General features: G+C 46.3%; 1 protein-coding gene and 1 pseudogene across 3 annotated transcripts; one reads left to right on the forward strand and one right to left on the reverse strand.

Moving 5' to 3' along the window:
- Positions 1 to 4,437: 4,437 nt before the first annotated feature.
- Positions 4,438 to 57,323, reverse strand: SMARCAL1 (SNF2 related chromatin remodeling annealing helicase 1). Of its 3 annotated transcripts, none has more exons than XM_030852632.3 (18): positions 57,129 to 57,323; positions 55,984 to 56,020; positions 54,721 to 55,589; positions 54,087 to 54,137; positions 50,715 to 50,960; positions 48,331 to 48,381; positions 43,604 to 43,790; positions 39,898 to 40,048; positions 37,898 to 38,056; positions 36,133 to 36,198; positions 29,661 to 29,801; positions 23,729 to 23,947; positions 17,617 to 17,687; positions 14,289 to 14,391; positions 10,961 to 11,143; positions 9,738 to 9,838; positions 8,706 to 8,802; positions 4,438 to 5,277 (listed from the first exon to the last, which is right to left on the reverse strand). In XM_030852632.3, exons 3-18 carry the CDS (start codon positions 55,529 to 55,531, stop codon positions 5,065 to 5,067), a joined length of 2,850 nt encoding a protein of 949 aa, XP_030708492.2. In that variant the 5' UTR covers positions 55,532 to 55,589; positions 55,984 to 56,020; positions 57,129 to 57,323; the 3' UTR covers positions 4,438 to 5,064. The 3 variants fall into 3 exon arrangements, with proteins under 3 accessions (XP_030708492.2, XP_060157858.1, XP_060157859.1); XM_060301875.2 differs by having other exon boundaries at positions 57,121 to 57,323; XM_060301876.2 differs by having other exon boundaries at positions 57,045 to 57,323.
- On the forward strand, positions 24,426 to 27,795 carry LOC115851731 (tetratricopeptide repeat protein 23-like; annotated as a pseudogene).
- Positions 57,324 to 71,841: the final 14,518 nt, after the last annotated feature.

Below are 71,841 nucleotides of genomic sequence, written 5' to 3' on the forward strand. Positions count from 1 at the left end.
ATCCATTCGTCTGTCGATGGGCATTTAGGTTGCTTCCATGACCTGGCTATTGTAAATAGTGCTGCAGTGAACACTGGGGTGCATGTGTCTTTTTGAATTATGGTTTTCTCTGGGTATATGCCCAGTAGTGGGATTGCCAGGTCATATGATAGTTCTATTTTTAGTTTTTTAAGGAACCTCCATACTGTTCTCCATAGTGGCTGTATCAATTTACATTCCCACCAACAGTGCAAGAGGGTTCCCTTTTCTCCACAGCCTCTCCAGCATTTGTTGTTTGTAGATTTTCTGATGATGCCCATTCTAACTGGTGTGAGGTGATACCTCATTGTAGTTTTGAATTGCATTTCTCTAATAATTAGTGATGTTGAGCAGCTTTTCACGTGCTTCTTGGCTATCTGTATGTCTTCTTTGGAGAAATGTCTATTTAGGTCTTCTGCCCATTTTTGGATTGGGTTGTTTGTTTTTTTTAATATTGAGCTGCATGAGCTCTTTATATATTTTGGAGATTAGTCCTTTGTCTGTTGATTCATTTGCAAATATTTCCTCCCATTCTGAGGGTTGTTTTTTCATGTTGTTTGTAGTTTGCTTTGCAAAAGCTTCTAAGTTTCATTAGGTCCCATTTGTTTATTTTTATTTCCATTACTCTAGAAGGTGGATCAAAAAAGATATTGCTGGGATTTATGTCAAAGAGTGTTCTTCCTATGTTTTCCTCTAAGAGTTTTATAGTGTCTGGTCTTACATTTAGGTCTCTAATCCATATTGAGTTTATTTTTGTGTATGGTGTTAGGGAGTGTTCTAATTTCATTCTTTTACATGTAGCTGTCCAGTTTTCCCAGCACCACTTACTGAAGAGACTGTCTTTTCTCCATTGTATATCCCTGCCTCCTTTGTCATAGATTAGTTGACCATATGTGTGTGGGTTTATCTCTGGCCTTTCTATCCTGTTCCATTGATCTATATTTCTGTTTTTGTGCCAGTACCATATTGTCTTGATTACTGTAACTTTGTAGTATAGTCTGAAGTCAGGGAGTCTGATTCCTCCAGCTCCGTTTTTTTCCCCTCAAGACTTCTTTGGCTATTCGGGGTCTTTTGTGTTTCCATACAAATTTTAAGCTTTTTTGTTCTAGTTCTGTAAAAAATGCCACTGGTGATTTGATAGTGATTGCACTGAATCTGTTGATTGCTTTGGGTAGTATAGTCATTTTCACAATGTTGATTCTTCCAATCCAAGAACATGTTATATCTCTCCATCTGTTTGTGTCATCTTTGATTTCTTTCATCGCTGTCTTATAGTTTTCTGAGTACAGGTCTTTGTCTCCTTAGGTAGGTTTATTCCTAGGTATTTTATTCCTTTTGTTGCAATGGTGAATGGGATTGTTTCCTTAATTTCTCTTTCTGATCTTTCGTTGTTAGTGTATAGGAATGCAAGAGATTTCTGTGCATTAAAAATTTTGTATCCTGCAACTTTACCAAATTCATTGATTAGCTCTAGTAGTTTTCTGGTGACATCTTTAGGATTCTCTATGTGTAGTATTATGTCATCTGCAGACAGTGACAGTTTTATTCCTTCTTTTCCAATTTGGATTCCTTTTATTTCTTTTTCTTATCTGATTGCCATGGCTAGGACTTCCAAAACTATGTTGAATAATAGTGGTGGCACAGTGGTTAAGAATCCACCTGCCAATGCAGGGACACGGGTTCAAGCCCTGGTCTGGGAACATCCCACATGCCATGGAGCAACTAAGCCCATGCGCCACAACTACTGAGCCTGCACTCTAGAGCCTGTGAGCCACAACTGCTGAGCCCATGTGCCACAGCTACTGAAGCCCGCGTGCCTAGAGCCCATGCTCCATAACAAGAGAAGCCACCACAATGAGAAGCCCGCGCACTGCAACGAAGACCCAACTCAGCCAAAAAAAAAAAAAAAAAAAATAGTGGCAAGAGTGGACATCCTTATCTTGTTCCTCATCTTAGAGGAAATGCTTTCAGTTTTTCACCATTGAGAATGATGTTTGCTGTGGGTTTGTCATATATGGCCTTTATTATGTTGAGGTAGGTTCCCTCTATGCCCACTTTCTGGAGAGTTTTTATCATAAATGGGTGTTGAATTTTATCAAAAGCTTTTTCTGCATCTATTGAGATGATCATATGGTTTTTATTCTTCAATTTGTTAATATGGTGTATCACATTGATTGATTTGTGTATATTGAAGAATCCTTGCATCCCTGAGATAAATCCCACTTGATCATGGTGTATGATTTTTTTAATGTTGTTGGATTCTGTTTGCTAGTATTTTGTTGAGGATTTTTTGCATCTATATTTATCAGTAATATTGGTCTGTAATTTTCTTTTTTTGTAGTATCTTTGTCTGGTTTTGCTATCAGGGTGATGGTGGCCTCATGGAATGAGTTTGGGAGTGTTCCTTCCTCTGCAATTTTTTGGAAGAGTTTGAGGATGGGTGTTGGCCCTTCGCTAAATGTTTGATAGAATTCACCTGTGAAACCATCTGATCCTGGACTTTTGTTTGTTGGAAGATTTTTCATCACAGTTTCAATTTCATTACTTGCGACTGGTCTGATTATATTTTCTATTTCTTCTTGGTTCAGTCTTGGAAGATTATACCTTTCTAAGAATTTGTCCATTTATTCCAGGTTGTCCCTTTTATTGGCATAGAGTTGCTTGTAGTAGACTCTTAGGATGCTTTGTATTTCTGTGGTGTCCTTTGCAACTTCTCCTTTTTCATTTCTAATTTTATTGATTTGAGTCCTCTCCTTTTTCTTGATGAGTCTGGCTAAAGGTTATCAATTTTGTTTATCTTCTCAAAGAATAAGCTTTTAGTTTTATTGATCTTTGCTATTGTTTTCTTTGTTTCTATTTCATTTATTTCTGCTCTGACCTTTATGATTTCTTTCCTTCTACTAACTTTGGGTTTTGTTTGTTCTTCTTTCTCTAGTTCCTTTAGGTGTAAGGTTAGATTGTTTATTTGAGATTTTTCTTGTTTCTTGAGGTAGGCGTGTATAGCTATAAACTTCCCTCATAGAACTGCCTTTGCTGCGTCCCATAGGTTTTGGATCAGTGTGTTTACATTGTAACTTGTCTCTAGGTATTTTTTGATTTCCTCTTTGATTTCTTCAGTGATGTCTTGGTTATTTAGTAATGTATTGTTTAGCCTCCATGTGTTTGTGTTTTTTATGTTTTTTTCCCTATAATTGATTGCTAATCTCATAGTGTTGCAGTTGGAAAAGATGCTTGAAATGATTTCAGTTTTCTTAAATTTACCGAGACTTGATTTGTGACCCACTACGTGATCTATCCTGGAGAATGTTCCATGTGCACTTGAGAAGAAAGTGTAATCTGCTGTTTTTGGATGGAATGTCCTACAAATATCAATTAAATCTGTCTGGTCTATTGTGTCATTTAACACTTGTGTTTTATTAATTTTCTGTCTGGATGATCTGTCCATTGGTGTACGTGAGGTGTTAAAAGTCCCCCACTATTATTGTGTTACTGTCGATTTCCTCTTTTATAGCTGTTAGCAGTTGCCTTATGTATTGAGGTGCTCCTATGTTGAGTGCATATATATTTATAATTGTTATATCTTCTTCTTGGATTGATCCCTTGATCATTATGTAGTGTCTTTCCTTGGCTCTTGTAACATTCTTTATTTTAAAGTCTATTTTATCTGATATGAGTGTTGCTACTCCAGCTTTCTTTTGATTTCCATTTGCATGGAATATCTTTTTCCATCCCCTCACTTTCAGTCTGTATGTGTCCCTAGTTCTGAAGTGGGTCTCCTGTAGACAGCGTATATATGGGTCTTGTTTTTGTATCCATTCAGTGAGCCTGTGTCTTTTGGTTGGAGCATTTAATCCATTCACATTTAAGGTAATTATCAATATGTATCTTCCTATTACCATTTATTAATTGTTATGGGTTTGGTTTTTTTTTGTTTTTTTTGCAGTACGCGGGCCTCTCACTGTCGTGGCCTCTCCTGTTGTGGAGCACAGGCTCCGGACGCGCAGGCTCAGTGGCCATGGCTCACAGGCCTAGCCGCTCCGTGGCATGTGGGATCTTCCCGGACCGGGGCTCGAACCCGTGTCCCCTGCATCGGCAGGCGGACTCTCAACCACTGCGCCACCAGGGAAGCCCTGATCCTTCATTTTTAAAAATACTCTTTGGAAATAAAGAAGGATCAAATTAGTAATACTAATACAACACATATGTGCCCTGTGTTACATTTCTATTAGATGGTGCTGCTCTAATCCAGGGGTTAGCAAACTATGATCTGTGGGCCAAACCCTGCTCTCTGCCTGTTTTTGTATGGCCTGTGAGCCAAGTACAGTTTTTATGTTTTTAAATGGTTGAAAATAATAGTCATTTGCGACACATGAAAATTATGAGAAGCTCAAAATTGTGTCCGTAACAGAATTTTATTGGAAAAGAGCCACAGTCACTTGTTCCGGATTATCTAATGGTTGATTTTGCACCACAGAAGCAGAGCTGAGTAGTTCCAACACAGACATCCTGGCTCATAGAGCCCAAAGTAATTACTATCTGGCTATTTATAGAAAAAGCTTGTCAACCCCTGCTCTAAACCCTCAGCTTACTGTATTTTTTTCATAGAACATAGAACTATTGCCTCTCCTGTTACATGATAACTTTGGCAAAGGCGTGTACTTTCTTCTTTTCTTTGGTGATTTGCTGCCAGCACCTAGAAAACAGTGCCTGGCACACATGAGGTGCTCTATAAATATTTGTTGAATCAATACATTTTACAAATCTAGATTTCGGTTCCTGTGTAGGAAGCACCTCGTTAATTAAAGAACATGAATCACCACTACTACAGCCTACTGTCTGTTTCTCAGTAGGTTAAGCTACGGTTAATTAAGACCCAAGCAAACCCACACATAATGAAAGGAAATGCTGACACATGCCTGGTAACCCGCTGGGCTTGGAGACAGAGACCAACACTGTGGTAATGACCAGAGGAACACAGCCTTTCCAAAAAAGTGCCTCATTTTATTTTAATAAATTCCATGATTTTGAATGCATTTTTGGCCCCTCTTACAGAGGAGAGGTGAAGCTGTCCCAGTTATCAAAAAATTCAAATCTGCTCTTCTTCAGCGGACTGCCTGTCAATGTGCTCTCGTCCAGTGTGTCTCCCGTGTCCTGGGAACCACTTCCTGGGTCAAATGACTCCGCTGCCTCCAGGAGCTCCGTATCGCTTCCGTCAAAGGATTTCTGGAAAAAGTCATAGATCTTCTGCTGCTTTGGGTCCTTCACCAGAGGAAGAAAAGACAAAGACATCAGCACCCAGGCACCAACACTGACATTCTCTCCACCACTGTGGGACCAGCTCAGTAAACTATCACTCAAGCAGCCTCACTGCCTTTGTGTCTGGCTTCTTAGCTTCTCTGCTGCTTGCTGGGTAAAGAAGGAAAAACAGAAAACGAACGGTTGTGAAAGCGACACAGGACCTGCTCTCACACTAATTTATGTTGGGAATGTTTTCTCCCTTCTAACTTTACAAATCAGTATTTCAATATTGAAACAGCTCCCAAGCCTTTCTCCACTAAGAGGTTAGTTAGCCTGTAATTCAACTCCCGAATTGGTGTGTTCAGCCATGGCTTATACCTAATTCTCTGAGTGGTTATAAAACACACACTTAACATATTGATAAGTAGATACGTGTACCTGATTCTGACTACCCTAAAGTTACAAATGATCAAAATGCCTTCCAACTGCATCTATGCATTGACAACGATGGTGTAGTGCTAAAATCACACCCAGCTGTTATGACCACGGCAGATGACGGGCTTGCTCTCACCCCTTTGCTGATCTCTCCTCTGTCTAAATTCCTAACCCTGGCCATCATTCAACCCACAGGCACATATTCAGTATCTCCACTGACCTCCCACAGGTCCATAAAACTAAACCTGTCTAAAAACCACAACCATCTGTCATCTCACTCCTACATCCCCAAAGCAGGTCCTGTTCCCTAGTTTTGATGGTCTCGCACTGTTCTCATAGTACCCCTAGCTTGCAATCACCAGGGCATCCTGACTCCGGATCTCACCCATCAAACTGCATCAGGTTGGTTTCTCCGTCTGTTCCCTCCCAGATACTTCGCAGGCAGGCTCTTTACTTGGGCCACATTGCTTTGTACCTGCCTGAATCTGAAATGGCTTCACTGCACTTCCCACCTCAGGCCTCTTCCCACGTCAACTGCTCACCGGTCTTTTCCAGGCTAATTTTTCCCTACAGACTATCCTCTAACAAGATTTTCCTGTCACATCATTGGGCACCCCTGTGCCTACCTCATCAAGTCTAATGCTGCTTCCCTGGCTTTCCAGGCCCTTTGGAGTCAGGTCTCAACCTAACTGGCCACTATTTCTTTGCTTTCACAGAAGCCCTCCACACTAGCGAAGTTCTTGAAAACTGATCCTGCAAGGACTCTAGATTATTCAATAATCTGTACCCTACATTCTCTCGCCTTTCAGGATTCTAGCTATTCAGATGGGAAGTGACATTAAAGGTCATTAAGGTCAGCCCCACACCAGCCGCATGTCCTCCTCTGTGATATCAGCTTTTGTCTGAGCAACTGCAAGGTCGAGGAAATGCCGCCCACGAGGCAGCCTACTCCAGGTAGAAACAGCTGTCCATGTGCATTTGAGGACGTGATGGCAACGCTATGTGCTAACTTGGAGCACGCATAATTAAAGGGAAGCAAGTTCCAAGATCAGACAGTATTTCACTTCCCTTCCCAGCAGGCAGGCAGACATGACCTCTTCTGCTTTTGGCTCCTATACAGGAGGCAACACTTTCTTTTCCTAATAGTTGATACAGTTTTCAGCCCTATTTTAATTTTTTTTAAGTGATATAATTATTAATCAAAATAAATATTGATAAACTCCATTTGTACTTTAGGCAGAAATTCTGTTTTTTTTATTAATTTATTTTTGGCTGCATCGGGTCTTTGTTGCTGTGCGTGGGCTTTCTCTAGTCGCGGAGAGCGGGGGCTACTCTTTGTTGTGGTGCGCGGGCTTCTCGTTGCGGTGGCTTCCCTTGTGGTGGAGCACGGGCTCTAGGCGCACAGGCTTCAGGAGTTGCGGCTCGCGGGCTCTAGAGCACAGGCTCAGTTAGTTGTGGCTCGTGGGCTCCAGAGCACAGGCTCAGTTAGTTGTGGTGCACAGGCTCAGTAGTTGGGGCTCGCGGGCTGTAGAGCACAAGCTCAGTAGTTGTGGCGCATGGGCTTAGTTGCTCTGCGGCATGTGGGATCCTCCCGGACTAGGGCTCGAACCCGTGTCCCCTGCACTGGCAGGCGGATTCTGCGCCACCAGGGAAGTCCCTAGGCAGAAATTCCTAACTAATTCAAAGCAACTGAGGGTCAGGCCAGTATAAATAAATGAGTTATAAATAAACCTATTCTCATTAGTTGAGAAGCCTTTAAAAATAAGGCTCTTTCTTTTCAAAGGGCACATAACAACCAAGGCTCTGTCAAAACAGTCACCATTCAACTGAATTAGACAGTTCTTCAAAAAGTTTAAAAGGAAGGTTGTCTTAAAATTGGCTTATTAATTATAAGGATAGTTTATACCCTGTGTTTAAAAATATGATCTCCCCTGAGTCTTATTTATCCCAATAATTACATTACGAAGAAAGAATTTAGTTGCAAGCAAATGTAAATGAAAGATTATATCCTCAGACAAGTCTTAGCATCACCTACAAGATCGTGTGGACTTGACAGCTTCTGATGCTTGGCAATTCCACAGGAAGGAGGCGGCATGTCAGCTTCCTGAAGCGCAGAGCCGCCTTTCTACACGAGGCTCAGACCTCTGTCCATGCTCTCATTAGAAATAACTCCCCAGGGGTCCCCCTCCATCAGGCAGGACCTCCCGAGTTCTCACGTTCCTTGTCAACCACCCGAGCAGGTGAAAGAAGACCAGGCTTTGGGAGTCTTTGCACCTCTGGCTCCTCTACCTTGCTTCACTGAAATGGAGGGGGAAGGGCTGTGGCAGCCATGGGGCTGGAGAGCTAGGCCAGGGCAGGCCTGCTGGGCCCTGGGCTGCCCTCTCCAGAGGCAAACAGGCCTCCTCTCAGCACCTCTGACAAGGCCCCACCTGGTCACGGAAGGATGCTCACAGGATCTTACTCTCCTTGACAGTAAGAGGGGCCGTCGCATAGGGAATGCTGGCTGAGTCTGGAAGCCTTCCGCCTGGGCTGGCTTCAAGTGACCCATGACTGCGGGAGAGTCTTGCTGCTCCGCAAGTCTCTGCTCACCCCTTTATAAAATGGGGAGTCACTGAGGATAAGGTGCAGCAACAGAGGGGAAAATATGCTACACAGAAGCAACACCCTATGTGAAACACTCCCCATTCTGCGCTGGGGATGTGTTTGGGTGCTGTTGCTATGTACTTTTTGCAACAATTCAGCTGTTGCCATGGGGCGTTTTCTGTCCGTTTCTAATGGCCTGATGGAAGAGGCAGCATTTGGAGGCCGTGGTTTTTGAGGAGGGCATGTCAGAAGCAGCAGGAGTTAATGCCAGCACTTCTCCATAAACAGACGCACACACACAGATTGACCCGAGAACGAATGCAACCATCATTTTAGCTCCCCAGCTGGGGGAGGTCCCCAGGAGTGATTCACACCTTCCCGCTCAGGACCTCTGGACACCCCAGTGGCAGGGAGCCACATGCTGGTGTTACCTTGTAGAAATAATCTGCAGCTTCTGTCATTTCTGAAAAATTGGTCTCAGAAAGCCCGGCTTCACCCAGAACTTTAATCTTCTCTTGAATCAGCGGCCTGTTGGGGAGAAATGAGCTGCAGTGGAAACAACCTGCACAGAACCAGCAGACTGATTATAGCGAGACCAGCCCCTGTCCTTATGAGACACGCTCACTGTTTCACATCTCTCCATCTCTTCAGGCACAAACGCCCATCCTGAAATACTGACCTCCTCTCTATTGTAAACCGACCAAGTCAGGGCTCACATCGTCAGGCTCAAAATTCTTTCTACTGGAAGATGTGTAGGAAATAAATGCTACTGCAACAAAAATTTGAACCTGGCACTGTTATAAGCTGCTCAGTTAACAAATCCATTAACAGAAAGGGAGGTAGGGACAACCCACACGCAAAATAAAGGTAAGATGCCTTAGTCATAATGCTGGAAACAGAGATAGGTAGTGGAAACTAATAAGATAATCAAGAAACAATATGAGGAAGGAGGAAATGGAACTGGGGAGGGAGCATTTGGGGAGTTTTGGCCTAAGTGATGGACATGAAACCCCAGAGTTAAAAATCTGACCCCATCTCTGCTAAGGAAGCACTACACGGCCCAGCAGCAGCACTGTAAGACGTGGCCTTACGGAACCAGCACACCTCCCAAGGGGCCAGGGGGCCAGTCTCCCTGACTCAGCAAACGCCTTCACGTCTGGGAACAGAGTGTTTTACAAACAAAATTCCACCTAATTGCATCCCAATAAGTTCTCCTCCCTTGTCTCAGGTCAGTGGGAAGGAGCCACATCCCCTTATTCCTACAGGATTTCCTCATGCCTCCTGCAGCCACCAGTTAACACTATGCAGGAGGTCAAACAGGGTCATGAGGAAAGGGGGAGCGCACTACTAGCAGGTCTTCTGTGTGGATCCCTGGAAACCTGCCCCAAAGCAGAGGCTCTTAGGGAGCAAAGGAAATACGTCATCAGTGTCGACCCAACTGCCAGGCCAGCCAGGGGCCTCACCAAAGGTAGTCATCAGCCGTGCCTCTTGCCACCAGGTAGTGGATGCCCACAGAGCTCGACTGCCCGATGCGGTGCACCCGGTCCTCGGCCTGCATCAGCACCTGCGGGGCGGGGATCGGGACGCATGTCGGTCAAGGCTGGAAGCTGCTCAGCCCACCACAGCAGGTGGCCTCTTGCCCCGGAGCCTCACCACAACCCTTCCTCCTCACTGCGTGTCACGTGGCAGGGGGCCTGCAAGCCTCTGTCCACAGACGGTCTGTCATCTGACAAAAGGGAGAAGCAAGCACAATACTGGTCGGCAGGGGGGGCCTCGATCTGCAGCTGGGTAGCTGGGGATGACCCTTCAGGGCCGGGCCAGCTGCTGGGCGCTGCACAGGGAGAGCCAGCTTCAGCTCTGCCACCAGCTGTGACAAAGGAGACCCGGCACACTGCCACTCTTCCTCCACGGAATGAAAAGTTATCTTCTAAACAGATAGAGATACCGCGCCCAGGGAGAGGCCATATGTGATCAGGGGGTAGGGTGGCTTTTTTATACGGTGGAAAAACCCTACAACGAATAATGAAAACCAAGAACATGGTTTCCATTATAAAATGCCTTCACGCTCTAAGCCCAGCCATCGTTACAGCCGTCACCGACGTGTGGTCGATGAGAGCCACACCGGTCAGAACATCAGAAGGGAAAGAACTTCTTTCTGGGGTTGAGGAGAAAACTTTGAGTCCAAACAAATGTCTTCCACCTGCTGCCACAGCTGATCAGATAAGGCCAGTGGGCACCCTGGGCGTGTTCAGGGAATACCCACTGCAGTCGCCCTATTGTGGCCCCACTGGTAAAGTGGCTCCCGGGGTCGGTTGATAAAAAGGGGCTGAGGCTGGGAAGCCAGAGGCCTGAGGCCAGGGCTGCCACGTGCTCCCCTTAAGTGACAGCTATGCTCTTGAGCTCTCTGTGCTCCAATTTCTTCATGGAGACATGGATCATGAGACTCCTAAAACTTCAATCTTCCCATTGGTAATAAGATGGTCGATAAGCCTACTACTTAGCAGGTTGTTGTGAAGACCTAATAGCTGGCCAATGGATGGCAAAGTATAAGCATGTTTACCAGGCCTAACAGAAACAGAGGGAAGATGACGCAGGCACCAGGGACAGCGCACAGAAGCCCCACTCCCCGCCCCCCCACCCCGCCCCACTGGCTCTCTCTGCCAGCAGCCAGGAGTACGCCCCTCACCCCTGGGTTCCAAAACAGCTCCGCGAACACCACCAGGTCAGCCGAGGAGAAGGTGAGGCCCATGTTGGCGGCGGTGATGGACAGCACGGCCACGGCGGGCCCCTCCGACAGCTGGAACTGCTGGCACAGGTCCTCACGGTCGGCTGAGGAGGTGGAGCCATCGATGCGGATGTGCTTCACACGCTGCGGGAACAGGAGAGGGAAGCAAGGTGGGCGCAGGTGTGGGGCCTCGGCGACACAGCTCCAGGGACACAGCCCCGCGCTGCTCTGGCTCCAAGCCGGGTGGAGCATCAAGCTCGCCGCTCCGTACTGCTTTCCGAGCTTCTTTCCTGGTCTTTCCATTCCTTTCATAATTGAAACTTGTGTTGAGATAACTGTAGGCTCGCATGTAGTTTAAGCAATAATACAGAGAAAGAGTCCTCGTATGATTTGCCCAGTTTCCTCCACTGGGAATATTGGTAAAACTATAGCATAATATCACACCCAGGATACTGACTTTGATACAATCCACTGACCTTATCCAGATTTCCCCAGTTTCACTTAAACTCCTGGGTGTGTGTGTTCCATACAACTTTATCTCGAACGTGGGTTTTCACGTATCTGCCTTCACAGCCGAGACAGTGAACAGTTCTAACCGCACAGGGATGCTCTGTAGTCCATTTAGAGCCCTGCCCGCCTCCCTCCTGCTTCCCCCTCACCCACCCAGTCCCTACTAATCTGTCTTATTTTTTTTTTTTTTTTGCGGTATGCGGGCCTCTCACTGCTGTGGCCTCTCCTGTTGCGGAGCACAGGCTCCGGACGCGCAGGCTCAGCGGCCATGGCTCACGGGCCCAGCCGCTCTGCGGCATGTGGGATCTTCCCGGATCGGGGCACGAACCCGTGTCCCCTGCATCGGCAGGCAGACTCTCAACCACTGCGCCACCAGTGAAGCCCTGTCCTGCATTTCTAAAATGTTCCATTTCAGGAACATTTATAAATGGAGTCAAACACTGTGCAACCTTTGGGGCTGGGCTCTTTTCACTCAGCATCACTGCCCGGAGAGTCACCCCTGTCGTTGCACGTACAGTTGGTTCACACACACCTGTAGCTCATTCCTTCTCATTGCTGAGCAGTGTTCTGTGGCAGGGATGTACCATGGTTACCTATTCACCTTGGGCAGGACATGTGGGTTGGTCCAGCTTTGCACTACTACAAATAAAGCTGCCCTGAACATTGGTGTACAAGTGAATGTAACTTTTCACTCCTCTGGGACAACTGCCCTGAAATCAACTGCTGAGTTGTATCTGATAGTTGCATGCTTAGCTCAGCTTATTTTCTTTAAAAAAACAATTTTTTTATTTGCAATTAAAAATTTAATTTTAATATATATATATTAAATGCTTTATAACCTTATGTAGTTATGTCTTGTTATTCACAGTAGTTATGTTCTATATAGTCATTATTATAAAATCTGAATTAGCAAATCCTGGATAATTTCCCCTGGGGAAACACAGGATTAGGTTCCTGAGATCAGCTTATTTTAAGTGTCATTTATTGTTTTCTAATGATAAAGACAGACATTATGAGGAAAATAAATTACTGATCTATTTTTTCCCATCACTCTTTTCTCAATGTGTTTGCTACATCTTTTAAATAAAAAGTTCTATATCTTGCTTTTCTCTGACAAACATTATATTGTAAATAAACTAAATTATTAAAATGTTTTCTAAAACATGATTTTTAATGGCTGTGTAATAGTTCATTATGCAACAATAGTATACTTTAACCATTTATCTATTTCCTCACATTTGGGTGGGTTTCCACTTGTCACTAAAAAAGGATGGGCTGTCTGCCTGTCTCAACTAAGAAGTCCGCATGCTGCAACTAAAAGACCCCGCATGCTCCTACTAAAGATCCCACATGCCGCAACAAAGATCTCGCATGCTGCAACTAAGACCTAACGCAGCCAAAATAAATAAAAAAAAAAAAAAAAAAAAAAAGGATGGGTTGGCAAATGTCCACCAACGGGTGAGTGGATAAAGTGTGGTACATGCATACAATGGAATATTACTCAGCAATAGAAAGGAATGAACTGTTGATACATGCAGTAACATGGATGAATCTCAAAATATGTTGAGTAAGAGAAATCAGATTAAAAAAAAAAGGAGTACACACTGTATGATCCTGTATGATTCCACATTTATATAAGGCTCCAAAAATGCGAACTAAGCTACAGTGACAGAGAGCAGATCAGTGGTGGCCTGGAGATGGGAGGATGGGGAGAAACGGGGATTACAAAGGACAGGAGGAAACTTCTGGGGCTGACGGATATATTCATTACTGTGTGGCTATTAGCAAGACTGGCGCCATCTTGGGCCTGTGCAGTTCCTCCTGTCCTTCCAGTGGCCTTTCCTAGGGCTGTCGTGTAGTGAACCTCTTCTTTGTCATCTAGGGCTTCGTAGTTAATAGATACTGTTTAATGATCTTTGGGTCCAGGTGGCCTGTATGCTCGGTTAGTCTCCAATGATGACAACCTTCACTGACGCATTCCTGATGCTCAGGAGGCTAGTAACCCACCATAGATCTGGACTTAGGAACGTACTTCCTGTCTCCAAGCACATACCCCTATGCTCTAGGTTAACTACAAAACTGTTCCAGTGGCTCCTCAGCATTGCGGAGTGCAGCTGCAAACGCTCTGGATCACCATCCACCCAGTCCTACCCTCCCTGTAAGTTACCCTTTAATAAACGGATCCACTGATGGTATGGAGCTGCCTGCCTTGTTTTTAGGTCTCAAGATACCTTCTCAGTTCAGTGGGCACTTTTTGTTCCTTCTGTGCAACAACTACCTCCACTCTTGCTCAACTGTATACTTCAAACATGTGCAGCTCATTGCATGGTAATTATACCTCAATAAAGCTATTACAATAAAACATTTTAAAAGAGGGGTTGGGGGGCTTCCCTGGCGGCGCAGTGCTTGAGAGTCCGCCTGCTGATGCAGGGGACGCGGGTTCGTGCCCCGGTCCGGGAGGATCCCACATGCCGCGGAGCGGCTGGGCCCGTGAGCCATGGCTGCTGAGCCTGCGCGTCCGGAGCCATTGCTCCGCAGTGGGAGCGGCCACAACAGTGAGAGGCCCGCGTACCGCAAAATAAATAAATAAATAAATAAAAGATGGGTTAAAACAAACCTGTTCATGGTTCTACAAGCAAGAAACATTATTCGGAAAGTCGACAGAAATGTTTCCGGAAACCTTCACCTCATTTCTTTGCTCAGATCTGACCTTGGCCTGCTTAGCAGTCGACACACAAACAAGAAAAGCATCCTGTGCTGAATTTCAAAGGGAGCTTACCTTCCTCTCAAGCTCATTAGTAACTGCATCCAAAACCACCTTATGGTGTGCAAACACTAGAAACTTCTCTCTTCCACTTTCCAGTAGGTCCAGGATATATTCACTGTATTTGACAATGACAACACAATAAATTAAACACATACGCAATCCAGCTGAGATTAATTACTGAAAAGTGACTGCATCTGTAGCAGATACCTTCTGGGTACCTGCCTCCCCAGCTCATTCTCTCCCTCCTCTGAGAGCTGACCTCTCCCCCTTGCCCTCAGGAACTGTGGGGAAGTCATCTTCCGCCATATGCAGAAAGAGTTCTTCCATACTTTTTAGTCATCTCCCAAACACAAATAAATCAAAGTATCCTTATGTTTTACGTGTCTCTGATAGGTTACTGAAACATTCTTATTATTACCTGGGATCATACAAGATAATTAACAGTTTGCACTTTGGCTGCTACTATCATTATAATGTGTTTTCAATAAAAATTGAAGTGTTGTTTACAGATCTGAAAATGCCTGGGCAGGGACTGAGGGATTCTTGACAGTAATAAATTTCTGCCAATGTAGAATTCAGACGTAAGTCATAATACTGAAGAGACGTCAGGGATCGCCCTCCAGCTCCCTCCCACATCAGACTGCAAACCACAGGGCCAGCAGTTAAGGCAGTGGTATACGTGAATTCTTTTTTCCAAGGCCAAGGAATACGGGTGAAAAGGCCTTGTTTACATGGTCTTCATTCTGCTTTTAATTTACTTCTCTCCTCCATCACTGTGTTTTTTCTTGACTTTCAGCTCCTTATCTTTAGCTGTGGCCTTAAAGGAAGGCAGCGACCCCCAGGAGCTATAGGGAGGAGAGTCACCCAGTGGGCAGATCCCAAGCTTGCCCTGGCACTCGTGCCCTGCAGAGGGTTCCCAGTCCCAGTACAGGTCACCGGTGGCTCCTGCACGGGCGGCGGGAAGCTTCCTCAGACAGGACACAAGGAGCCCTCGCTGTGCCTGAGGCCATCCCCACACGTGGGTGTGTGTCTGGGCAAAGAACAGACATTGCTCTCCTTGGAGAAGGACAAATCTCCAAGGTTTCCTATTACAGTACAGGCAGGTGGGGAAAAGGGAAGCGGACTCTCTTCTAAACGTCTAAGAATTTTTTCAAACAACACTATGACCAACTACGGTATGGATTTGAGTTCAATTTGTGAATTGTTAGTACTAATAGAATCTACTTTAATTAGTTTGAGAGACATAAAATTTGCCATGATATAAGCAAAAAAGTTAACTGCTACAGCATCAGAAAGTCACAAGGCCATAAAATCAACTTGGCCAGTCATAAACACCACGGCCCCCAGTTTTCCTGATGCCTCTCATCCTCTACATCTCAGACGTGGCATTGCTGCTCTGCCCTGCCTCACGCCCCTGAGCTACCGAGCGGGAAATATCTGCCGACCACAATAACCTCCGCTGTGTATGGAAAGATGTCCATTAAAACGGAAACGAACAACCGCAAAAATGGGAAGAAAAGCAACTATCAGAGGAAACTGGGGTTTTCAGATTTATAATCTAATTTCCACTTACTAGCTGTATGATTCTGAAGTTTAGAGATTTACGTTAGATTTACTCAGTTTCTGCATTTTAACTTTATTCTACTGATCTCACGAGGAGTCTATAATAATGTGACATGAGTTAACAGATATCAAAACTGTTGGAAACTATAAATCACTATATAATTTACCATGGAATTTTGAAAAAGTATGTATAAGGTATGTTATGATTTGAATGTTTGTGTCCCTGCCCCCCAGTTCATATGCTGAAATCCGAACCCCCAATGTGGGGCCTATGGGAGGAGATGGAGTTAGTGTTCTTATAAAAGAGACCCCAGAAAGCACCCTTCCCCTTCCACTATGCAAGGACACAGCGAGAAGAGGGCTGTCTACGAGCCAGGAAGAGAACTGTCACCAGACTCTGAACTTGGACTTCCCAGCCTCTAGGACTGTGAGAAATACATGTTTGCTGTTTAAGGTGCACGGCCTACGATATTTTTGTCATAGCAGCATGAATGGAGTAAGACAAGGTATTACCGAAGTTTATTTATAAGGTGGAAAATGGTTAGATTTAAAATTCCTAAGGGAAATGGATGGCTCTGGGCCCAGCACTCAATGGACCCTGGATTTTGTAGGTCACAAGCTGAGACAGCGAGGGAAGGGGCTCACACCCAAGCCATGTGTTATTCAGCAGCACATGAGAAATGTCGGTGGAGGCAATTCAGATTAGTGTCTGAGAGAGAAGTTTCCAGGCCATAAAAACCACATCTGGAGTTCACTGGTCTCTTAAACAGTATCATAAATGAAAAGGGCAGTGCCCAGAGGGTGAAGGAGAGCTGCCCGACATTCAGGAGTCTTTGCGGAGAGTCTGACTTGAACAATGCAGCAAACTCACTCTCCAGCCACATTTAAGGGTGCAGAGCGAGAGGCCGGTGAGGCTGGGAGATGCAGAGGCTGAGTGAGAGGGCAGGGCAGGCTGTAGGTCTCCATTTATCCATGGATCTCGGTCCCCACAGCCAATCTGGGACCGCTCAACCCACGCTAAATTCATTTCATTGTAATTGAATCACTTGGACCATTACCCTGCCTGAGTCTCACACAAATGTTAAACAGTAAAAAATTAGGCAAGCTGCATGTCGTTAGACTTGCTTCAAGTTTCTATCTCAGTGATATGTGAAGAGCAGTGGGTTTTTCTTTCTTTAGCCAAGGCAGACAATTGAGATTTTTTTCTTTCAAGTCAGTGAATAATTTTAAGAACAGAAATTATTACACCAGCTTTAGTTGAGAAGACAGAAGGAGACCAAATGTGACAACAGCCACTTGCCCGTATCTTTTGAACAAACGATGGTATTCACCTTCTTTCTTATTTAGGTAAATGACAGCTGAAACATGATGTCTTTGGAGACGACCAGAGAATCTCCGTAAGGCAGCCTCCTGGTCTTCTGTGAAACCCCTAATTTTTTTCCTACAGGCAAGTGACCACAGTTCTCTTAGCAAGAGGAAAACTTCCCTTCAGTGTTTGGGTCACCCAACCCTGCTCATAAGTGGCTCCAGCTCCAGCTCACTTGGGTTAAGACGGGATCTCGCAGGGACCCCAAGCACATCCTGGCAGGGCTCCAGCGACAAGCCTACTTATGCCTCCTGGGTGATGGTGCCCTAAACTTTATATTCAAGGCAACTACCATTCAAATCGCTAATCATCTCTTACAGAGCAATAAAACCATCCTGACGGACTAAGATAACAGGTATTTCTTTTTAAAACAGAGAGAGAGAGAGAAGTCGACACTTGGTGTTCACTTACATGACAGATGGGATTTTAGCTTCAGCTGTTCTGTTGAAGAAGAGAATAAGGGCTTCTTTCTGCTGCTGTTTCTGTGGAAGGAGAAATCGAGGGTTTGAAGTCTCCCACTCTGAGAACTCCGTGACACGCTGACATAATCATCACCACCAAGAGCTTCACAAATCCCAACATCCATCGCCAGAGCCGAGGCCCTGACTTACCCACTCGCTTCAGCCACGCCACAGACACTGTCTGCACTCTGGTTTTGTACCAAGAGGCCCTGACTTACCCACTCGCTTCAGCCACGCCACAGACACTGTCTGCACTCTGGTTTTGTACTGAGAGACCAAGTAGCATTACAGATGTTCTGTCACCCTTCGAGAACTGTTGTGAGAATCCAATGAGGCAAGGAACATGCAAGCTCTTTGGAAGGACATTGCAGGTAGTGCTTCACCATCCATGCCAAGCTCATGTGCTCAGCGGGAAGGCAGCCCTGCTAAGCACACCTGTTTACTATAGGTATTACAGCCTGGTGACAACTTACACATGACAGTGGCCCACGATGTTCCCCCACCCCTTTCCTTCTGCCAACTTGTGTCCATACCCAACTGACTAAGCTCACCTCTAAGACTTACTGAATCATTTCCAACTGACCCCAACTAGTCTATTCTAGTATCATCTCAAAATGTTATTCACATGTTTCTGGCCTGTGTGCACAGAAGGTAATTGACTTCCCTCAAGAGGAAACGGTATTTTCTTTATAGTTTGCATCTAAATAAATCCCAACAAAGAATGCTAACCCAGGAGGTGCTTAACCAGTTTCACAACAATATGAGATAACATTTACCATTACTCCGTCCCCAGAGAGGACAGATACTCTTACCATCCGTGGTGGGGCAGCCATCCCCTTCCACTAGCCAGCATGGGTTTATAGATGCTCCTACATTTTGGGCCTGGGCCCTGTGAGGCCAGTGATTGACATGGCAGCTTCCTCATGGAACAAAGAAGTGACCCAACAGTAAAAACACCTACGGCCCTGAACTCATTAATAACTCAGGAAAGCAGCCACAGCTGGACTGCACCTTAAACTACACACACCACAGATGGTGAGAAAAGCTACCTGGTCAAAATCGTTTTTTGGCTTTAAATATCATCTCTCCTCTAGGCCTTGACAAGAAAGAAGAAAGAGACCCAGGAACCACAGGAATCCGTAGGGGCACTGACGGGGTAGTGGATGCATTTCATTTTCTACATGAGTCGTGGCAGTGGTGGGCACCGTCCCTCCTGTTTTGTGGCAGCAGTTCAATTAGACAACTCTAACCTCCTGGGAACTCACATTGAAGATGTGATTCTGTGTGTGTGTCTTAACTTGTTTCTCAGCCCCAGGCCCAGTCAGGATTCTGATGAGGCTCTGGACACACACACTTTTCGCGTGTGGCCCATGAACTCACATGGAGTCCGTTCGTATCTCTCAAAGGGTGCCCTGCAGTAGGTTAGGCCCTCCAACCACCGAACGCGTCCCTAGTAGGATATGCTGAAGGGACAGTGTCAGGCTCCCATCTGACGACCTCACCCGCAGCGTGTACGCCTCAAGGAGACTGCACCCTACCCGTTCTCAGTCCGCAACTAAACTCCTGTTCCTTCAGAGACTCCTGTCAGGTCCTTCCCTCCCACCCACACTCAGGCCACACTTGCTCTTAGAAAGGGAGAGGGCAAAACAGATGGAGAGATGGTAAATAGCACTTTCAGAAACCCCGCCCCAAGACTTAACAGGCAGAGCCAATGTGGGTGTGAGAAAACAACATCATTACTACACACAGCTTGGGAGATGGGACCCTGGGCTAATAACCCTTTTGGGGCTGTTATCAATAGGTACCAAAAGTCTTCAAAATATGCCCATGCCCTGTGATGCAGCAACTCACTCCTAAAATTTACCCTCAGGATAGAATTGGAGGTACACAAATTCATATGTAAACTGCTTTTTCAGCGTAGTGTTACTTAGCATAGTGAACAATCGAACTAACTTCAATGTCCAACTACAAATGACTGGCAAAATTACAATATAGGCAGGTGGGAAAACATCATGCAGTCTTCAAATGTTATGTTTTAGAAGAACATACAACAACATGGAAAAGGGTACAGATAGTTTTGTAACCTGCTTTCTTCCCCACTTGATGTATCTTTATAAGATCCCAATTCTGCTTTTAAAATACATACGTTGCTTATTATGTACATAAGTTATAATATAGAGAGAGAGATAAATAATATATATTTTAAAGCAAAAAACACATAAATTTTATAGAAAAAATACCAAAATGATATATGCCAAAATGATGTAATATAAATAGATGGGTTGATCTTTTTTTTTTTTTTTTGCGGTACGCGGGCCTCTCACTGCTGTGGCCTCTCCCGCTGCGGAGCACAGGCTCCGGACGCGCAGGCCCAGCGGCTCCGCAGCACGTGGGATCTTCCTGGACCGGGGCACAAACCCGTGTCCCCTGCATCGGCAGGCAGACTCTCAACCACTACGCCACCAGGGAAGCCCTGGGCTAATCTTTTTTATAGTATAGTGATAAAAAAAAATAAGTGTTACATACTATACTTTTCTTTATTTGGCAGATTTTATACAATAGATATCTATTGTTTTTTCTTCTTTTTTTTTTTTTTTTTTTGCGGTACGCGGGCCTCTCACTGCTGTGGCCTCTCCCGTTGCGGAGCACAGGTTCCGGACATGCCGGCTCTGCGGCCATGGCTCACGGGCCCAGCCGCTCTGCGGCATGTGGGATCTTCCCGGACCGGGGCACAAACCCGTGTCCCCTGCATCAGCAGACGGACTCTCAACCACTGCACCACCAGGGAGGCCCTCTATTGTATTTTTAATGTGGGAGAAATCAATAGTTTTATCTTAAAAAAAAAAAGCTCCCCAAACTGATAGACATAATACTAGCCCATTAACTATCTTATTATTTCTTTTGTCAGCCATGGACTGGGAAATTTTAAATAACCTGCATTCTTTGCTCCTGCCTCTTAGATTTTTATTAAATTAGATCCACTGGGTTCTGAATTTATTTTTCTATGTTGGAATCTAAGTGGATTGTCAAACGGCAGAAAGGTGAGCTGATACTGTCACCAGGAAGTCTGCATGGACCAGTTCCATTTTTCTGTTCCTGGTCTTGCTGATCAAAAAAACGGCTTTAGACAAAAGATGATTAGAGTCAGCTTTTCTTAGCCTGTGAACAGCTATCTATTATTTTGGCTGAAAATGAGAAAAAGATTTCACTGTACATTATGTTTTATAAATTGGCCGCTTCACCTTGGCTTCTGTGATTTAAAGCTTTTTAAAAAATGTCTTCCTCCAGATGGGAAGGTGTGAGGGAACAAAGAAAAATCACTTTTTGACAGGCTAGCAGTGCTTTGCTGGAACCACCATAATGTGTAAAATTGCAGGGAAACTTGGGGCTACAGAGTCACTATAAAAATGGCGGTGGGGGGGTCCTTTCTATAGATTCACAGACTAAAACCACAAAACCGTGATTCTCCATTTTAACACTTTCAATTCAGGATTTCACAGCCAGTCAGGGCTTGGAAGGCATGTTGATGGCCATCTGGCCCAAGCCCCGGCTGACACTGGCTCCCCTTCCTGGGTTAAGTTGGCAGGAGGGTGCTCCCAGTCAGATCCACGGTTTGCAGATGCATCAAGTCTGGGGCTTTACAGTAAGAAAGGTTCTGATGTTTTCAGGGTCATGCTCACAAATTCATTTGCTACTTGGATTTTCCATTATAAAAATTAATTTACATTAAAGAACACAAAAGAAAACCAAATTTTCAAGAATTTGTCTTATTATCTAAAAGAATTTAGCATGTGGCTTGAGCATCATATGCTGAAGGCAACCTGTATCTATTCAATTTCTCTCTCTTAGGGACAAACCTAAATTTCCCAAGACACCAAGGAAGCACATAGCAATCCTCAAGCACTGGACTGGGAAGAACTCAAGGCCCCTTCTCCACTGGATTCTTGAAGAATTACACTGCAGTTTAGGGTTTGTCTGCACAATCTGCAAAACAGTGTTAAGACTCTGGGCTGTAGAAGCAGAGACAACAATCACACACAACAGGCAGGACTCAGAGCAACTGTCCCAAGTCCTTCATACTTTTCCAGCACCAAGCCTATGAGGTAGGTCGTGGCTCCCCTTTTTAGGGAAGAAAGTATCTACAAATCCCAAAGAATTTAAGGGACTTGCACAGCTACGGGGAGTTATAAACACCCAATATTCCTGATTTCCATGGCTCAGCCTAGTCAATTTCACATCACTGTCGATAAACTCAGAAATCAAACTTGCAGGTTACATATGAAATCATCTTTGGAAAGAGCCACTCACCTAACTGTGTACATTGGCGGAAAGTTTAAAAAATGCTTTCAACCCTTGCTGCACTAAGTTCAAAATTCCCATACGTCTTTTTGGCCATACTGCCTCTTGACCACTTAACGTGACTTTCCTCCTCAATTCTAATGCCCACAGACCGTTTTGTCAGTTGTCTACGCTGGCTGCTCTCCACCACCTGGTTCAGGAGATGGACTGGGTACAGGTGAGGGTGTCCTCTGGGGACTCCCACGAAATACTAATAGACTTTCTTCCATCACACACACAAGGAACTAAAACATAGCATTTTATAAACATTCAGACCTCTGCATCTAAAAAGATCACACATCTGAATTTTTCCCATTAATATTACATATGCTATACATGTTCCTTGGTTTCCTTGTCTGGTGGAGTTCACTGGTGGGCAAAAGTTAGTAGACATTAAAGGTTTAAGAAAGTTCTAAGAAAAAACTAAAATTGAGAAAATATTTTTATTCACTGCCTTTTTTTCTCTAGAAGTCAGAAAAAGACACCAATGCTGGTTTTAGCAACAGAACACCCGGGTTCTGCTCATGGTTCCACTGAAATATAATTTGAGAACCACTGGTCTGTATGTCCACGTCAACGTTAAGGAACTTCACTTGAAAACTTCACGGCAAAGAGATTACGCTTGCTCACTTCCTCCAGGCCATCCCGATTATTATGTATAATACAGCATAAATTAAATACTGCTAGACAAGCTACCAGTGTATCCTTTACCCTACACTGTTTCTTAAAAATGACTAGCCAGTCTTGTTCATCACATGGTAAAATAACATTAAAAAAAAAAAATCACACATTCTGTCTCCTGTCATCTTACTTATTTTGTACTCTCCCAGAAGGCTAGTATCTCATGTAGATCTAAGTTTCCGTATACAGGGTAATATCAAGCCCAGATAATGCTTTATGATAATGTCAGAAAATGTCAATGACTGTCATTTTCTTGGGAATGAAAATTGCAAGGTTTTTATCCCAAGAGGACAGAAACGGGTCTGGTATAGATTACTTTATAGCACTTAGCACAGTATGACACTAAAGACAGATATGAAACGAAAGTGTTTTGAAAAGACAAAGTCACCATAGTGGAAAGAGCCCTAATATATAAGGCTAACAGGCCTGGTTATAGCCTCAGCTCTGCCATGGAGTAGCCATAAGACCTTGGGCAAATCCCACTCTCTGTGAGCTTCAGTTTCCCCCTCTATAAAATGGGGGTGCCAACTTGTTGCCAACCATAAATGACCGAAATAAGGATTAAAAGTTAAGAGAGTTTGAAAACTCTTTGTTATATAAATGTCAATTTGTTTTTTTGACTAAAGCAAAAGACATGAGATGATTAGAGCGTTAACATATATAACAAATACACTTAGGACTAATTTCTAATGACCGTTATTAAAGGAAGTATTCTCAAAATACACTAAACATAAACTCCAACTTTCTTTGAGGGATTCAGAATACATATCACCATCCTGTGGTTGCCCTGGGGTTTATCTCTATGACTGTCCATCAACAGTGATCTACACAAGTAGAAAACTGCAAATTAATATGAGATTTTGGAAGTAGACCAGGTAGGCTGAGAAATGAAGCGGGCTCACCATCCTGCCCGGGGCGAGGGAGAGAGGTTACGGGAAGACAAGGTCGGGGGACCCTGGGTCAGTTCTGCAGTGCCCCTCCAGGGCAGGAACAGCTGTGCACAAGGGGACCTTCCCAATCCCCATCTCCAGCCCCGGACTCACAGTGCTCTCCTTGGTGGTCATCTCCTTGGCCGCGGCATCCAGGGCAGCTCTGGTCCTGGCGCTGATCCGGCCTGGGGCGACCACCACCATCTTGCGCTGTTTGGCTGGGAGCTGGCAGAGGACGTCGCCCTTGAGGCGTCGCAGCATGACCGTCTCCTCCAGCAGGAGCTTCAGCTCCCCCAGGTTGGAGGAGCCTGAATAATCCCATCCCCAGGGCAGCTGTGGAGGCAGAACAGAGACACAGCTCGTGAGAGTCCCCAGGGCCCAGGACTGGAGCTGTCACCTCCGGGAATGGCCTTCTCGCAACCCTCTCTTCCCTTGGCTTTGTTCAGAGAACTTCAAGTGGCTTTAAGGGATGAATAAAATCTCACAGAATACAAATGAGAAACAGGAAGGAAAAGGAAGAAAGAAAGTCAGGAATGAGAGAACCAAAAACGTGTATCATGGCGTCCCACAGTTTGGCGCTATCCTTTCTAGCAGCAAAGGCAAGATGTCAAGCGGTTTGGTGCCTGTTACACTGAAGAGCAAACGAGACACTCAGCTTGTCAGACTCTTCCCATACACTAAATGCACAAAGTTTCCCTAGGGCTTACCCGACTGAGCCTGTTGCACAAGGTAACAGATGATGCTGTAATATCTTTATTTGATGAGGGTTACAGGGATTACGAAGCTGCTCTTCCCCAGCGTGGGCCTCACCATGCGTGACCTGGTGAATGCCACTGCGGTGGCCATGGTGGAGGCGGCTGAAAGGAAGAACGCAGAACACAGGTGCTGCAGTCTTGCTGAAACCAGAGGTGGGTTTTAGAGCACCCAGGCAGTCCTTCATAAAAATGGTTCCTTCATTTAGCAGCTCAAGGAGGCAGTGAGCAAGAATGTCTACTTCCTACCACACAGGTAGACAAGATGCTACCGATTAAAATAAAAACCCTGCCCTTCACTAACAATCTTACTGGAAACAGGACTGACTTTTACGGTCCTGTAGAAAATCAGGGAGCCAGGGTATCTGCTGCCTTAGGGTTTCAGCTGCTCATTTGCCCTCATGCCTCACCCCACCCTGGACTGTGAACCACCGAGGGCAGGGGCTAGGCTTGATCACTTTCGAGGGCCAGTGGACCTAGTATAATGCTGGAGATGTGATAGGTGTCCTATAAACCTCTGCTAGATTGAGAGCAGGAAGAGACAGCCAAAGGTGGAGAAATAAAATGATCAAAAACTGCTTCTTCTTTTAAAAAAATACACCCTGAAATCAACTGGATGTTCTGAGCAAACGCCTTCACGGTATAGGGTCGAAAATGAGCTCAGCATGGGGCATTCTTTTCAGTGGCTTCTCTTAATGCAAGAATCTGACCACAGTTAAAAGAAAAAAAAAAAGTAGAGACTTCCCTGGTGGCGCAGTGGTTGAGAATCCGCCTGCCAATGCAGGGGACACAGGTTCGATCCCTGGTCCGGGAAGATCCCACATACCACGGAGCAGCTAAGCCCATGCACCACAACTACTGAGCTTGCACTCTAGAGCCCACGAGCCACAACTACTGAGCCCATGTGCCACAACTACTGAAGCCCATGCGCCTAGAGACTGTGCTCCTTAACAAGAGAAGGCACTGCAATAAGAAGCCTGCACACCATGATGAAGAGTAGCCTCCACTCGCCACAACTAGAGGAAGACTGTGCGCAGCAACGAAGACCCAACGCAGCCAAAAATAATAAATTAATTAAAAAAAAAAGTAGCCCTGGCCTACTGGCTGCATTATATAAAAATCATGCTAGGATCAAATGGATATCGTAATTAATTTAGGTATAATGTTCCTACCTTCTAATATTATCAACTCTTAACCTTGCAGGTTAAAACCCAATAATACCAAAGGTTTTAAATGCATAATACCGTAATTACAATCCAACAAGCTTTTATTGAAAACTTATCACGGAGCAGGCATTGGGCTAGGTGAAAGGAAGGATACAAAGATGGGGAAGGCAGCGTCTGACTATGTTTTCTTGGATGCTGGGGCAGTGGCAGCAGGAGGAGGACAAGGGCGAATCTGAGGATGGCTTGAATGACTGCGGAGACGGTGGCCGGAGACTGGGAACCCAGGGAGGGACAGTGCAGCAGTAAAGGCAGGGAATGGCTCTGCCCTCAGCACCACCCCGACCCCTGGCTAAACACGACACCATGCGTCCAGACAGTCAAGGAAGATAAGATCCTTTTCAGAAATCAAGTTGTCTTGAGGGATCAACACAACTGCGCACAACCTAACCTGGACTGATCCATGGGGAAACTTTGTTAAAGGCGTGTATGGCTTTAAATACATTTAATAATAGAAATCTCCTGCCTCATAACCAGCTAAAAACGGTTTGCCATTAACTTTGCCAAGCACCAGAGGTTGCATTATAAGTACTCTGAATGTAAGTGGATATTTTTAAAGTACTTGAAAAGCTGTTTTTTTCTTTTCCAAAAGTATTTAAAAATAAGGCAGATGATCTTATTAACATCACTAACTTGCATGGCAAGCTTTTCTCTCCCAGGTGGCATGGGTGATGAGTGAGGGGCAGCCGTTTCTCCAAGTGTCAGTGTCTTCGATGCAGGCAGCAGCTCGGCATATTTGTGACTTGATCAAAAGAAGGAATCCTTAAGGTCTGAAGTAATGAGGCTTTAGAGTCCAGTTAGAGCCTCTGCACAGGGACACTGCCCGCAGGAGAGAAGCCAGGGTGAGCTGGAGTTGTGGCTTCAAGGTTACAGCAGAACAAGTGGGGAAAATGGGAAGTGATTTGCCCTTGAGAGAGGGGACAGCGCCTGCCATTCTAATTCAGTGCTACTGGAACCTCACGGGAACAGGGTTTAGGCATCTGAGAAGTCTACCTTGCCGGACAAAGGACGACTGTTGAAGGATAAATCCATCACCCTGGCCACAGTTTTGAAAGTAGAGATTAGAAAGAGAAGTGAGTGACTCTCCCTTTCTGGTTTTCAGATCGTGGGTGTTCCGGAGCCTGGACCAGAGAGAGCTACTCGGGGCTCAGGAAGAAGGTTCGAACCAGCCCCATCACCTCCCACCTGTCAGCAATGACACTGACTGGGACTTCTGCTCCACCCATCACAGCACACCAAGGCCCCAGCACACCAGCGAACAGATGAGACTGTATCCCACTGGTGGGTCTGGAGAGAGTGAAGAGGGCACAGATGCCAAGAAGGAGAAGGCCACAGACTGTGTCTCTTCCTGAAAAGAGAACAGCCCAGTGCCTGAAGAAAACAGCTCAACTGATTAAGGAAAAACAACGAACTCCTAAGCAAACAAGGAGCTAATTCCGTGTGTCATCCTGTCTCGGGTTATTCTGGGGACGAGCACTGGAAACGTGCACAAGCTATGGCTGCCTGACATGGAGAGACCCCCCAGCTCAGGCCAGGAAACATGCTGTGTCCACCAAGGACGCGCTGCTGAGCTACAAGGGAGACACGGCCGCAGACAAGGAGAGCGAGGAAATCCTGGAAGCTCTGGTCGTGCTCCGCCACACGCTGGGGGTGGCCTGGCTCCTGCCAAACCAAGACACAGAGGCCTGCTTCAACCTGAAGAGGCAGAGGGAACACGAAGGAGCGAAAGAACTACATGAGGGAGGCGTCTGGGGATTACCAGTCTCAGAGAAGGACCAAGTGTTGCTTGGGGCAGGGCCTCCTTGGCCATCTGCAGGTTGAACACAGCTCGGGCATACTTGGAACAGGCACTTGGCAACATTATTACTGCTGAGGGTGACAGGATGTCAGAAGTGATCAGTCTACAGGGGAACCACGCCCAGGCCCGCCAGCACTGGCAGCAGGCTCGTTCGACCCGCGTTTCTTTGTTCACTGACTCAGCCCCCTAAGCGCAGAGGTGAGCATGTTACCAGCTGAGGCCTGTGCCGTGCCTGGAGGGACCCAGCACAGGGAATCTCAGCCAACCTCAGCCGCCAAGTGTGGAGATGACACACGCTACACATGTGCCCTGTGGAGATCACACACGTTACACATGTGCCCTGTGCAGACCACACACGCTACACACGTGCCCTGTGGAGATCACACACGCTACACACGTGCCCTGTAAGGCACCAGCGGACAAGGAGACTGGTGAGAAAAGACAAAAACGTTGCCCTCTACCCCTTCCTCTGCTCTCCACCTCCTGACTCTTTTCCTCTGGTTTGCAAGAGAGATGGTGGTGGCAGCTAGAATTTTCTTGATCTGTATTCAAAAGTGAGGTGCTGGGGCATCCAGAGGAAAGCCCAGTGATGAATTCATCCTTCGGCAGTGGCCCTTTGTCTGGCAAGGTCATCCTTCTGAAAGCGGGGCTTTGGCAGAAAGGCAGTGCTGAGGAAGATGGAGTCCCACGCCCAGCCAGGTGGCCAGACTGGTGACCGCCAATGGAGTCAACGGCCCGTCAGGAGGAATTCGCATTTGTGACTACTGTAATTGAAATATTTTTTAAAATGTTGACTTTCTCATTTACGGAAGTAATCCATTTTGGCATACCTTATCTTCCAGTCATACATGAGAGAGACACAGAGGGGGGTGAAAGAGGAGGCGGGGGAAGAGAGGGAGACAAAGAATGAATAATTAACTATAGGGAAAGTTTCGCATCCTACTTTTTTCCACTCTTTTATTTCCCCATGTCATTAAATAAACTTTTTTTCTTCAGCTAAAAAAAACTGAGGGGGCTTTCCTGGTGGCGCAGTGGTTAAGAATCTGCCTGCCAATGCAGGGGACACGGGTTCGAGCCCTGGTCCGGGAAGATCCGACATGCCGTGGAGCAACTAAGCCCATGCGCCACAACTACTGAGCCTGTGTGCCACAACTACTGAAGCCCACACGCCTGGAGCCCGTGCTCTACAACAAGAGAAGCCACCACAATGAGAAACCCTCGGCAACCAGAGAAAGCCCGCACAAAGCCATGGAAGACCCAACGCAGCCAAAAAAAAAATAATTAATTAAATAAATCTATTAAAAAAAACAGGTTTTAGAAATCGTGATTTTTAAAAATTTTTTATTTTTTTGGCTGCGTTGGGTCTTGCTGCTGCACACAGGCTTTCTCTAGTTGCGGCGAGCAGGGGCTACTCTTCATTGTGGTGCACAGACTTCACATTGTGGTGGCTTCTCGTGTGGAGCAAGGGCCCTAGGCGTGTGGGCTTCAGTAGTTGTGGCTCGTGGGCTCTAAAGCACAGGCTCAGTAGCTGTGGCTCACGGGCTTAGGTGCTCCGCGGCATGTGGGATCTTCTCGGGCTAAGGATTGAACCCGTGTCTCCTGCATTGGCAGGCAGATTCTTAACCACTGCGTCACCGGGGAAGTCCAGAAATCACGATTTTGATTGCAACGGCATCTGTTTACAAGGCTTCCTCTGCCATTTCTGGAGAACGGAAGCTGTGCAGACTGTAGCTTCAGGGGCAGCTGCTCCACTGGCACCGTATTCATAGAGATAATTTGCAGGTCAGAGGCTTCTGGCCTGCTGACCGGGCACGATTCACTATAATGAGTCGACATTTAAAGCAAAGGCCCACTGATGAGAGCCCACCAGGGGAGCCTGAGATCATGCTTCCCACTCCACCTGTTCAAAGGCTTCCTCTGTCCTTTTTGCACAGAGTATGTAGGGCCTCGGCCTCACCTGGAGCTCACCTCAGTGCCCTTCTCTGAGGCAAGAGCTGTTGGCTTTCAGAGCTCCAGGCACCTATGCATCGGCTCTACCGGAAAACACTAACGTGGAATCACCACAAGCATTAGAACTCGGAGGGGCTGCTCTTATCTTACCGCAGAGGACACTCCAAGGTCAGAGTTAGGGGCAAAGCAGAGCTAAAATCTGAATCCAGCTCTACGGCCAGTGATCTTCTGATCACACCACAGCCAAAAAGAAGGAATGGAAAGGGAAGTGTGAAAATCAGGGTGGGGGTGGGCAGGGAAGAGGGGGAATAAAGAACACATACCCGCTTGGCACCACAGTAGCGAAGTCCAAAGGCATGGAACTGAGGGAAGAAGGTCGGTCTGACGGCGAGGATCTGCGTGTAGAGCTCTGCCGGCCGGGACATGGCTGGGGTGCCCGACAGTAAGATCACCCTCTTGGCAACCTAGAACACAAAAGCCCAAGATGCTGAGACGCACAGAGGACACGCAAGAGATGTCCCCAGCACCCCCAGGAGTTGGAGCCGAGGCCCCCGGAACAGTACACCCCTGGAATCTTGCATGAACACCTTCACTTCCTCGCACTCTGACCGCAGGTACTTCTCAAGTTCGTGCATCTTAGATCCAAAGTAGATCTAGATTCCAAAGGCACTACGGCTGGCCTCACTCCAGAGCTCTGGGTGGCCACAACCTGGGAACTCTAAGCGAAGGTACCATGACCAGAGAAAAAGAGCATGTGTGCTCCAAGAACCTCACGGTGTGACCTGTGTAAGAGGCTGGGCGTCATCTCCTAAGCTGCCTTGGCCACACCCTCTGCCTGCATATACATCAGCACTTAGTCCCTTACACTGAATTCTATCTTGTCTGTCTCCCTCACTAGACTGCAAGCTTCTTGAGATCAAGGACTGGGCTGTGTCCACCTCTGTTTTCGTAGAACAGTGGCTGGCACAAAGTAGGCAATCAATAAATATTCACTGTATGCCTAAAAATGTTCACAAGGAAGCTAACTGGTGTCCTGCGGAACGTGGAGTAAACTCACAGAATCCAGCATGGTTAGAGGAAGGGGAAGTAGGGGAGACAGCAGCAGGTCCGAACTTTTTCCAGGATGGATTTCTGACACCCAAGCTGAACCTATGATTAGATACTGACACCTAGGACCAGCCCTTTCTCAATCCCAGGAGAAAGCATCAGCAATGGCCTGTGTGTAAGCCTCTATTTGTTTTCTTTAGAGGAGAAAAAAAAAAAAAAAAAAAAAAGGCTGTCACTAGCTCAGCTGCACAATGCCTTGAGCCTAGAGATCCCTGATTCAAGCTCATCTGGTAGTTAATAAGGACTTTAAAAGGTGGGACCCGGATCCATCTACCCTACACTCAGCCCAGCCCTGCAGCAGCCTGCTCAGCTGAGGGCAGGATGGGCGTAAACAGTTGGTCAATTCCAGTGACAGACTTCGGGCTCCTCCTTAGCGTGACACCAACCTGACCCAAGAAGACCAGACCCCAAATCCTACCTCTTACTCAGATGAGAAAGAGGGTGAGATATAAAAGGAGACACTTCCCTACTGTACTAGAACACGGAGTGGCCACAGATCACTGGTGGTAAAATCCATTTCAGCTCTGGGAAGGGACCCTACTGGGGGGCTCGGTTGTCTAGAAACAGCTTGTTAACCACTGTAACCTCGAGTTAATGATGGCAGCGTAAGGCAATCGCATGCAGTCAGTCACCTAGGGGAGGAAATCAGGTTTTCAGATAGATACACTGCCTCATAAAAGTAAATAAATACAGGTGCAGTAGAGGGAAGGAAAATGATTATAAATATACAACATATATACCGTCCTTGAGATGCACTTCTGCCCGCTCAGCAGCTGCCAGACCTAATTCCATTAGGACAGGAGAGCCATGAACTTCTCCAGCTATAATTTTCCACAGTTCAACTACCTGGGCCTTCTAATTTCCTCCATGGTTTAATGCAGACTCATTAAAATAACAATGAGCTTCTTGAATGATGCCTGTTGCACCACTTGCCTTGGCTCGAGACCATTTCAATGAAACGGGAAAATGAGAAGTCTTACCAGTAAGAGAAAATCAGCTCACCATCCAAATCTATTCCCCACGTCATCACTGCTGTAGCCTGGGGATGGAGCCTGGGCAGCAGCTCACAGATCAGGTGCTGGAAATGAACTCCAGGGTTCTCTGCCCGATATTTATAGGACGGAGTTAACATGGAGTCAGACCTCCCATATACTGTCCAGACTAGGGTGGTGATGGGACCGTTGAAAATGGATGCTTGTGGGTGTTAAAAAAGCAGAGGCAGCATTATGGAAAGAGGAAAAAGGCCAGCTTTGAAAAGAAACCAATACGGCGTCTCATCTATTATGGAATAACTTAGCCTGCTCAGCTCCGACACGTTTATTGTCATCACTGTCATCCGTAAGGCCTTCAATTGTGCCCGGTTTCACGTGGTTTATATGCCACCCTCTACCCTTGAGAACTTCCAGTTTAGGAAAATATAAATGCACAAAACTACATAAATCAACCCTAAATTGAACGCCTTACAGGTAACTCTTCTAGCACCCAAGAAACCCACAATGGAACAATGCAAAAAAACGATTTCTATTCAGCGTCAGAGAGAAGTTAGTTGATTCACACGAGCAGGGGACTCTTCCTGCAGCCTGCCTGATCACACTGGGGGTGAGAGCAGACCCTCCAGCGGACACCACCCCCGCTGTGGCCTGAAGAGGCAAAGAGCCATTTCTCCAAACGCAGAGGGACTGGGTTTTCTGTTCTAGGTGCAGGGGAACTGGGTTTTCGACTCCCTGCTTGTATATCACAAGTACTGCCATTGTAGTACTGTACAAAACATCCAAAACCTGGTTACAAATCCAACAAAAGGGATCAGATGATACACATTCTGACAGATTTATACAATAGACTACTATTTGTAAGAATGAGGTCCAGTTATCGGGAATGAGGTGGCATGATTACCAAGATACGCCATTAAGGGAAAAAAGGAAGGTGCAAAACTGGTTGTAGAACACTCTAGGGAGGGAGAAAGGAAACACACGTTGAATGTACTGACATGGGCACAGACTAATTTTTACAACTAAACCCCAAAATCCAGTAACTGTGGCTGTCTTCGAGGAGAGAGATCAAGGGACTGGGGTATCCAGAGTGGGGAAAAAGAGTTATTTTTCACTGTACACCCTTCTGTACTCTTTGAATATATCACCTAGTTAAACTACTTCAATGAAAAAGGAAAAGAAAAAGCTCAGACACCTTAGACCACTATGCTCATCTGATCTAGCCAATCGACAGACATAAAAGGACTCTACTCCCACAAAAAGAGAAACAGCTGTTTATTAGGGAAGGATGGTGGGATTCTGAGGGCCTTTCTTCTTCTAAAGAAATAATCTAACTGGTTTAACAATAAAAAGCACTATAAAAAAAAAAAAACCACTAAAGGAAACTCAAACACACCTCACTGCTCACGATGGAAAAGTCAGATACCCTTCAGGGCTGGAGTCACGTGGAGAAAAAACCATGTGATTTGGCCTGAGCAGGAGTGAAGGTGGTGATGCGTGGCCAGACTGGATTTCAGAGGCAACTATCAAAAGGTAAAACTACGACCCAGAAATTCTGAGTGGAAGAATTCGTCCTAAGAGGACAAAGTATACAAGCTATGAACATACGGATGACGTTCACTTGCAGAATTATTTATAATAGCTAAACAGTGTCCAACACTAAGAGTTAAATCATGGGACGTGTCCATACCACAGAACGCTCCCAAACCATTAAAAATGATCTTGGGGGCTTCCCTGGTGGCGCAGTGGTTGAGAGTCCGCCTGCCGATGCAGGGGACACGGGTTTGTGCCCTGGTCCGGGAAGATCCCACATGCCGTGCAGCAGCTGGGCCCGTGAGCCATGGCCGCTGAGCCTGCACGTCCAGAGCCTGTGCTCCACAGAGGGAGAGGCCACAACAGCGAGAGGCCCACGTACCGCAAAAAAAAAAAAAAAAAAAGATCTTGCCCTACAGCTGACATGTTGGAAAAATAACCGAACTGTTAACAGTAGTTTTCTGTGTTGGAGGGATTAAAGGTGATTTCAGTTTTGTTCTTTATAGCTTTCTGTCTTGCCTACTTTCACACAGTTGACCCTTGAACAACATGGGTTTGAACTGTACAGGTCCACTTAGGCAGATGTTTTCAATAGTAAATACTACAGTCCTATACTACCTGAGGTTGGATGCATCTCAGTATGTGGAGGAACCTCAGATATGGAGGGCCAGCTAAATATAAGTTAAAGGCACGTTAAACCCCCGCTGCTCAAGGGTCAACTGCAGATGAAAACAGAACCACCTCGCTTCGCAGCCCAGGAAAACGGTGCTGAAGGGGAAGAAAGATGTCACATTTCCCAGCGGACACCACCACTAGTTTCTTACAACCTAAGCAAAACGTCCTCTGCATGCAGCTGCTGTTTCCATTCAGGAAACCCACATGATGTGGCCTATCTCACAGAGTAGGATATAACCTAATCACCTCATCATGAACATCTGCTGAAAATATTTTGACATATTAATTATCAGAATATAGTTCTAAGAGATGCACAAGTTAGAGGAACAGTCAAGTGGTATTAAATTCGGCCCACATTTCCTTAGAGTATCTGATCAGTGGTTCTCAACAGAAATGGGGAGGGGTAATTCCCCCCTCCTCCCCAGGGACGCTTGGCAAGACCTGCCAAGACAATTCTGGTTGTCACAACTGAAGGAGCCAGTGGCATTCAGTGAGTAGAGGCCAAGGATGCAGCTAAATGTCCTACGATGCCCAGGACAGCCCTGTGGATAACAACAAATTATCCAGCCCCAAATGTCAACAGTGCCAAGGTTGAGGAACTCTGGTCTCGACGGAAATACAGCAGAGAGGTGGGAGGTTTGATGATCAGAATAACACAGGATGCCTCATCCTCCTCAACTGTGCCAACAGTCCAGCACACGTGAAGTCAATGTCATGGATGACAGTGGCTTCGAGACACCCATGAACAGGCTATATTCACGGGTCCTGTTTTGAAACATTAATTCATCCCAGTTCTACGGCCAATGCAGAGTAATACATACTAGTTAGCGGTTAAAATTTTGTTTTAAATGTGTCACTCTGAAATATACCCAAGATCTGAAAAACGCAGACACTGCTTTAAAAGGTCTGGCTCAGAAGCACGTATTTCAGAAACCAATATTTAAGTCCAGCTTGCCTGACCAGGCAATGAGTGCATTAACAAGACAGTTGCTAAGAAGCTTTCCTATTATATCTTTAATGATATCATCTATCTACTGTGCAGTTTCTTTTGTCTAAACAATCAGGGTATACAGATTTAATTTCAGTTATGGCTGTAAAATTGGAACCACAGTACCAGGGTCTATTAACATTTTTCAAAAGAAAACATATGAAAATTCCCCAAAAGAAGGGCCACCACTTTGGGAAAAACATTTAAGTGTGTCCATAAATGGCTCTCAACCTATAAACATTTATAGGTAATTTGGGCAGAGAATCAAGGTTTTTAAGTAAAGGACCTTTAGGTTTGGAGGGAATGACATAATCCTGCTTTGGAAGATGTTATCATATTACCTGTTACTCCGAACACAAAACCAACTTGAAATGAGCAGACACTCAACTGTGTTTTGTGGCGAGTTGGAAAAAATTAATTTTCAAATGCTATTAAGTTTCACCAACATTTAGCATATTTGTCTTCCCTAGCTTGGGTACAACTTAAAGCTTCTTTTAAGCAATAAAAGCTGCAGTTTTAAAATCAGGTGCAACCCAAGAGCCCAAGATGAACATAACATGCGCTTTCGTTGGCTCAGTTCATACAAACCAAAGGAGATTCCCCCAAAGTCACCTGTGAGATATTTCTACCTTGTTACGAGAGAAAAGACTACTTTTCTAATTGTACAACTATTTTCCCTGAAGTAGGAAAAAGCTCACCCCAAATAGATGGAAGGAAAGTTGGGGGCCTTCCCTCTGTTGGGGATGGAGGGGCTGGGACACAAAATATAGACACTGCAGTGTGTACCACACAAAGCACGGAGCTTATACTGCAGGTCAGAATACAATGCCTTTGGATAAAGATTCAAAGCTGCGCTGGACACACACACACAGACACACACACACCCACACCTCTTCTGCTCTGAAACCAGGACTCAGGCAGCCAAAGGGTCAGCATATGTTAGACCACCCCAGAAAAGGGTGTGGACGGCTGACCTTCCTGCTAACACAACAGCCTTGGGGCAGCCCCAGAAAAGGCTATCATCTTATCTATAAAGCAGGCCTCCGTGCTTTGTGGCGCGTCTTGCTGATGCCCACGGCCTGGTTCTGAGTGTGCACCATGAGAGCTTTGCCTCGCAAGCCACGTGGAAGACAGGCAGCTCCTCCTGGGCTGTTTAGAGGACCCGCTGCTGGAGGCTGTCCCTCTGCCTTATCCAGGGGGAGCCCGAGGACAGTCCAGAGTGAGTTCCCACCTGGCCTGTGTCCTTCAACAGGTCTTCATCTTTGAGAGACAGACGACTGCACTGACCACTAGTTCCTCAGCAGGATGTTAGGAAGAAAAACGAATCTGGTACCAAAGTCCTAAGTAGAGATGCCCTGAGTTAATGCTAAGTCACATCCACGGCCTGCGGCCCTGGACTTGCGGCCCCTGCTCCCCTTGGACACCAGTCCAGCCCGAGCAAAATACAGCAGATCTCAGTGCCGAGTGGGCTCAGGCACGGAGCCCGTCCTCAGCAGCTCTCACCTTGAGGAGGGGCACAGCTGCACGACAGCGGGCAGTCTTAATGTTTTTGAGGAAGTGAGATTCATCCTGAAAAGAAACAGTCACGTAAGTGAACAAGGCCAAATCCTGAGCAGACGGAGAGAGAGCCCACGTCAAGCTTGACCCTGGTACAGCGTCACACTGAGGCTGCCTCTCTTAGTGCTTTCTCCTTCAAGGAGACGGCTGGGGGCCTGGGCAAGGACCAGGCTCTGGGGCATCTTCTCTATGACATTGTGAGCAAGTCGCTTCATCTCTCAGGGACAGTTTTCCACTTGCAAAGTGGGGCTGGCGACTCCCCTGCCCTGCCCACCTCGCACGCGGCACGGCACAAACTCCTGAAAGGTGCTCTGCTGGCTTGTAAGATTGCACCACCCCCCTGCACAGCACTAACGCCGTGTGCTGAAGACTCAAGGCTCTGCGGCCCAGCCCACGCCTTCTCCCCCACTTTCCCTGAGCTCCCACAGGCTCTGGCTCCCGCGTCTCCAAAGGCCCTGGAACGGACTGTAACGATCTGCGTGTGTGTCGGTCTGTCTTACTGGACTGCGGCTCCCCGGAGACCAGGGGCTGACCGCTCCCTCCACACCCGCGGCACACAGCCCTGGGCAGGGCACAGAGCTGCCTGCGACCTCTGGCTAGCTGAGCCAATGGACGAAGGCGCCTCCCTCGCAGTCAGCCCGCTGCCAGGAAACCCGAGGCAGAGTCCCCACTGCAGTCTTGTTGACGTGAGTAACTCAGAGGTCCTCAAAGAGTTTTCTAAAAGCCCTTTCTTTAGCTCCTTCTAGATGAGATGTGCACTAGACAAGATGCGCAGCAAGATCTGGGAGGCCACTGTAGGTAGAGAATCCTATTTTTAGAGGAGGAAAACACCACTGGCTTTTTCAAGTCACGCGTTTGAATAAAAAACCTTTCGTGTTACCCGGAGGCACTGGGTTTCCCTGTTCTGCCAAGAGGAAAAGCGAGGATAAGCTTCCCCTGGAAACCATCCACCGCAGGCTTCGCCCCGGGACGTCTGTCACCTGGACTAGGGGTGGTAGCTGGCTGGACGGGAGTGGGGATGCGAGAGACTCACACGTTTTCAGGGCTGTATTTGTGAGCCATGTAGACACACTGGGTACTGACAGAGGAGGCCGGAATCCAGCATCTCTAGACTTTCCTTCTGGAGTACGAAAGGAGTTAGAAGAAGGAAAGCGGCAGCTAAAAGATGTACCATCACATCTGGGAGCAGGACTCTAAACTCTAAAGCCTCCTTTAAAAAAAAAAAACAACTAGGGTAAAAAGTGCTTTTCTTTGGTAGGAAGGGAGCGTCCTTATATCATCTGGAAGAAAATCTATTAACTGTTTGAACTGCACGTCTGAGTCACGCCGACAGGAGGGCACCAGATGGCGGCACAGGTCCATGCTGTCCAGGCTGTAGCTCCCAGAGCCCCGGGCTGTCGGGGGTTCACGTGCTCGCCTCCAACGTGACCCCCCGTGGGGAGAGGTGGGCTAGAAAGCCCCAGAACAGACCTAGTAAACCACAATTTTTCAAAAAGCGCCCGCCCCTGCCCCAGAAGATCCTAATATGTAGCCAGGGTCGAGAAGCGCTATTTGAGAGAAATGAAAGATCACTTCCCTACAAAACAAAGCCAGTGATTTCTACTCTCCTAGACACCTAGTGGGGCTCCATGAGATTACAGATATGGACGCTCTTTCGAGCAGAAAGCTTCCCCAGAGAGAAAGTACTTAAGCACTCTGCCAAGTCACTTACAATGATGACAACTCTAAAAGGGGGTTTTAGCTGCTTCTCTAACTTGCTCAGAAGATCGAAACTGACAATGTTGACCAAGCCAGCTGTCAGGCGGTCCTTCCCGGTCACCACGACGTTGATGTGGTCTGGGCTCAGAGACGGCAGCCACTGACGAAAGGCCTGGGGGTGACAGGAGAGAACAAAACCCAAGTGGTGATTCAGCCTGGCAGGTGCCAGCTGTGGCCCTGCTAACCCACCCACCGCCTCTCTCCACGCGGACCAACGTTAACGCCCGCTGAAGACAAACTCGGTCTCTTCCCCTTCCTGCCCTCCTGCATTCAGCATAACCTTGTCCCCACGAACAACCGTCGCCTCCCTGTTCCTCCCACCCACCCACACCCCTTCACTTTCCACTAACGGGACACTTCTCTCCTCGGTAAGCAAGCCCTTGTGAGCAGTCGCTTTGGGGTGTCTGTGGATTCCACTTCTGTGACCTCTAGCAAGATGACAAGTTTCTGCGAGGAAAGAATGCAACTCTTTTAAAGAGGAATTTTATAAAGGAATTTTTAGCAGAGCCTGGTACACCAAAGGCACTGACGATGATGAAAATGTTCAGTGCTTTCTACAAAGGCACCTCCTTTCCCCAGAAATCTTGCCATCTCTAGCCAAAGCCAGTACCTGGAGCCAGTGGACAGCCACCAGGTCCCTCTGTCATTGGCCAGGGGTCTGGGTGCTCCCAGTGAGCCTGGGCTGACACCATTCTGATTCCGGGAGCGCGAGGCCAGGCTCTGTCCTGCTTATAAGCCGCTGACCATCTATTCTTGCCTAGAATTTCCGAGGGTGCTGTGGGAATCTAACGTGTGTTGAACTGTTAGTTCCTAGAGGCTCTGGCACAGTTCAGATCACGAGCACAAGAAGTGAGTGAGGTACTGTTTCGATATGCACTTTTTTTTTTTTTTTTTGGCTGTACGCGGGCCTCTCTCTGTTGTGGCCTCTCCCGTTGCGGAGCACAGGCTCCGGTCGTGCAGGCTCAGCGGCCATGGCTCACGGGCCCAGCCGCTCCGCGGCATGTGGGATCTTCCCGGACCGGGGCACGAACCCGTGTCCCCTGCATCGGCAGGCGGACTCTCAACCACTGCGCCACCAGGGAAGCCCCGATATGCACTTTTTTTAAGTTTTGCTTTCTCCTGGGTTGGAAGGGCATGTCTGGGCGTCAGGCCCCGTGGCTGCAGGCACAGCTGCCTCTTCCCCAGGAGCAGCTCACGGGGGCTTAGTAACAGCCTCGGCATGAGGAAGCCGACAGCCACCTTGAGCAGCACGAAGCTGGGAAAAGCTACGGACGATGAACCACGTCTTCCATCCTCACCACGTTTGCTTACGTAGAGTTTCATTCATTTCATGGGACCACTCTGATCCCCGGATTTATGGGAGACAAAGCTCACAGCTGAGTGATAATACAATGGTCATGTCAGGTTTTTCTGCCATAAAGGTGCCCGGTAGACTGTGAACATCCTGCCCACACCACCCGCTACTGGTGTGGGCCCTGAGCCCAACGACAGGAGGTGCGACCTCAAGGCCCTGGAACGTTCCTCGCTAGCAGCAAGCACGGTGCTTAACCTCTTGGAGAGGCAGTTTTCTCATCTGTCAGTGGGGTTAATATCTTGTGTCTGCTGAACACAGCTGTTTAAGGATTAAGGGAAATAAAGGAAGTAAAACTATTTTGAAACTTAAGTGGGGTAGAGGTGAAAGGTGTTCCTTGCAGGGGCACCGGAGGTGCTCAGGAAGCGTCTACTGACAGACGGAAGCAAGTCTGAGCTTGGTAAGGCCTTGCCCTTCCTCCCTAAAGGCCTAGCCTGATTCTAACTCAGAAACCCAGGAGCCTGGCCTCAGCAGGCTCCCTTCCTCCTCCAGCTGAGACAGATCTTTCGAGCTCCCCAGGTCCTGTCCCCAAACTGTCATTTGATGACTCTGACACTGAGGAAAGGCTTCCTCGTTAAACTCACGGCACCAGGAGAGCTGACCTGCTCCCAGGTGAAGCGCACAGAGGACGGTACCACCACCAGGAGCGGCCACTCCTTCCGGTAATAGGCGGCTATGCAGATGGCTTGGATGGTCTTCCCCAGGCCCATGTCATCAGCAAGCAGCAGGCGGCCTCTTTTCGCTATGGCAAAACTGAAAGCAGACACGGTCAGGACAGAGCACGGCGCGCTTCCCAGGGCGTCGGTTAACCCGCCATCGAGCTGCCGCGTGAAGCCACATGGCTGCTCGGTGTGGGCTACCGGCTTGCAAGAGACCTGCTCCGCCGAGAGGGAAGCCAGGGGCCAAACGCGGGGCAGAGTAATAATAATCAAGGAAAGACTACAAACAGGGACAACGTGAAATGTAGTCGAAGGGGAGGGAGAAGCTCTAGAAGACAATTAGGTCGTGGAAGCCGAGGGAGGGCGTTTCCAGTAAGAGAAGTCACCCTCTGCCCAGCGCAGGCGAGGCCCAGGGGATATAAAGGAAGAGCGTGGGAAACAGTCCCTAACGAGGGGCTGGGAGGGGCACGCTTATCACATGAGGGATCTGCCGGGAAGGGAAGAAGGAAGAGACGGTGGGGTGGAAAAATGGCTTTCTCAAGATCAGAGAGGACTCTGTACCCATAAAGCTGGCAAAGACAGAAAACGTTGGAGAAAAGGAGGATGGCCCGAGAGAAGGATGGAGCAAGAGTGTTTGTCTAAGAGCAGCACCGACCTCAGCCACGTGTCTCATTACCTAGCAGCCTCCAGGGTCCCCAAGCCCTCCAGGGCAGCAGCCCTTGCTTACAGTTTGTGAATAAAGCATGGAATTATTATTCTACTCCTTCGGAGCCCGACTGGCCTGGGTTGGAATCCCAATTCCACCACCTGGGAGCCGTGTGCCTTTACGCAAGTTATCTGACCTCCTCGTGCCTCCGCTGTAACGTGGAATAACGACGAGGCCTACCCCAGAGAGTGTTACGGGGGCTCGTGATGTTTAAAGCACTTAAAACAGCGCTTGGTGCCGTCGTAAGTGCTGGGGAAGTGCTTCCCTTATAACAATTATTCCCCCAAAGGAGAAAAATAACCAAGACACAAACAGTGATGGTGACTTGCTCGACTGGCATATGAATCAGAGAAAAGCTAAAAGGGTCCCCAGTGCCAGATGCCTGGCCTGCTGCAAACGCCACTCCTCTTTCATCGGAATTCCCGAAGAACTGATCATTGGCTCAGGAACCTGATGATAAGCCAGTCGACTAGCTCTTCTCCTTTCCTTCTCACCCAGAAAAGACAGAGAACGGCCCCTCTTCTGACCAGCAGCGGCTATGGCCCACAAGAATTCCGGGCTGCACACGGCCTTTCTGAATTGCCTGGAAACGGCGTTTCCGCCCTTCAGAAGCCAGTGCCCAACGAAGGTGGGAAAGTGAGCAGCGGGTCTGCGGGGGGCGTGAGCCCAGGACACCCAGGCTCAGCAGACAACGAGCGTCCTTTCGTGGTCCTGGCACTTCTCTGTCCTCCCAGCTGCCACACGGCCCACCCGGTGAGAGGTGGTGTCCCCTCCCCTCCCCCTTGGCTGTGGCCACCAGACTCCTGCAATGGGGGCGGAGGGAGCCCACCCTCCCCTTGTCCTGCCGACCTTGGTGAAATCTTCCGGACCATTTCCGGGATCACCTCAGACAGACGCATGCAGACAGACAAGTTGTAAAAGACCTATTTTTTTACATTACTTTCTGATTTACAAAACTGGTGGTCAGGATGGCCAGGGGCACCTATGCAACAAACCAGGGAGGGCCTTTCGTTTCAGCCTCCGAGGCGTCGCAACCATTTACAATGTTTGCATGGCTTCATCCACCTGGTCATTCCCAAAGCAGAACAGACGCTTGAATTTCATAGCCTTTCCTTTTACTCTGCCTCAAGGTAGTCCAACTAAGGAACAAAGTGATCACAACTGAGAACAAAGATGTTGCCTGGATAATAGAGAGACAATCGCACAGCTGAATGCCGTAGTTTGGTTTTACACAAAAAACGCTGCACTCATCATCAGAAGATGGGATTTCAGCCCCAATTCCACTTTTGGAAACTGAGCAGCGTTAGACAGAGGACTGTCCTCCTTGGTCTCAACTCACTCCTCTATTAAAAGGAACCGTTTAGATATTAGAGCAGGCTGATGTCTAAGAGATTTTGCTCCGTACATTTAAATGAGTTTCCAGTTGTAGTACTTATGTAAAAAACAAAACAAAAACATGGAATTGACAGCCCTTCCCTTAATACCAAACTCCTCCACTTCAGGGAATGAAAGTTAAAATCTGGAATTAATGCAGTTTTGAAGAAAGGCTGCAAGTACCATTAGCAGTTTCAGAGCCATGGAGAAAAAGATAGAAACAGCTGGCTGTGCTCTGGCTCTGATGTACATACCCTGGGGTGCCTCGCACCCACCACCTCTCAGCGTGCACCGCATGTGCCCAGGGATCTCCAGGGGAGCCATGAAGAACCTGGATTCTGAAGATGGGGGCTGCCCAGGAGCTGGGGGTGGGCAACCTCTCTCAGCATTAATGAAGGAGACGGAGGAAGAAAGATGAAAGGGAAAACCCACCTTGAGCCTGGGTAAAACAAGGCCCAAAGGACATCTCAACAGATGAAAGAAACGGCAAAGTGCGTTATCTAAGGGAGGTGGCAGCTGGAAGGCAAAGGAAGAAAAGGGTGTGGGCAGAGCTGGGACCGTGGGGATGCAGTGAGGTCCCACTGTGCCCAAACTGCACCCGGAGAACAAAATCCTACAGAGACAGCAGCCAAGCTTTAACCAAACCACCACAAGTGGGCTGCACGCGGGCAGGCTGCCTTTGTGGGCCATGTCCATTGACAGTGTAGGTCCTTCCTTTGCATGGGGCTCTATCTCCAACCACACGACCTGACATCAGATCTAGCTCTTATTATTTCTACATGGAGCCTCTGCCCTCTCCTCCACCTCCCATCTTTCTACCTGGGGCAAACCTGTCATTTTGTTTCTCCTAAGAAACTGCAGAAAAAGGGACAGGTCAGGACACGGGCTTATCTTTTTTTCTTTCCGTCAATATAGTAAGAGCACTTTCCTTTGGAAAACCACCACCTTACACTCTCAGTCCAAGTAATTGGGGTGAGGCAGCCCCTACCCTTTCGCTCCAGGGATGGGCCTGTCACCTGGTCTTACCAGTAAGACCTCCGAGCCCCCCAGGACATAGGGACTGACCAGTTCAAGCGTCAGCACCAAATTTCAGATATTTCGGTGTGGGACCCACTAGAAAAGAGTTGCTTCCGCTGGGCTGCAGACCGATGGGTGCAAAACGGAAGCCCCTGGCTGCCCCCGCTGCCACACTTGAGGAGCACCTGGCTGAGAACAAAGCAAACTAAGAAGAAAGCAGAGCTGAGAGGGGTACAGAGTCCTGATGAGCTCTTTAGAGACCCTGGGCTTTCTATTACATGCAATGAGAAATCTCTTTTCTTACACTACTTTGAGTTGGGTTTCTGTACACTTGCAATACAGAGTCCTAATTAACTTACGGAATTTGAAATCAGTGGGTACAATCAGGCTTTGGTGACAGTGCACCTGGGCTGTTTAATGCTAATACCCAGATGCCTCTAGACGGCTGTGAAAGACGAGCATCGTGCAAGAGGGAGCATCTGAAGCCAGTCCGTGGTGAGCGATATAAATCTGAGCAGGAGAGAGCAAGAGGAAGACAGATGAAGAACCTACTTGACTCCAGCTCTCTGAAAGGGCAGCAGGCTCGACACCAGCTTGGAATCCACTTTGGACAGGTCTGCCTCGGGGATGTCTGCCACGGGACACAGAGACGTCTTCTGGAGCTGAGCGGCGAAAGCCAGGGTGAGGGTCTTGGGCAGAGGATCCAGCTGAACTTGTGGAAGGCAGCGCACCCTTTCCACTAGAAAGGAGAACAGAGGTGTGTGAAGTGGAGTGTTAATGTCCAAGATTTCTGGGGGAAAAAGAAGGGGCTTTGAGATACAAAGTTCAATGGCTGGAATTCTGCTGCATGCCATCGTCTCCGAAAAGTAACTGGAGAGAAAACTGGGTGCAGACAGATGCATGGCAGAGAACCAGTTTTCCCTCTCTATTCCTAGTGTCTGCAAACAAGAGGGCACTCAGTAATGCGAAATTGATCTTCACTACACTACACAAACACCGGAAAGAACTAAAGTGTTCTTGCGACCTACCTATTTTTAACCTCAAGTCATTTAAAAAATTATCTTAGTATTCCCATTCAATAAATAAGGACCCATATTCTTCAAAAATCAGCCCAGGAAAAGCAAGGCCTAAAATGAATAAATCTTGTCTTGTTTCCATTCTCCTTATGTTTTATTTTGGTTTCAGTGTTTGAGAAGATGGAGAACTTTAAGCTATATGCTGTCACCAGGCAAGGAAGCACCGTGGTCTATGCAGAGAAGCCGTTAGGTATTTCCAAGAAAGATCAGTAGGACAGTAGTGCTATTTACAAACAACAACAAAGGGCAGAGTCCAAGCAAAGGCCACCAACTGACAACAATGCACATGGCCCTGCACACTTCTGACCTTTTCCATAAGAGAATAAGCAGCTCCTCTCGAGAGAGGTGAGTTTTACAGGTATCGGCAAGCTAAGGCCCGTGGGAAAAACAGTCTATTACCTGTTCTGGTAAATAAAGTTTCACTGGAACACAGTGGTGCCTATTAGTTTATGGACTGTCGTTTACTGCTTTCATGCCGTAACGGTGGACCTGAGTCGCTGGGACAGAGACCGCATGGCCCACGAAGCCTAAAATGCTTACTATCTGGCCCTTTACAAAAAAAGTTTACCGACCCCCGCTAAGCTTAGAGTCTAAACTATTACTAAGGGTGACCATGACTCTCTTTCAATTAAAGCTTATATTTAGGGGTCTTTACTTTCCGTCCATGTGTGCTGGTTCCAGACCCCAATATAATGGATGGGGAAATCTCTTCTAGTCAGAGTCTTTAACCCAGGTGGGAAAAATAAATGACCTTGGACCGACATGGAAATAAAAGAAAATCAATTTCACTGATTTTTCTCTTTGAAGGAATTTAGCTTCACCTGATTTTAAAATTAAGAGGAAAAAAAAAAGCCCTTTATTCAATAGAGAAACAGAAAAAGAAGAAAAAACCCAGAGATATAAATAAAACATAATTCTGGGGGGCGGGGGACGGCAGGAGAAGACAAGTTAAAAATTCAAAAGTTAGAGAAAAGAGGATAGACCTAGAAGTCCCTGGTAGTAGAATTATCATTAAACTTCTGATCACAGCCTGCCGTCCTACAGTTGTAGCTTTCAAGATGTTCTTCCCTTTCAACATTTCCTTTGAAAAATCTCACGAGCAGAGTCAGGAGAGTGACCACGGTTTACAGATCCTTGACTGCTCTCTACCTTTTACCTTTTCGGGGCACCCTGAGATAGTCACAGTAACCCACCAAGGGGCTGAGTTCTCCAGGAATCCAGGAGAAGGAATCAAATAGAGAACTTGCGTCTATTTCACTTCTACCCGATACTACTTGAAATTCTAAGGTTGTCAGTTCTCTGCTCCATATGGTCACAAGGTATTCGAAAAGTCTTCTGCCACCGCCGTCAATTGGCAATCGCAAATACTGATGTGAATATGGAGGGCTGAGCCGTCTACCGCCACCTTAAATTGCCTTTTGCCTTTTCAGTATATTTAAATCCATCTCTCTCTTTCCCTAAATATAGGTATCAGTTATTTCTGGAAACAGTTTGCATGAATAGAATCACCATGATAAGAAAGCAGGTAAGGTTGATGGCTTAACATAAAAGAGTGCCCATACTGATGCAGAAATACACTGCGTGCTTCCAAATTAAATCTGAGCGTGCTGACTTCTGCACACTTCAAGAGACTAAGCACTCCACGTGCTTTCAGAACCCATTTTCATTTTAATTCTAGTGATCTTCAGCAATCAAATACCTGATGAAAGCTAAGAAAGGGCTAAGGATCCGGCTGCTGTGAAACACAGTGCTTTGTAAGCATTATGTCCTTTCAGCCACTCAAGAGGAACAAAAACCACTTTCTACTCTGTTTCCTATCGACTACTATCTCCCCAAATCCTCTGCTGCTGGTTCAGTCAACTGAGTGTGTTTCTGAGACAGCCTCTATTCGCTGTCAGCGACTCACTGCTATCCCTTCCCTGTGCTGGAAGACGACAGGAATGTGCAGTCTGGCTTCATGAGTCATAGAGAAGTGTTTCTGTAAAATAGCTCTCTGGCAGAACGCTACCGGGCCACACAACAGAGAGATGTTAACGTTTTCAAATAGCAGCTGACAAGATCATCGAGGGGACGAAGAACCCTTGTGGACTGTTGACAGGTGGGGGGGAAACAGAAGGCTTTATGCCAACTTCACTGTGGGCACGAGGAAGCAAGTCACTTAGAAAAGAGGGAAGAGGATCGCTCTGCGACTGGCCTGACCTGGAGACTGTAGTCACCACGTTAGCAGTGAGCATTCACACACTCAGTTCCCACCGTCATTTCTTAATTAGTTTCATACGCACATGGTCACTAGCTCAGGTCAATCATCTGATTTCACATACGAGACCTAGGGGTGAGGAGAGAGGTGCAAATTCCCCAGGTTTACAATCTGTTAACAGTGGAATTGGAACTAAACTGGGAACTGCAGTGTTCTGCAGCACCTCTTCACCTCAGCTTCTTAGTTCGCAGACCTGGGCTTCTAAGTTTCCTACTGGGTCACATCACAAACTCAAAATTGCAATTTTAGTCAGACTTCATTGTGACCCTAACAAGGCTCCCGATAAGGAAAACAACTGTTTTCCTTCTCTGGGTCCAAATTTTTCCCAATCTATGAAATGGGGAGAATCAGTCTTATATTCTATGAACCCTTGGCTCTAGAATTCTTAACTCTACACCCATGGCATTATTAATATCAAAGGCAAAATCTTACGTGGGGCTGTTATGTGCATTTTTCTGGGTGAAGAATCCATTGTTTTCAGCAGAGGTTTCAAGGAATCTATGGCCCTCAAGACTTGGAACCATTATATAACGCTATGTAAGTTGCAAGTCATGGTTTTTCAACATTACGTTCATCTGCTAGTGCTGTAAATATCCTGCTTTTTGTTGCTCCATAAAAGTCAAAGCCTTTATAGCTCACATATTTATATGTCTTTCTGTGGTTGAAAGACAAAGGGGTGAGAGGGACAAACTCACTCCTACCGTTCATCAAAAATTCAGCTTTGGCCAAATAATCTGCTCTAAGTCACGAGTTCCAAATAGCAGACCCAAGGGGTCTCAGGTCAACGTCAGCCATCCCTCCTGCTTCAGCTAGTGGTTGCCGACACTAAATAACTCATCGTATTCAAACTTAACCTCGAGTTTGCAGCAAGTCTCTCCTCAAGGAATCAAAAGCTCTTCCCTTATATTTACTTTCTGTCAGTAGGGCAAATATAGATTAAACACCCCATTTTTTACTGAAGGGACACATGGGACCCAGAATATTGAATTACCTACCTGACGCTGCATAGCAAGTCACATAAGGAGGAGATAGAGGGAAGAGACCCTCTTCCTTAAAGCCCTAGCCTGGTGGGCAAGACAGCCAATGACGTGGATCCCCACTCCCAGCCCCACTGAGCTGGAGCATGTCTCTCCTGGCCGAACCCTGTTACCAGAAAGTTCTCAGCGGGTCAGGCAGGAGGAACCTCCATTGTGCCGGCTGCACACCCACTGCAGAATATCGATGGTCTGGAAGATGGGTAACAGACTGGTATTCCAGGACAGGCTGAGCTATGACCACACCCCACCCCCTTTCTCTGGCATACTGGAATTCATTCACTGCCCCACCCAAGCAGAGCAGAGAAGAAAAATGATAAGCCCAAACTGGCTTCCCCTTCTTGTAGTTACATCTGTACACATGGCCCTTCCCTTGGTGAGACTCCAAAGCGCTTATTAAACGCTGATGCGCCCTGGCCTTGGCTTCTGCCTCTGGCAGAGCTCAGCCCATGATGAAGCCTGTAACCACTACGGCCCTCCAGCTTTCACAGACCATCTGTTCTAGAAGTAAGCTGAGAGAGCCTGTTCTTAGAGGGAATCCAAAGTAGCTTCCATCTAAGCTCAGCGATCCTAGCTTGCCTCTGATTCCCCAAATCCACAAACCCTCACTTCTCATACTTCTGTGATGGGTGTGAGGTTTCACAGGCCTCAAGAATTTGACTAGTAGCGCCTCACCCTGATGGAAGATGAGACCCTGCATCTGCTTGGGCTGCTGTAAAGCCGCCGTCCCAGAGCACAGGGACATGGCTGCCCGAGACTAACTTCACCTTTACTAGTCCTGTACACAAGCACGCGAAGTTACCACGGTGGAGGGGAGGAAGGAGGTGATTCTTTCAAAATACATTAAATTTAAGGCACATAATTAAGGCTTAACAACAGCATGATATAAAGCAAGCAAGGTGGTCAGCTCACTTAGTTTACTGTACTCTTCCAGGAGAAAGTTCCACTTCCTGGTCTTGACATCTGCAATGACAAGAAACAAATAGGCACACGTGACACCCTGCCCTCCTGCAATGTCACCACACCTACTCATTCATTCCCTGCTTTCACAAACCCCCAGGAACCTCGGGTGATGTGGCTGACCCTGTGCTGGGCACTGAGGACACAGAGATCGAGAGCACCAGTAATTGAGACTTTCACAAAATTTGGGGAGGAAAGACAAGCAGACATGAAGATAGCACTGGGCTGTAAGCGTGGTGATAAAGGGAGCTACGGGGACACAGGACTGGGGACGGTCAGAAGCACTCTGAATCTCCAAGGTGGGGATAATATTGTAGCTTGCACTTATTCACTGCTTACCTTAAGCCAGGCACAGTGCCAAGAGACTCACATGCACCATCTCATCAGTTCCTCAATATGCTATAAGCTGGGCACCATTATTAGCTCCATGTTGTACATGGAAAACAAGCTACTTGTGGTCAGTGTGGTCAAACGGTCTATGTTCAAATCCCAGGTCTGCTGCTTCCTGGATGTGTGACTTTGGGCAAGTTATGCAACTTCCCTGTGCCTCAGTTCCACATGTGAAAAAGGAGCATCCTATAGCCGCTGCCTCACAGGGCTCTTGTGAGCATTACATAAAATTTAAATGTAAAATGCTTATGAAAGAGTTTCTGGCAAACAACGCACTCAAAAAAAAGGTAAACAATGATAAATTATTATTATTCTTCCATCTTCTGATTAGTACGGTGTAGCATAAACTACACATAATATTAACTAAGAAGGGTGAGCTCTGGGTACCCAACATTGACTAATTACTTAGGTTTTCCTACCAATCGACCTTCTGAGAAAATCAAGCAAGCTTCAACTCAGTAAGTGCTTTCTGGGCAGCAAAAATGAATTCTTCTCTGTCTGGTCATTGAAGAAGCAAGGCAGTCAGGCAAAAGGCATCATGGATACTTTGAGTCCACTTCAGGAAAGAAGCAAGGTGGCCCAGGTGTAATCTGACAGAAAGACCAAAAGCACACCGACTACTCTTGATGTGGGAATAGTGCAGGAGACCCTTTCTGACGATAGCTTGATCCTGACAGTGGCAGGGCAGCAAATGGGAAAGTCTGTGAATAATTGCTATGGCAAAAAAAAAAAAAGAAAAAAATCCAATGATGGTGTTTTTATGTCTAGGGGCCTGGGCAGGGTTGGATGTGAATATTTTCACTGTTCTCATTCCTCCCCAAACAGCAGAGCATGTCAGGAGTGTGATTTCAAAGGCCACAGGTCAGAAGACACAGGTCATCGGTACTTGCCTTTTGAGGGCCACCCCAGGCGGAAGCCGAACACCTGCGGGGCCAGGGGAGGCAATGCTCTCTGGACTGAGGCTGGGCCCTGCACATTGTGCCTAAACCCTGCTCACCAGCCTGCTCTCACCAGTCAAAACTCTCTCCATCTAAGGGATAAAAATGCAACAGCCAGCAACACCCCCTCCTGAAGGAACCCCGACCTTGATGAAAGCTCACTGGGCAAGTCATTCCACAGAGGCTTCCTCCATATGCCGCCTGCACATACTGTCTCAAAGGCAGGAGGTTTTAAAGGTCTGCTTTCTACTTGCCTAGGGAAAACTAAAACCATTTCAAGAATGGGAATACAAATCCATAAAAGCCACACTGTTTTGTAAAACAACACGGCCCAAGCTAAGAATGAAACCCAGGTGTTCAGAATTCTTCTGCTCTCTATGCTGATGCGGCAGCTTTTGAAGAACCTCACAAAACATAAAGCAAAACTGCTTTGCTTTCGCTGGTGGTTTTCAATCCTGGCTGATGATCAGTCTCACCTGAAGATTTTTAAATGCCAATGCCCAGGCCCCACCTCAAGCAGATTAAATCAGCAGCTCTGGGTGGGAGCCAGGCACCGGCTTTTATTCTGGGCGTGGGGGCCGGCAATCTGATTCACCCACCCCTCCAGGTGGTTCGGAGGCACGCTCAAGTTTGAAAACGCCTTAGTCTACCCAGAGGCATTTATTTTTATGGCAAATGCCTATTTTTCAAGCTCTACTAAGGACAAAATAAAACTAAATGGGTTTAAGTGGCTGAAGCAGGAACTGACCTGCTTCTACCAAGAAGACACTGCCCAGGTGACTGGGGAAGGAGTCTTCTCTTTGCGAGGCCTTTAAAGACAGAGCAGGTCCCACTATGTGTTCAACAATCTGGAACAATTTAGGGAGCATCTTTCTACAGGAAGAGGAGAAGGTTAGAAAGGCTCTACCAAGAAAGTTATTTCTGAACACTTAAAGAGAGGAAAACAGCCTAGTCTGAGGTCACAGGCCACTCTGCATCCTCGAAATCAGGCGGAGGCCAACTACTTGCCGTATTTTCTGGAATCCATCTGTTTAAACAGCGCAATCAGGTCTTCGGAATAGCTGATGTCTGCCTCAAAGCGGGCCCGGGAGATGAGTATGCACTGCCCTTTGACAAAGGCAAGGGAGGGAGCTACAGGAAGGCAGGTCTGGGCTGCAATTCTGCTGCTGCTGCTGGTAGAGGGTGACTCCACGTGGCCCTCGGCCCCTTCCAAAGGCTGCAGGGTGACAGCCTGGAGGTGCTGGGCTGCTTTCACTGCCGAAGAAGAAAAGGACAGAGGTGACAACCCGAGCGACTTTTAGGTGGCCCTGGAATGCTAAGGCAGGAACAGGAGGAGGGCAGGCGCAGGGTGAGGAGGAAGTTCGCTGGGCAGGCGGGAGAGAAAAAGTGTAGGCAGATGCGGAAGGTGTGCAGGGGGGCTTTAATTGGGGCTTCAGGTATTTCAGGATTTCCTGAATGTAACTCTTCTATTCCGTAGGTTTCCCAGTTTAAAAAAACTTAGAATTCAGAAATGAACAGGGGGGACAGGGATCTCACCAGGATGAGTAAACTTATCAGATAATTTCTGTGGCCATGTCAGAGAAGCCACCGAAGGAAGTCAACACACCAGAAATCACCCCCTTAACCCTGTTCCCAGGTCACTGTTCTGTCCACCGCTGGGAGGACAAGGAAGGAGACACAGGATCATCAGGCCGCAGATGTACAGTGTTGACCCTTATCTTCTCTATTACTGAGGCATTTTATAGATTAATAGATTTGACGACATAGAACTAAACTGTCAAAAAACACAAACTGAAATGAAAGGCAAAACTAGTGAATAAAGATATTTGCAAGAAATATGAACAGAGCTCATACTTCAAAAAAAAATACTAAGACCATATAAGATAAGAAGTTAGGCAACCAATTCAAAAGGGGGAAAATGACTAATAGACATCTGGAGAAACGTGCAACTCCACAAACAAACAGAGTAATAAAAAGCCATTTTTAACTTATCGAACTTGCAGGATTAGAAAAATAGATATCAGATAGGAATAAAACGTTCTGGAAAACAATTTGGCAATATACAGCAGGAGCCCTAAAAAGTGAGCATAATGATTCAACTTCTAGGAATCTATCTCAACTAACATAAGTTGAAAAAACACAAATTTATAGACCAAGGTGTTCCTTACAGCTTTGATACTGGGGAAACAAGGAGCAAATGAATATTAAACAAAAAGAAAATGATTTACCCAGTATATGACACATTCTTTTTTTTTTTTCCTTGGTTGTACCGTGCAGCATGTGGGATCTTAGTTCCCTGACCAGGGATCCAACCCGTGCCCCCTGCATTGCAAGGCGGAGTCTTAACCACTGGACCACCAGGGAAGTCCCTATCACACATTCTTAAAATGGAGAATGTTATATAGCCATTAGTTTGTTTTTTGGAAGAAATTTTGGAAAAGACAAAAGACGCTATTAAGTACGAAATCATTTTTTTGGAGGTCAAAGGGGTTCAATAATGGACACGCACATTTTCATCACCCAGAATTAACTGTTTAGCGTGTGCCATTAAAATAAAAGTGCTTTATGCAGGAACATTAAGTGAAAAAGGCAAGATACAGATTACATTACATATAGAAAACACTGTGTATGTTAATGCATAGGAAAAAACGGCTGGAAGGAACAAAACTAAAATGCTGACAGCGGTTAAGTGAGTGGGGACAGACGGGGGTGGGGGAGGATGGCTGGTTTCTCCTCTTTGCACATTGACATACTTTCCACATGACCTCCAGTGGGTGTGTGGTAGGGTTAAAAAGGCAAAATTCAGAGGAGGACCCAAACAAATAACAGAAAGACTGAAAGTCTTCATATGTTGCATTAATAAAAAGTAACATGTACTAAGATGACACAGCAATCATCAACTATCCGAAAATTAAGAAACAAGGGTTAAGGCACAAATCCACGGTTGTTGCGAGAGTGTTCCAGGTATATCTTGGTAGAGAGCAGACTGAGTACGCAAAACATTGAGAAGGATACATGGGAGCTCAACAATTCCTAATCAGCAAAATTCACCTGAAAGCTATAGACAGAATCTTGTGCCCAATGAACTGTTAAAAAAAATACGTGGAGCATTACCAAAAACAACCATACTGCACAGAAAACCTACATGAATGTGCAAAAGCATTAGTCATCTGAGTCACCATGCATTGTGGTCAGAGGACAGGAGTAAAAAGAGGACAAAACAAACAAAACAGAGACTTTTAAACAGTCTCTGTAGGTTACTTTTGTATACATATATAAAAGTATAAGAAAAGCAAAAAAAATAAAATTGACATGACATGAAAAAAACTTCGTAACAGTGGAAATCACTGGTTTAACATGAGCAATAACACAACACCAGGTATCAAGACCTACAATGTTAACCAGAGCACTGGCTCTCCTCCCCCCAACACCTAATAAATGGATTAAAATAATGGGAGAAGCGAGCTCCCCCAAACCTAGTGTCAAACATTTCAAAAGGTAGAGGACAAGGAGAGAAACAGGAAGTTCTGCAGGGAGCTGTCCCATTACCCCCAGAAACTGTACTGGTGATGTCAGAGAATTCCACCTCGTGCCCCAAATCTGTGGAGGAGTAACCTCGCCATGCATCCTCCGCTTTTCCCTTTTTGAACCGGGTGGGGACAGAGAGGGCATAGAAATGGCTGCTGGGAGGGAAGAGTAGAGCGGGAGATGGGGACACTCAGGGCTGACTCTAACAGAGGTGCAGGCTTCAGGCACTAGGACAAGGTGACAAAAACCTTGGTGTAGGACAGTCAACAAAATCTCAGAAGACAGAGTGGTGCACACCCAGGGGCCCTGACCACCACCAGACATGACACAGGCTGGAGCCAGCCTGGGCAACACCCGCTCTCCGCACTCTCGGGTTTGTGTTGTCTGCTGAACTGTTACCGTTCCTGGGAGCAGGGCCGGCACAGCTTCCTGCCATGGCTGGAGCCTGCAGTCCAGTGGGAACATATACTCTGAAGTCAGTGGCTTGGGTTTGAACCCCAGTTGTACAACCGATTGGCTGTGTGACCCTATGTTACTTACAGAGCCTCTCTGGACCCCAGTTTTCCCATCTGTAAAATGGCTGTTATAAGGAATGAAAGAGTTAGCATAGATAAGGGGCTTAGAACAGCCTAGCATGTAGCACATTCTGTAAGTGCTAGCTTTTGTTAATATGACCGGTGCTCTCCTCCCAAGGACCTGCCTCATTAGGCTGGCCATGGGGAGAAGGAAGGAGAGCACTGGGATGGCGTCCCCAAAGCCATCTGAACCACAAGCTAGACTGTATCTGCTACTCGAGGAACTTTTCAATACCAGCGTCCCCCTGCATGAGGGGGTGACCACACGCCTACTTACTCAGGGCACCGTAGTCGGTCATGCTGAAGTTCCACGTCTTGGTGGCAGGATCTGAAATGAAACAGAAGTACCTGGTTTGCCCACAATAAGGTGGATGACTGCTGGTATGAGCTGTACTTGGACATTCAATAAGGGTTTGTTAAATGAATGAATGAATGCTAAGTTCAAAACAGTTGACTGAAAAGCCCCTACTGATGTACAAAATCCCCGTAGAGGACAAACAGCAAATATAAACGAGGATAATGCTTTGGCTCTGCCCTTCTGGGAGAACCAACCTGGGCGTGCCATGTCACCTGGCTGAGCCAGCTCCATCGCCTTTAAAATGCAAATAACACCTACTTCTCACAAAAAACTGTTTTAGGCTTAAGTGCTACACTGCATACAAAGCACCTGGCAGGGGAACTATTCAGCCATTCTCCACGTGGCCATGTGGCAGCCCCCAAGCATGGCAGCTGCTTGAAGGAACGTCTATTATAAAAGGAAATGTGAGCTAAATAAAACAGAAAAGTTTTAACAGCTGGATGGATATAATGTGCCAATGCACTCTCTTCATATTTATGAGAAACTGTTAGATTTAAAGAGACTCTAGAAGTAGGAAAAAACATCTGGAAGAACTAGATGGAAGACTCATTACCGTAACGTCTGCTGGGCAGACTCTTAAACACTGCAATGAGCTCTTCACTGTACCCAATCTTCACCTGGAAACGATCACCGATTTTTATGCATGTTCCCTGCTGGGAGCCTGCTGCTTTGTGGAGTGGGGTCCCTGATTTCTGTTGTAGTCTTTCTTCTGGCCTGGGCATCACACTCCCTGAAACGTTCTGCCCAGAGGTGGAGGGTCTTGCCATCCTGGCCTCTAATTCAGGATCCCTGGGAGGTTGTCCAGAGGAAGAAGCTGTCGTATCCTGGAAATTCTTTGCTCTGGCCAAAGGCTCATGAGTTGTGTTAACAAAGGGTGTCGATTTGGTCTTGTGCGAAGCCTGAATCTGACCTTGCTCTAACCCATAAACCCAGAGCTGCTCGCTGGAGACCACTGGAGGACTGTTTGCCAAGGGAGGGGAGATCCCAGCGAGAGTCACTTGATTTGGTGGGCGGTGGCTCGGGCAGGCTGTGGGCATCTCTTCTTGCCTCTGCCATGTCCCCTTTGCCTGCTCTGAGGTGCTGAGTTGAAAACTGTGGGAATTTTGAGGTCTCTGATCACCATCAGATGAACTCCTGGGATTCTGTTGCTTGAAAACGACACCATGGCTCCCTGACTTAGAAGGATCCTGGTGGAGGTATGTGGAAGGGCCCTGCTTGGACTGGGAAGGTTTGGCAGCAATGGAGGAGCCCGAGACTGTGTTCTGATGCTGTCCTGCTAATAATTTCTCAGCTCTACGGGCCAGAGCCTTTTGCCGATTCTCTTCAATTTTTTTCCTCTGCTCCTCTGTAAGAGGCAAGGACATTTTAACAGGGAAATGTTCATGCAGGAATGTCAGTCTTTAATCGGAAACTTGGCAAAAGCTGAGAAGGGAAAAACAATATTGAAATAAACATTAAATGTGTGTATTTGCTTACCTTGATTTTAACAAGCTTTTGTCCCAGGAAATGCACAAGGAGCCAAAGGATATATGAAAGTTTCTTTTATAATCAAACACATACCCACACAGATAGTAGGTAGCATATGCCCAAAACCATGACTCTGACAAAAAGTAAAAAGCAAGGTCGATCAAATCCAAAGCCAAAAAGGTATTGCAACTGCAATATTTTTCTCCCTCTCATCCACCAGCCAACATGAGTTATCAGATCCCAAAAAGTTATACAGTGCAACCTAAATCCATCGGATAATGAGAAGGGCGACATTTCAAACTATAAAGCATAATGGACTAGATTGACATAGACCAAAACAAACACATACCATGGCGTGACACTTGCTAAAACAGCCTCTTTCCAACCTGGAAGAAGGAAAAAAGCATTAGCGTCACATACACTGCACACTAAATCCACCCCTCGAATACCATCGTTTTATCATTCCTGGCAAGTCAATCTGCGGGTGGTAAACCCACCACCATAGAGCAACGAGTGACTGACTCTTCTGGAAAAATAAGGAAAAAAAAAAGTAATACACTCATTGTACAAATTCAGATGCTACATAAAGATGTAAAGAAAAGAGTAAAATTAATGTGTAATCTCAGTATCCATCAATAACCACTGTTCATAGTTTAGAGTACAGTATAATTCTGATTTTTTTCTATCCATATCCATAGATACAGGTCATGTATAATATTTGGAAGACTGATGATTTATTACAAAATAGGATCATTATATATGTTCTGTTTTGTATCCCTATCCCGACTTATTTTTTCAAATTAATTTACTTAGGTCATTCTTCTATGAGTTGAGCCACTTTTACAATACTCTAGACCCAGGCGCTGGACACCAATTTCTCTGGCTTGATTCGAACTGAAGAGCCGCTACCCAGTGTAACGCCACGCCATGTTTATAATATGACAAGGTTGGGGGGGGGCCTCTGAGAAGCGCCCGAGGGTAAAACGGTTTCCTTCCTGCTGGGACTCTCTTTGACCAAAACTCCAAACATCGATCCCTAGAGACCTTCCACTTCCTCCAACCACCAGCAGTTAAGAAGGGGTTAGGGAAAGGCATCGTTCCCGAGCTCGGCTGCAGTTCTCAGGCTCCCCGGGTAAAACACTCCTGCCTAACTTTCCAATCAGCGCTCCGCTGCGCCCCCAGACTCTCCAGGTCCAAGGCCAGGTGCGCTGCCTCCACTAGCCAGGGGAGACGACGCCATGGGATGAAGTCCCATTGATCAGCCCCAAACCATAAAGCCATCCCACTACATGGACGCCTCTCTTCATTGTGCTGAGACCTGTGTTCCACCCCATTTTGGGGGCGCGCCTCTCCCCGACCTGGCAGTATGGGAGCGCCACTCCCACCCCTATCATCTCCACTTGGATTCACCCTTTCCGTTGGCCCACTCCCCGCTCCAGGGTGGCATCTGGTCTCGTCCGCCACCGCCGCCTTCCTCCCAGTTTACCTTCTCACCCGGTGAGGCCTAGAACGTGAGGCACATTAGCGCCCGACCCCGAAGCCAGGCGCGTCTCCAGGGCCGCCCCGAGCCAGGTTACTCTTCCGGGTGGCCGGTTAGGCCCAGTTATTCGAGCGCTGCCAGTTCAGTTCGCTCGCCTTATTTCATCAGCCAGGCCTCAGAGGTAGTGCTGGTGGTGGTGGTCGCTCCCCGAGGAACTACACTTCCCAGAGGGCAACGCGGCCCCAGTTACGCTTTAAAAACTGAAGGACCTCAGACGGGAGACCCGAGCGGTGCTGCAGGGCCTTCTGGGATTTGTAGTTTGAACTCGGGCCCTGGCGAGAATTAGGAGACGCAACGTCGTGGGCGGGGCTGAAATGGTGCACCCTGGGAATTGTAGTCCTTGAGTCCCTCAAAGGTTTCAGCAAGCTCCGGACCGTGAAAGCCTGGGTTGTTGTTTCCAAAACTGGAGTCACGCTGTCAGGAGTTGTCGGAGGTTTTTGTTTTACTTGCTCTTCCTTATTTTTATTAGCACCCACCCAGGAAGGAAGCAATATGAGCTGTGCAAAATGTACAACATCGTAGTAACACAGAGTTTGATTTGACAAGCCAAAGATAGTGCAGCTGTGGCTAATCTCATAGTAATACGGAGAGACGGGCAGACGGATTTGGTAGCTCTTAACAAAAGTATCCCCAGGGGTATCCATTCCTGATTTGATAACCTTGCAATTTAAGCACCACCTGCTGTTCCAACCCCGACCTGACCTTCTTGGATCAAAAGAGAATTCGCATTGTGTCACTGTCATTGTTGTCATCACCATTGTCTTCATCAGTCATTGTGTTGAGCATTTAATGTGAATTATCTCATTTAATCCTCACTACAACCTTAAGGAACACACAGTATTTGTATCCCCCTTTTACAGATAGGAAAACTGAGCAGCTATTGGATAACTTTTTCAAAGCCTTATTAGCCTATTTGTGATTCTGACTCTGGAACCCACACTTCTGAGAGAAAATTAGTAAGCTGACACTATCAGAGTCAGTTTACCCCATTTCTGAGCACCAACACCCTTTCCATTCCATAATCAACTCCACTATTAAATATTGGTGGTAAATATAATATTTCCCTGTCATCAGTATTCACATAAACGTTGCTATTCTATTTTCAAACATGGCTCATTTAAAAACAAAGAGGTAGATCTCTACTTAAGGATTTGGAAAAATGGCCAAGATGTATTGTTAAGAAAAAAAAAGCACATCAATGTGTATAGTTCGATGCATTAAAAATAAAAATCCTACCTATAAATGCATGTAAACTCATAGTTCAGGAACAGGGGAGGATGGGATACACTCCTCTCCTTTTTAATCTATATTTTTCTGAATTATTTGAATTTTCTTATAATAATCATATAGAAGTTGTGTGACTTTTGAAAAAGTAAATCGGGTTGGTTTTTTTTTTGTGTGTGGTACGCGGGCCTCTCACTGTTGTGGCCTCTCCCGCTGTGGAGCACAGTCTCCGGACGTGCAGGCTCAGTGGCCATGGCTCACGGGCCCAGCCGCTCCGTGGCATGTGGGATCCTCCCGGATCGGGACACGAACCCGTGTCCCCTGCATCGGCAGGCGGACTCTCAACCACTGAGCCACCAGGGAAGCCCGGGTTGGTTTTTTAAATGACAAAAACATTGGCCTGGCTACAGGCCTTGAGTGAAGTTCAGCACTAGATAGTGTTCAAATCTCAGCTCCACCCCTTTTATTGGCCACATCAACACACGACCATGCCTCTAAGTTCTCATCTGTAAAGTTAGGACGAGAAAACAGTACTACCTTGCTAAATCTCCTTGCTGTGGTGAGGATCAAATTGAGAAAATACGGGAGAAGCACTTAGTGAACTGTGAAATCCCAGAACAGATGGGAGAGGGATGTTCCTATTATTTGAGGTCAATCTTCTCAGGTCCTTCATTTCTCTACACCCAGCAGCCATTTCTTACTATATAGTGTGAACAGAAATGAATGAACATCTTTCCCTGCCCTTTCTATTCCCCAGCAGACTCAGTTAATTTGCTAAGAAAGCTGCGTGCTGGGCACTTCACCCACGTCTGCTACCAATTCATACGACAGTCACTGCCCTTGGCTGTGCTCAGTTGGCTCACCTGTAGAATGACATATTGCCCTTTGATGTGTGCTGAGAAGGCATGTGGACCAGTGGAGCTTGGATTGTGGTATTCCTACGGATTCATGGGATCAAAATCCCAATTTGGGAAGTCTGGATTTGAACTAAAAGTTGTACTTACCTTTCTAGCTCAAACATTCAAAAATTCTAAGAATGTGAAATTAGAATTATACTCCGATAAAGATGTTAAAAAAAAAAGAATTCAGTTTAAAAAAACCTTGTTTTCAGAAAGTAAACTAATCAAATACCACTCATTGTTCATATCTGCTTTGTCAACAGCACCGTTTATTGAGTACTGTTATATGCACGGCTTTTTAAATTTAAATTTCTATACTTCCAAAGTTCTTCAGGCAACTTATAGTAAAAATTCTTTCATTGAAAAGGTTTAAAGGCCTGGAAGAAAGCGCCTGGAGCCAAGGAATGCAGGGAGAGAACAGCCTAGTTATAGCAGCTGAGCTCCAAACTAACTCAGGGCTTCCTGGCAGCTAAAGCAAAAAAGTGAAAACATCGTGCAAGGCCTTCAAATAAACACCGCACAGCAGAAGCTCCTAAATGCGGGTCAGCTGGGCGGTGCCAACTGGTTTGAAGTGTCACCTGGTTGCCTTAGACACACACGAACAAAAGGACAATGTGATAGGCATCTTGTAAAGTTAATTTTTAAAAAGATTTATATAATTTTGTAAAATTACATAAAAATGGCTTGAGGGCTTCCCTGGTGGCACAGTGGTTGAGAGTCCGTCTGCCGATGCAGGGGACACGGGTTCGTGCCCCGGTCCGGGAAGATCCCACATGCCGCGGAGCGGCTGGGCCCGTGAGCCATGGCCGCTGAGCCTGCGTGTCCGGAGGCTGTGCTCTGCAACGGGAGAGGCCACGACAGTGAGAGACCCGCGTACCGCAAAAAAACAAAAAACAAAAAAAGACTTTTCTTTAGTAAAGTGATGAATGTCATAAATGCCTTTATTTACCAAAATTAAAAGTAGTTTTTCTTTCAAAAATATCCAATTATATTTAGTCTGTGAAATCTGGCAGACACAATTGCAAGGGATTCCAAAGATGAATAAGATGTTCCTGTTCCTCCAAAAGATTACAGTATTTGGAGGATAGAAGACAAATAGCTAAAACTGTCAGATTTAGCAAATGTCCCAAATAATTGTCCCCAACATTGCATGCACGTACTTATATTTAAAAGGTATTACTTATCTGAAATTTAAATTTAACTGAGGGTCCTATATTTTATCTGACAACCATAAACCCAGTCCACTCCTACTGTATCAGTGGGCAGCGAACAAACATGCATTGATAGATAGATGATTCACAGATATATTGATACATTGAATTTTAAAGCTAGAACGGACTATGTGGTTTTACATGGGAGGAAACAGAGACCAGATCAGCTGCTAGTTCAGACAGCACCTTTGTGTGTTGTAAAACCACACGCAGAGGCATTAGCTGTGCCTGACCAGGCAGAGGCTGGGCTGGAACGGGGAACATCATTTCCACTGTAGGACTCTTTCTGACACTAATTAAACATACAGATAATTGTTGCATGCTTGCAGTTGCCTGACAGTATGTCTGAGTACCTGCTGCAGTCCTCTTCCTGGAGCTTACATGCTAGTGATGCAGGCCCTGGGCTTCCCTCTTCCCTCCATTTCTGATCCCCTAGAGAGGGCTTGACGGCCCTTTGGGAAGGGAGTTTCTGACAGGCACCTCAAGGGCATGTCATCACTCAGGTTAATTACACCTAGAGCACTGTGATAAGATTCCGGAGCAGGTGCAAGACTTTGGGTGGATAAGGAGGCTGTTCCTTCCTGGGGTGCCGCCAGTTGGTAAAGACATTTGCATATCCAAAGCACAGAGGGGCCATGTGAAGGTTTATAAGCCAAGAAATTCACCTTCCTTAGCTGGTTGTTCCATTCTGATGGACTTAATTGCTTTGAGTCTGACAGTTCCGTTTTTCTCCCTTCTCTCATCTGCATCCCCATCGCTCCTCCCCCCAAAACCTCTAAATGTATTATAAAGACAGAAACTCAGTATTATTTCTACACCATGCATCCCACAGTTTGGTGTGAGGGTTCTCTAAGCATCTTAATTTCTCAAACTTTCTGGTCTTGGTGGCTGTGATTAATTCCCAAGCCTCTCCCTCAAACTGGCACCTTTTCTGCTGGGATGGCTTTGCCAAAAGCACCGCCCCTTGACACCCTGCTCCAGTTTTCTTAAACCTGTGAAGTTTCACTTTTCCTGTTTCTCCAAAATCACAAATTCCACTTTATTCACCATATGAATGGATATTCATATATTCGTTTAGCAACAATTCAAGGACCTGCTATGGACCATACACTGGGCAAAGGCCCTGGGGTTGCAACAGTCAATAAAAGCCCAAAGATGTCACCCTTTCTTCTTAAAGCTTACAGTCGGGTTGGGGAGGCACACACAGACACACACACACACAGACACACACACACAGACACACACACACACACACACACACACACACACACACACGGAAACAAACGAAATGATAAGTGCTTGAGGGACATGAGCAGAGGGCCCAAGGAGAGACTACAGAAGGAACTACTTCATGGCAGTTAGAAAAGGACTCTCTCTATTTTTTTTTTTTTTCTTTGCGGAATGCGGGCCTCTCACTGTTGTGGCCTCTCCTGTTGCGGAGCACAGGCTCCGGACGCGCAGGCTCAGCGGCTATGGCTCACAGGGCCCAGCCGCTCCTCGGCATGTGGGATCCTCCCGGACCGGGGCATGAACCCACGTCCCCTGCATCCGCAAACAGACTCTCAACCACTGCGCCACCAGGGAAGCCCGGGAAAGAACCCTCTGAGGGAAGGCCTTGAAGCTGAGACCAGAAGGAGGAGGGGAGGCAGCCATGTAAATGTCATAGGGAGGAGGGTCCTCAGCCAGAGGCTCCCAGGCAAGAAAGATCTGGGCATGTTAGGGGAGCTGAAAGAAGGCAAGGATGGCCACAGGACAGTGAGAGGGAAGGCGAGGGGCACACGGTGAGGCTGGAGAGGCGAGTAGGACAGATACTGTCAGGGTCCTGCAGGCCCCAGGAAGATGTTTGGATTTTGTTCTGGGCGCGGTGGGGAACTACCGCAAGGATTCACCCTGGAATCGTGCGATATGGTGCGTGTCTTAGGAAGATTGTTCTTGCCGCTGACTGGAGGTTTCCCTGGAGGAAGGCAAGAGTGCCAACAGGAAGGCCTTTTAGGAAGCCAAGCAGGAGTCCAGACCAGGAAGTCCGGTGGCCTGGTGAGATGGTCGCTTTGGAAAGCTCCTTGGAGGGAGACTCTGGCACCACGTCTCCTTCTCAGGGAGCCTGAATGTCTGAGTACAACACGGCACTCAAAGAGCGCCCCCTTGCTCACCTCCCACTGCGGCGGTGGATATGAAGTTGCTTCGAAAGCTGAGGTAGTAGATGGAACTTTCTACGGACTGCTGTATTTTTTCTGTATACTAGGCAGCTTCTTTACAGAGATATGAATTGGAAAAATTGCGTTCTTTCATGATTATTAAAGGAAAATGGAGGCAAAGAGGAGACAAGTAGCTTGTTCAATGATACAGGTAACACTGGAACTCAAACTCTCAGACGTCCTACCTCCTACTCTTCATCCAGTACGCAGCTCCCTAGGTGCTACAACAAGGGAAGAGCCATCAGACTTTGCTTAATATTCTACTCTTGATATAGAATAGGTAATCCATCCCATGGGAAATTGCCCCCTTGGCAGCCCCCCATTTGTGCTCACAGATGCGAAAATTTAACATTCAATTAGAAGGCGCTGGCTTGGTGCAATACCCCTGAAGGCCACCAGGGGGCGAATAATAGTCCATGATCCTAGCCCGCGTTACTGCTTCCCATCACTCTGTCTGGGCTCCTCTTTACTCCTTGGTTCTCTATGTTTATCTCTTCTTCTTTCTTTCTTTTTCATCTTATATTACATTTATTACCTTTTTATTCTTCCCTTTCCCCCCTTCCGCTCCTCTAACCCCATAACCAGCCTGCCCACATCATGGAACTAAAACTTATTTTTAGTAGTTTGTTGCATGTGTTGAATTTCTCCTGGTTTTCAGTTCTCAAAGATTGTAAGGGTAACACTTTATATTACCCTCCCCTAGACATTCCCCACTCGCATTTGTTTGATTTTTACTTCTGTGGCCATCAATTGCCTTCCCCCCTTCAATAGAGAAAGAAAGGGGATCCACTCCTGACTCAAATAAAACATCACACAAACAAAAAAAGGTCATTCAATCGTCAAGGAATTTCAAAAGTAGAGGGAGGGCTTCCCTGGTGGTGCAGTGGTTGGGGGTCCGCCTGCCGATGCAGGGAACACGGGTTCATGACCCGGTCTGGGAAGATCCCACATGTTGCGGAGCGGCTGGGCCCGTGAGCCATGGCCGCTGAGCCTGCGCGTCCGGAGCCCGTGCTCTGCAACGGGAGAGGCCACAACAGTTGAGAGGCCCGCGTACCGCAAAAAAAAAAAAAAAAAGTAGAGGGAAATTTAAGTGGCCTTGAGGGCTGCATGCTGTCTCCACTGTAACTAAGACAGCATCTAAATAACCACGCAAAGTGTGGGGTTCCTCGGGATCTGAGAAACATGCTGCTCCTTCCTTCCCTTACTCCAGTATTTCATGTGTCTTAACTGTCAGAAGATTCTCCTTAGTGTCCACTCCAGATTCTCTGCATGTTCAAATTTGTTCTGTCTATGGGAGAGGGATATATGGAGGGAGCTGCTATCTATTTTATGTTCCCACTGACCTGGGGGCTTGCGATCAATCCCTTCTGCAGAGCCACGCCGCAAGCTGCAGGTTGAGGCATTAGGGTGGTGAGGACACAGGTTGGCCGTCTGCTGAGAACAGAGCTATTTCCACCTGCATTAGAAGGAGGCCCGCTCAGACTAAATCACAGAGAAGGAACAGTCCCATTTATCACGAAGGTAAATTATCCTAATTGAGCGGTTAAGAGAATGCATGCTTTCTAGGTAGTTTACAGTAAAGGACCTCTTTCTCCTGGCTGCAATAATAGAAAACCATGGACCATCAGATCCATTTGGGAAAGCGCATTAGCATCCAGTCCACTCACCTCCTTGGTCCTCCAGCCCTTGTTTCCAGGAAATCAACCTCCCTCTTAGCAATCAGTTCAATATTATTTGAGTTTTTATTTTCCTCTTGTAAGCTTCTGAAAGAGCAGGGACTCTCTCCTTAACCCTACTTGTACAGCAAGTGATGTGTAGTCCTGTAAGTATAACATACTCAAGCCTTTCAGAGTCCCAGCATGAGTCTGTACTTTGAAATGATGGAGGTAAATCCCCACCTTCCACTACCCCTCAGTTTCCAGTAAACAGACAACTCCAGAATTCCTTCTCAGCACCCTCTCTAGCTTGCTACACGCACCTCCTTCTCTGCTTGTAAACAAATGAAAATACTTAGTTACTTGCTTTTCTCACAATTTAAAAGTCCTGTGTCATGCTATCAGTTGAAGAGATAGCATTTAAAAATATTAATCAAAAAACCATATATTTTTTGAATAAGCAATACATTCACATGATTCAAACACTGTACACATGTAAAAGCACATACAAGTGAAATGTTTTCTTCCAGCTGGAAGCAGATTTAACATGAAGTTATGTAAGCTTTGACTTCAGGGACCCTCATTTGCAATAGGCCTCTTCTAAGGTCCTGTACCTAATTCTATATTCATTTTGTATTATTTTTTCTTTAAAAGCTGCCCTGTCCTGGGACTTCCCTGGTGGCGCAGTGGTTAAGAATTGCTTGCCAATGCAGGGGACATGGGTTCAATCCCTGGTCCGGGAAGATCCCACATGCCACGGAGCAGCTAAGCCCATGCGCCACAACTACTGAGCCTGTGTGCTGTAACTACTGAAGCTCGTGCACTGCAACCACTGAAGCCGGTAGGACTAGAGCCTGTGCTATGCAAGAGAAGCCACCGCAATGAGAAGTCCGCGCACCGCATTGAAGAGTAGCCCCCACTCGTCGCAACTAGAAAAAGACCGCGCGCAGCAACAAAGACCTAACGCAGCCAAAAATAAATAAAATAAAATAAAAAAAGCTGCCCCCTCCCAAATTGTATAAGCTTCAGTACCTCCAAGACTTGCATCTGCATCTGCCTGCATCCCTGATTTTTAGCCACCCATCCCTTGCCCAACAGGCAACAAATGTCATCATTTTCTTGCATATTTTTCTGGATATATTTTATGTACATGTAAATAAAACCATATTTATCCCTCATTCCTTTTTCTATACAGGGTAACATGCTAGTCACATGGTTCTGCACTTTGATCTTTGCATTTGTACTGAAGTAAGTTAATTTCTTCCTATTTGGGCTTCCTCCATTATAAAATGGAAAAATTGGGCTTATCCCAGAGACTTCCTCTTAGGATTAAATGAGATCATATAGGGTTCTTAGCCCATTGCCTGGAACATAGGAAGTGATCAACATATTAAGCTGTTATTCTAGAGCTAAAATTTAAAACGTGCTACAAAGCTATGCTAATGCAAACAGTGGTGGGGCTGATAACATAACGACAGATGAAACAAAGTAAGAAGCCTCCGCAACTCTTTATTATTTGTCTGCAAGATGCCATTATCCATGATTGGAATACAAACACTAAAAAGAAAATGTTTGTCTCTTATAGTCTAGGGGAAGAGAGGAGATGTATGTCAAAAATACATCCCACATGCCGCAATGATCCTGCGTGCTGCAGCTAAGACCCAACGCAGCCGAAAATTAAACCAAAAAAAAATATATATATATATATGTGTATATATATATATAAATTATTTAAAAAAATGTGATGGTGGGTGCAGAGGGCCCACAGGACAAGGAAGGCAAAGTAGATGGAGTGGTACCTGAACTGGCCTTTGAAGGACAAGTAGGAATTTGACAGCCAGAAATAACCAGGAAAAGTGGTAGCTCCAAGGATGATCGGATCTCACAGAGTCACAAATGCGAGGAAAATTTGGTTAATTAAATGAAATAACTTTCGAGAGAGAGTTATAGATTGACAGGACGTTCTCCTGAAGGACACAATCTTTGGGGTCCTTTTGGCAAGTCTGAACGAGTAAGGGAGGGCCAGGAGTCCCTCGGTAGGGGGTGTCACGTGGGCTTTGATTGAATTTGGCATCTCAATCTAACTCTCAACCGCAACTGAAGTGAGGGGGGCGGGGGGAGTCTCAATGTTCACAAATCCAATCCCTCATGGACAGATTCAAAGCTTAAATCTTTAGCTAACGCTTTGTCAATAACATGTTCTAATTACATTTGAGGCTTTGAAAACATGGCTCTGTGTGATAATTGCTGTGAAGTGGATTTTAGTCACAGGGACTTATACATTGTACTTGTACAGAAGACGTAGAGAGCTTATGAAATCATGTCCTTTGATTGCAACTGCAGATCCTGACAACGCTTGGAACAACGGGAGCCCCCAACCACATCCCCCCTCCCCTGCTTCACCTCCTCCCCTGTGTATCCAGTGTATAAGTAACACTACATGTGCAAAATGGCCCATAGGTCATCTAACCATTCCCCAAGGCCAGATGGGGCTTCGGGGAAACTGAGTGCCAAGCCACGTATTAGATAAAATGAATCTTGCATCTTGATCTCAGAAATTCAAGAGCCCTATGGCTGAGTCAGCTTCCGGATAAACACAGGACCCAGAGAAGAACCAGTTCCCTAAGGCTCTGTCATTGGACTGAACACGTTTCAGACCTAAAGAGAGAGCCCCTGAGACTGTCTCCCCACAGCATGTGTAGGGTGGGCTTCTTCTACCCATCTGGCACCCTTTTTGCCAACTCCTCCACTCAGTCTAGATTTCCCTTGGCCCTCCAGTCCTCACCCAAACAGTGTGATCAGCAAGTCATTCAGAGAAAAGCTTTTTAATTAAGAGGAGAGCAACAAATGATTAAATCAGAGTCATTTATTACCCTGCCATCTGGCCAGGACTCCTCCTGGCCCCCTTCTCCTCCGAGCCTGCGTAGGCATAGAAAGGGACAAAGGGGATGGAACGTGGGAAGAACTGTCCAACCCTTCCTGGATGCAGGGAGGGGCTTTCAGGAGGATTTCTTGGGATCGTTTCCATACTTTGGAAACTTAGCCTCAGTTTCCTTACCTGTAAAGTGGGGGCAATCACATCTACCTCAGTTGCTTGTGAGACACCTGGCACAATGGCTGGCGTAATAGAGGTGCTCAGGAAATGTAAGTTGCATCTGAAGCCTGTAAATTACGAGCTTTGTTCTGAAGGCAGTATCAGCTGTGGCAGGAGTGAGGCAACGAAAGTCTTCCTCTGGTAAGCAAGCCCCAGCTGGTTCTCTTTCTGTTGTGACACACAATGGCATTCCCCGGTCCTCTCCCCCAAAAGTCAGGGAGCTCAGGAAATCCGTGCCCTCCTCTCACTCCTACCCCCTCCAAACCTGGATGTCAGGCACTATCCTAAGGGAAATGCAGCAGGAGCCTTCCGTGTCTGGTTTGGGCATGATAAGAAGAGGGGCTGGGAAAGGCTTAGAGTTGAAAGGGGCTAGAAATGGAACTTAGGGGTGTATTTCAATAGGTGACAGCTCAGCGAGGACTCCACTAGGTGATGTAGTGAAATAGACGCTAGTCCCTAAAATAAAATCGCCACAAATGTGACAGCTATGAATGAAGACTAACACAGGGACATTGAAGCCTCAGTTACCACAAGCAGCACTGCCGTCAGTGATGTGACTTCCAAATTGGTGAACAACTCCTGGTAAGGCACTGAACAAAATATAAAGTATAATCTTCCTGCAGTTTACATAGTAGTTCCATTCTTAGGGTATACTTAGTGTATATTAAAAGCCTTTTAAAAAGTCTTTCTGTTTACATATAAAATGAAGTTACATTCTAAAGCTCAGATGATTATAAATGAGTTTCCAGCTCTGTAAATATCTAGTGGGGGGCTTCCCTGGTGGCGCAGTGGTTGAGAATCTGCCTGCCGATGCAGGGGACACAGGTTCGAGTCCTGGCCCGGGAGGATCCCACATGCCGCAGAGCAACTAAGCCTGTGCGCCACAACTACTGAGCCTGCGGTCTAGAGCTTATGTGCCACAACTACTGAAGCCCACACGCCTGGAGCCCGTTTTCCACAACAAGAGAAGCCACCGCAGTGAGAAACCCGCACACCACAACAAAGAGTGGCCCCCACTCACCTCAACCGGAGAAAAGCCCACGCACAGCAATGAGGACCCAATGCAGCCAAAAAATAAAAATAAAATAAAATAAAATAAGCTACCAATAAAAATTAAAAAAAAATCTAGTGGGACATTTGAAAGTTGTGTGGAACGTGGCGTGAGGTATGTGTAAAATTGTTGCACAAGTTGCAATAGATGAAGCTGCTGGGGTTCCAGGCTCTGCTTGCCAGGAGCGGGACCTCTGCCCATCTTTGGGGCAAAGCAAATCACTCCACACTTTTCCAAAGTACCCCCTAGGGGGTGATCCTATGCTAGGCTAAAAATTAAAATGTGAATCAAATTAAATTAAATGTAAAAAAATTTAAAAGACAATCAAGACGTTTTAAATGTAAAAAAACACCTTGAGGGACTTTCCTGGTGGTCCAGTGGCTAACACTCCATACTCCCAATGCAGAGGGCCCGGGTTTGGATCCCTGGTCAGGGAACTGGGTCCCACATGCTGCAACTAACGATCCCGCATGCCTCAACAAAGATCCCACACGTGACAGCGAAGATCCCGTGTGCCACAACTAAGACCCTGCGCAGGCAAATAAACAAATATTAAAAAAAAAAAAAAAAGGCACCTGAGACAACTGAGAAATTTTGAGCTGGATATTAAATGAGATGAAAGAATTTTTGTTCATTTTGCTTGGTATGATAAAAAAATAATTTTATGTAAAACGACAGATGTGCATACAATAATGCAAAAATGGAAATTTCAGTGGTGACCACCTGAGTACAATATGTCTATGAGCTTTCTAGAAAATAGTTCCTGGAGCGGCTGCTCAACTCACAAAACTCATTCTTCTCTGGGAATGTCCTCCATACAGTATTCAAGGTGAGCCCTCGTTTGTAACGTAAACTGCTCCCACGCCACCCCCCCAACCCAGGTGACTGGTCTAGGTCGGGGTGGGGTACACCTGACCCAATCAGATGCTCCTTCACAGGAACCTGGCACCTTGACCTGGGAGCCTGGGGTGTGAGAGGTGTTCACATTAACAGTGCTCCCAGAGAAGACCCATAGACTTCAAGTACTCAGGTCTCCAGAACCACCTCGTTTCCTGCCCTTCTTTGGGTTTGGCAATTCAGTCCTCCCATGGTTTCTATGGGACACCATGGAATCCTTCCCCCAAATTCCATCTCTTTGTGCTCAAGCCAGCTAAAATCGATGCCTGCTATTTACAGCTAAAGAATCTTAGTAAGATTCTTTCATCCTGGAGACAAATTCCATATCAGGAGAGGATTTACAGATTAAAGATTGACTACCCTATAAGACAGGAATAAAGACACAGACCTACTAGAGAATGGACTTGAGGATATGGGGAGGGGGAAGGGTAAGCTGTGACAAAGTGAGAGAGTGGCATGGACATATGTACATTACCAAACGTAAAATAGATAGCTAGTGGGAAGCAGCTGCATAGCACAGGGAGATCAACGGTGCTTTGTGACCACCTAGAGGGGTGGGATAGGGAGGTTGGGAGGGAGGGAGATGCAAGAGGGAAGAGATATGGGAACATATGTATAACTGATTCACTTTGTTATAAAGCAGAAACTAACACACCATTGTAAAGCAATTATACTCCAATAAAGATGTAAAAAAAAAAAAAGATTGACTACCATAGATTAGGTCCCTTGGAGGTCAGAGCTGGAGAATTATTTGATTCTTCAATGTGGTTATATTTAGACAAACCCTGCAAAGAAGGATGCAGTTGAAAGTGGCAAATCACTTGTCTTTCTCATGTGGTAACATACTTTACCTTGCTTTTAATGGTTACATAGTATTACACTATGTGAATACATCATAATTTATTTAAGCAATCCTTTGTTGTTAGATTTCCTCCAATTTTTTGTTATTTTGTACAATACTGCAATGAATATCTTTGTCTCTAAATCTTTGTGCACGCTGATAATTATTTCTTTCCGATAATTCCTGGAAGCTGATTTCCAGGAGCTTTGTTGAGAGTGACTGTCTCCCAATATCTTTGCCAGCATCCAAGAGAGTATTTTTGGTCATCCAAAGTCAAAGAGATTACAAAATATCTTATAGTGGTTTTAATTTCTATGTGAGATTGAATTTTTTTTCTGCGTATTTATTAGTCATGTGCATTTCTTATTGGGAGGAATTGTCTATTCATTTACTTTTCTTAATTTTCTATTGGGCTTTTTTTCTTATTGATTTGTATTAACTTTCTACCTTAGAGATATTAATCTATTACGTATTGTAGCTTTTTTTGTGGCTTCAGTTTATTTTTATTTTGTGTACAATTCTTTTTTTTAATAAATTTATTTATTTTTATTTATTATTTTTGGCTGTGTTGGGTCTTCATTGCGGTGCGCGGGCTTCTCTTTGCGGTGGCTTCTCTTGCTGCGGAGCACAGGTTCTAGAGCATGCGGGCTTCAGTAGATGCGGTGCGTGGGCTCAGTAGCTGTGGCTCACAGGCTTAGTTGCTCCGCGGCATGTGGGATCTTCCCCAGACCAGGGCTCAAACCCGTGTCCCCTGCATTGGCAGGGAGATTCTTAACCACTGCACCACCAGGGAAACCCTACAATTCTTTTGAAATACAGAAGTTTGAACTCTAATTCTCCTTTCTGGTTTCTTTCAATTCTTTTATGCTTAGAGAGTTTCTCCATCCATAGAGGGGATAAACAATCATGTATATTCCTTTTTATTTTTTTCCCCAGTGCTTTGTATTTTTACATAAAAATGTTGATATGTATGCTCTCATTACCTCTGGTAGATTAAATTTGATTGCAAACTCATTGCTGCTCTTACTTTTGAGACGTGGAGTCTGATTCTCCAAGGTGGCTTTAGTGACCTGATTAACCAATAGAATGTGGTAGAACTAATATCCTGGGAATTCTGAAGCTAGGTTACATTCCTGTTGCACAGGCTAATGGAGTCTTGAGTCTTCATGTAAAGAAGTCTGATTACCTTAAGCCACCATGCAGGAGAGGTTACATCCGAACACTTGACCATCCCAGCTGAGCCCAGAATTCCAGCCATTTGCACAAATGCAAAGCAGGTATCTCCAAGTAACCTCTGTCAACACTAAATGGAGCAGAAGAATCACCCAGCCAAGCCCTGCCCAAGTTCTTGATTTATAAACTCATGAGATATGACATATACACTTGTCCTTTTAAGGCACTAAATTGTAGGGTAGTTTGTCATGCAACAGTAGATAACTGGAACATTACCTCTTGCTTGGGGTATTATAACAGAAGCTGTGAGGTACAGAAAAAGTCCTGGAGTTGCAGGAAAATGGAAGAGGCAAGAGCTTCAACAAGAGTATTCTCATCAATGGGTAATGACTAATGATATTAAAAGCAGCAAGGTTTACAGCTGACA

Source organism: Globicephala melas, chromosome 7, assembly GCF_963455315.2.
Source record: "Globicephala melas chromosome 7, mGloMel1.2, whole genome shotgun sequence".
Lineage (NCBI taxonomy): Eukaryota > Metazoa > Chordata > Mammalia > Artiodactyla > Delphinidae > Globicephala > Globicephala melas.

What these genes read in the sequence shown, in the direction of transcription:
- SMARCAL1 (XM_030852632.3), bottom strand. Translation starts at nt 55,531, where the DNA reads ATGTCCTTGCCTCTTACAGAGGAGCAGAGGAAAAAAATTGAAGAGAAT. An exon ending in GGAAGAGTACAGTAAACTAA is followed by an intron (nt 43,791 to 48,330) that starts GTGAGCTGACCA and finishes TCTCCTTTCTAG; the next exon opens with TGGAAAGGGTGCGCTGCCTT. An exon ending in GCTAAAATCCCATCTGTCAT is followed by an intron (nt 14,392 to 17,616) that starts GTAAGTGAACAC and finishes TGTCAAATACAG; the next exon opens with TGAATATATCCTGGACCTAC.